The sequence below is a fragment of the Cornus florida genome, unplaced genomic scaffold, assembly GCF_030987335.1.
Source record: "Cornus florida cultivar Cherokee Brave unplaced genomic scaffold, ASM3098733v1 CherokeeBrave_3.0.0_Hap2_Chr07, whole genome shotgun sequence".
Lineage (NCBI taxonomy): Eukaryota > Viridiplantae > Streptophyta > Magnoliopsida > Cornales > Cornaceae > Cornus > Cornus florida.
In genome coordinates this window covers 35,890,221-35,962,309 of record NW_026775577.1, presented here as the reverse complement: position 1 = coordinate 35,962,309, position 72,089 = coordinate 35,890,221, and the positions used below count along the sequence as shown (strand labels likewise).

The 72,089-nt window shown below is 37.3% G+C and overlaps 1 protein-coding gene and 1 long non-coding RNA gene across 4 annotated transcripts in view; both read left to right on the top strand.

The window, feature by feature from the left end:
- Positions 1-75, top strand: part of LOC132267032 (uncharacterized) — a 6,195-nt gene extending 6,120 nt beyond the window's left edge. The window contains exon 4 of one of the 2 annotated variants that reach the window (XR_009468827.1): positions 1-75. This exon is cut by the window's left edge and continues 279 nt beyond it. This is a non-coding gene — a long non-coding RNA (uncharacterized LOC132267032). The other variant, XR_009468828.1, reaches the window with a different exon arrangement.
- A 34,322-nt stretch (positions 76-34,397) lies between these two features.
- On the top strand, positions 34,398-55,826 carry LOC132267031 (uncharacterized). 2 transcript variants are annotated; one of them, XR_009468826.1, is made up of 6 exons: positions 34,400-34,857; positions 35,561-35,611; positions 35,816-35,882; positions 54,400-54,524; positions 54,617-54,918; positions 55,484-55,826. XR_009468826.1 is itself a non-coding variant. In XM_059768061.1 (3 exons), exons 1-3 carry the CDS (start codon positions 34,475-34,477, stop codon positions 35,925-35,927), a joined length of 546 nt encoding a protein of 181 aa, XP_059624044.1. In that variant the 5' UTR covers positions 34,398-34,474; the 3' UTR covers positions 35,928-36,339. The 2 variants fall into 2 exon arrangements, 1 of the variants encoding a protein (XP_059624044.1); XM_059768061.1 differs by lacking the exons at positions 54,400-54,524; positions 54,617-54,918; positions 55,484-55,826 and having other exon boundaries at positions 34,398-34,857; positions 35,816-36,339.
- Positions 55,827-72,089: the final 16,263 nt, after the last annotated feature.

Sequence of the window (72,089 nt, the reverse complement as noted above, 5' to 3'; positions counted from 1 at the left end):
ATTAATTTAGCCAACCCTCTGAGGATCTAACCAATCATATATTCCATTTATTATTTTGTCCCAAGAGTTCTCTTAGGCCCGTTAATTAATTTTGCAAAGATGAATAAACAGGTTTGTATAAAAAAGATGCTATAAAAATTCCAAAATAAGTTATACTAACTGGAAAAAATTACATCATTCACAAATTCATACCAATCCATCAAATCATTCGAATTTTGATGTAAAAAGGTTTATAGCCGGATTTAACCATTCGGATAAATATATCCAAATCCACTCCTTTATTGAAAGGCAATCCTATGGATCCAACTAACAAAGTCCTGTGGATCCAACTAACAAAGTGAATAGGGTTAATACAAGTTGAGGAAATATCACAGTATTGTCCGACTTATAAGGATATGAATAAGTGTTCTTATTGCAAAAATGAGTAATAGTAATAAAGGTTCGTGTCATCTTTCTTATATTCTCTTCAACTCGATATGTCTGCTTTGAAAATAAAAATAAAAAAAAAAGCACTTATCATTATCATTCATTGTTTATAAGCAAAAAATTTTGTTAATTGTTTTCAAATCTATTTTACCCCATAGAGATATTGAACAGAACGAAGTATGTTTTTTTTGTCGCTATAATTTTGAAAATGAACGTTTAAATGACCCTCAAAAGCAAGCTTGCAACTCGGGCGGGTTTGATGTATAATTTGAATTCAACTCACTATACGAAATATTAAACACAAGCACAATTCTAACACTATCCTCAACCGTAATTACTCAACCCAAGCCAAACACATCCTTCTATTTTTAAATTCGGACTTGCAATTCGGGCTTAGATTCCGAGTAAAAACTTCGGGTTGTTCATATGGCTAATCCTTATGTCGAAAATTTAATATGATCTTAAATTAGTTTTAGATTAAATTACTCTTAAACAAGAAAAAGTATAAAGACTTTTTGTAGATTTTTAATAAATTACATACAAATTTTTTTAAACAAGAAAAAGTATAAAGACTTTTTGTAGATTTTTAATAAATTACATACAAATTTTTTTAAAATTACTAAATGTTAACATACAATAAGTTAAGGTTTAAAAAAAGAAGTTGAAAATAAAAAAAGTAATCATAGTTTAAATATTATATATAATGTATTTAAAAGTAAAAATATATATGAAAATAATATTAGAATTCAGGTTCGGGTTGGCTCAGGTTGTTAGCATTTCAACTTAAGTTCAACCCTAATTAAATTCGAATTGATATTTTTCAATCAAAATCTAACCTTAATTAAAAAAATGATTATCCAAGCCCATAAGAATTGAACTGGGCACCAACCCAAGTTGCACCTCTACTCAAAAGTAAGTAATGGATTTGAAACATATAAAATGCGCTTAATCCTACTGTAGAGCAAGCTACTATTGCAAAAATTGGTGAATACAACTATCATTAAAAATTTCATCATTGGACCAATAACAAGCAAGAGGTGGAATACCACAAAGAGAAAGTGTACCTAAAAAAGAAGCACTTTCATTATCATTCATTATTAATAAGCGAAAATTTTTGTTAATTGTTTTTTAACCTACTTTACTCCAGAGAGATACTGAATAGAACGTATGGGGTATTTTTTTTGCCTCTATAGTTTTGAAAATGAATGTTTAAATGACCCTCAAAAGTAAATAAATAGATTCGAAACATATAAAATGCGCTTAATCCTGCTATAGAGCAAGCTATTATAGCAACAATTGGTGAATATTACAACCATCATTAAGAATTTCATCATTGGACCAATAACAAGCAAGAGGTGGAATAATACCACAAAGAGAAAGTGTACCTAATAAAAAATAATTTTTTGTGATTGGTACATGTTTTGTTAAACCCCCCACGAGAACCATATTCTGACTTTTAAATTTAATTATATAACTATTTTTTTTCCCCTTAATGTGGTTGTTTTATTGATACATACACAGTACAAGATAAACACAACCAAAGTAAAAGCTCTAAAAACAGAACATTGGAAAGGAAAAACCTAACCAACTATAAAAGACTGACTATAGAACGGAAGAAAGGTCTTGCACTGAAAGTCTCGAAGCTCCTGCCCCTTCCATGCATATATCAAAAGCCACATCTGTAACTGGGCCTTTATCACATTCCAATCCCAACTACCCCCCAAAGAGCACTAGTGTAAAATGTCATATCCATCTTTTATTGGAAAATCACTAATGCTTCTCAAACCTTATTGGAAAGTTCCTTTTTCTCATTTGGCACAAGCGTGCCCCTTGAAGCATGCGCATGTATATTCTTCGGGGTAGAAACAATTGCATATTCAAGGGAGCCTAAATGCTATTCATAGAGTCCTTTTCATAATAAGTTAAAAATGTACTTTGTAACTAAACAGTGACATTAAGCCATTTTTTTGATTATTTTTTCAAACTTAACGCATTTATAAAAAAATAAAAAAAATAAGAAAGTAAAATAAAATCCTTTAGGCGTAATATTTGCCCAAAATTTAAACATTATGGGTGTTTTTCTTACTTTCGGCAAGAAACTCACATGTAGTCGGCGTAGGTAGAATCTGTCCACCTACCATTTTAGCTCTGGCAACTCTTTATCTGATTGAGCCACAGTAAACTCACATGTAGTCACTGATTATGCGTGCCCCTTGAAGCATGCGCATGTATACGCTGTGACGGAGAAACAATTGCATGTTCAAGGGAGCCTAAATGCTATCCTTTTCATAATAAATGTCATGAGCTCTTTATTTATTAACTAGATAATATTTGAAATATGTTAAATGCCATATCCATCTTTTAATAAACCTCTCTTTCGAATGGTTAATGAAGAGAGTTACTAACTTTTATCACCAGAGGACTCTTCTCTAGAGGATCAAAATCTTCCCTCTAGCATCCTATCAAATCCAACCCTGACACCATTAGACTTATGCTACTCTCACTGAAATTCAATCAGAAACTACATAACCATTACATCAACATGGGAGCTTCCAAGCTACTGCTTTGAACCTTCATAGCTGCTCCTTCGTCGTCCAAGATTTCTTAATGATTGGTAGGCTTTATATATATATATATTGTTATAAAGTATAAAATGGAAGTGAAGATAAATTAAATGAGTAGAACATAGATATTGGTTCAGCTATTAGGACCTACATCCACGGCATAAAGAGTTCAAAGGGTTACATCACTTTTATAATACTCTTTCAATTCATTTATAGTACAACTGTGAATGATCCTTTATATAGGAGAATAAATTAGGAGAATGGAAAGAATTATAAAATAGGAAACAAGAAAGAATTTTCTCCACGGATTCCTCTATTAATACCAAATCTTCAATAATAGGAAATAATATCAATTACTGAAAGATTTTCGTCCACTGATTCTGTGATACCCTTCAGATCCGAGACACGGGTTGATCAGGCCCAGGCCCAAACTCGAAGGAATATCAAACAATTAATATTTTAAAACGAATACAGATGACAAAATGAAATAAGAATAAATATTAAAAGCTGAAAAGAATACTAATATAAAATCCTCAACTGATAAAACTTAATAAAATCCAACTCCCAAAACCTCCATGATTACAACTCGGGAATCCATCTCTAGTGGACCCCTAATAATAATGCAAAACTAAAAACTGAAAGAACATTCAGAAATAAGCTATGGAGAGAAATCCTACGTCGTCGGTAGAGTGAGTAAAAATCTCTGCTCAGCACGATCAAGTCTAAATCTGGAACTGTCGTGTACTTGAAAAATAGAAGTGGGTCAGGCCCACGCGCAAGTTCTATACTACTACAATCCAAGCAGAGACCTGATATGCATGTACATCCTAACTAATCCAACAATAACTAAATAGTCCATATATATATATATTCACACTGCAGGACTCTCAGTGGATTACAGGTCCGTCCCAACCTGACTAGTAGGCACCATGCACAACGCACCAGGGGTGGGCATGACTACCTAGACCTAGCAGGGTACACATCCAACCATCATAGCCAGCTATGCATCCCAATACATATACGCTCCCTAACCATCGACTCTGAGACTCAGGCTCATATCATGGCACCATAAAAATATATTTAAATTCCATTCCAAACCAAAGTGTCACTCATTTTTTAGTGATCTGACACAAAATACAGGTAGGACTTAACTTTTGTAGTTAATCCATCCCTTAATTCAGAGTAGGTAGGACTTAGCGTTCTTTTTGAGCTAATCCCCCTAGTATGTCACCGTCCCATACCGGTGCATACCAATCATCCATCCAGTGTTGATAATATAGATAACAGTAAACATATCAATATCAACATATCCAATACAATTATAACAAGAATGTGTAAAATAGCATGCTTGTTCAATACCATCAGTACTTAATTCTCTAACAATTTAAAACGCAGAGAAATAAATATAATCATTCTGTAATCCACAATAAGCATAATAATAGTAATAACAGAATTAACATGCTTATTGATACCTACTCCACAACATCCAATAAGTTGATATAAAGAATTCTTGGTAAACATCAACTAATTTCTTATTATACGATAACAGAATTTATATAAACTGACATGTTTAAACTCATACCACTGTTACATGATTTAAACATAAAACTCCTAATTCAATTGCTAATTTAGAATTAAACAACTTGAATCATCCAAAACAGAGTTAAAACTGAAAACTTCTTTAAGGATTAGACTGTGTCCCTATTTCAGCTTCCTATGGTATCTTATGAATTACCACGCCTTCTTCCAATTTAACAAGAGTGTATACCCTACTGAATATCCCTAGAATAACTTTTGAATCAGCCTGGAACCTTAAAAATTTAACCACAGTAGCCTAGGTTCGCAGAAAAGTCAAAAAACTAGAAACCGTCGAAGGAGCCGCCTCCAAATAAGTTGGAGCCGGCTCCAAACATGTTGGAGCCGCCTCCAACTCTTTTTGAGCCGGCTCCATGATTCCATGGAGCCGCATCTTCTTTCCCCTCTCTTCCTGGTTGCTTGTTTCGTCTCCGGTGATCCACATTGTTTCCGTTCCTCTTTGTTACAGCCTCTAACGCTTTTAAATATGTTTTGACTGATTAAACTAAGTCCTAGGGTGATCCAAAGTTAATTAAATTCGTTGATCATTAACCAAATTCAATTAGAACAAGAACTAAGCAAAAAGAATTTAAAAACGATTAGCATTCTCATAAAGGAAAACATACTGTTTTGAAATAAATAACAGGCAACCAAATTAATTTATCTTGATTTCTTTCCTAGGACTGTATTAGGAATGCAAAGAAAATAGGCCAAAGAGATAGAGTTAGTATAAAACTTGCCTGTGAGATTTGGTTCAAAAATCTCAACGTCTTTCTCCTAAGCTTTTTCGGCGATCCTTTGGTTTTGTCCCAGACCTCTCTATATGTTTCTTGCCTTCAGCATGCCGTGTATAGGGTTCTAAAACCATAGGCAGACGCTCATTACATATATTTATAGGTTTACAGATTTACACAAAACCCTAACTTAATTCAAACCCTACATTAATCCTTAGTCGGCCCATAGAAAACCTAATCAATGATTAACTATGTCGGCTACATACGTGACGTCTAAAAACCTAATTTAACAAAAACATATTTAACGAAAGATATAATTAAGTCAAATAACATAAAATAAATTCAATTAAGCAACAATTAAAACAAAACAATTAAATAAAACAAAATAAAACCAAGTCATTAAATAATTCACAACCAATTCACAATTAAATCACCAAATTCTCAATTAAATAAATTAAATTGCAATTAAACAATTAAATAAATACCCGGACTATCCTTTTAAAATTAGGGGTATTACATTCGTCCCCCCTAACAAAAAAAATTACGTCCTCGGAATTCGCTCTTATCTTTCTTCCATAATTCAGGAAATTGTGAGTGAATGACATTCTCCCGTTCTCACGTAGACTCAACCTCATTGTGATGACTCCACTGAACACGGACCAAAGGGATAACCTTGTTACGAAGGATTTGATCCCGACGGTCAACAATACGACACGGTGGCTCCAAATAAGTTGCATCCGGTTGCAACTCAATCTCCCCAACATCGATATGCTAATACCGATCCTCATCTCGCAGAAATTTCCGCGACATGGAAACATGGAAGACGTTGTGGATGCGATCCAAATTATCTGGAAGTACCAACCGATAAGCAACAGCTCCAACTCGATCCGTAATCATAAATGGACCGACAAATCGCGGAGACAACTTCCCTTTCTTCCCAAAGCGCATTACACCCTTTATAGGCGACACTTTGAGTAGTACTTGATCCCCAACCTGAAACTCTAAAGCACGCGTGCGACGATCCGCATAACTCTTCTGCCAACTCTGGGCAGTGCTCATGCGATCCCTAATAAGAGCGATCTTCTCAGAAGTATCCTTGATGAACTCTGGACTCAAGAATCTGCTCTCACCAACCTCCATCCAACAAATAGGTGATCGACACGGTCGGCCGTATAACGCCTCAAATAGCGCCATCCCAATAGTTTTCTGAAAATTATTGTTATAAGCAAACTCCACCAGTGGTAAGTAATCCTCCCAGTGGCCCTTGAAATCAAGAACACACGACCGGAGCATATCCTCCATGATCTGATTTACCTTCTCAGTCTGTCCATCTGTCTGAAGATGATAAGCAGTACTAAGGTGTAATTCTGTGCCCAAAGCCTGCTGAAAACTCTTCCAAAATCCTGACACAAAGCTCGAATCCCTGTCCGATATAATAGACAATGGAATGCCATGTAAATTACAATCTCTGAAATGTAAAGTCTCGCCAACTGCTCCGAAGTGAAGTCAATGCGAATAGGCAAGAAGTGAGCTGATTTCGTCAGTCTGTCCACGATAACCCAAATAGAGTTGTGATCCTTGAAAGAGTTTGGCAATCCCTCTACAAAATCCATAGAAATGCTCTCTCATTTCTACTCCGGTATCGGCAATGGCTGTAGAGCTCCTGGCGGCCTCTGATGATCAATCTTGACCATCTGATAAGTACTACATCGTAAGACAAATAGAGCAATGTCCCGCTTCATACCTACCCACCAAAACTGCCGCTTCATATCCTGATACATCTTGTCGCCTCCTGAATGAACAGAGAACTCAGAGTGGTGAGTCTCAGTCATCACATCCTTCCTCAAATCATCAGTAGAAGGTACCACTAACCATCCCTTGTACCTCAAACCTCCATCAGCCCCAACGTAGTAGAATGGAACCTCTCCGGAAGCTATCTCTGCAACCTTGTCAATGCATTGCTGATCCGTGAGTTGTGCTTTCAAAACCTTGTGAATTATGAAAGGTGTAACTACCATACAAGCCATGAAAGCATCCGACAACTCATCCACCGTCTTCAAAGCATTCCACTCAATAGCAAAGAGAGCAGAAAGACTACCAATAGGTCGGCGATTGAGTGCATCTGCCACCACATTCGCTTTCCCTGGATGATACTATATAGAAAAGTGATAGTCCTTTACAAACTCCAACCATCTGCGCTGTTTCATATTCAGCTCCCGCTGAGTGAACAAGTACTGCAGACTCTTGTGATCATTAAACAATATGAAGGCCTCACCCAACAGATAATGCCTCCAAATTCGTAAGGCAAAAACCACAGCTGCCAACTCCAAATCATGTGTTAGATAATTAAGCTCATGAGGCTTAAGCTTCTGAGATCCATACGAAATCGGTCGCTCCTCCTGCATCAAAACACATCCAAGACCCTACAAAGAAGCATCTGTGTAAACAAGATACTCTATCCCGCTCTGTGGGGTAGACAAAACCAGTGCAGAAGTCAACTTAGTCTTCAGCTCATCAAAAGCTTTCTGATAATGCTCATCCCACATGAACCGTACACCCTTCTTAGTCAGATGAGTGAACGGTCCTGCTATCTTTGAGAACCCCTGAATGAACCTCCTATAATACCTTGCCAAACTGAGGAAACTCCGAATCTCAGTAGGTGAAGTAGGTTGTCCCCACTCAACCACCGCTGAAACCTTGGCCGAATCCACCGCTATTCCCTTTTCTGACACCACGTGACCCAAAAATTTCACCTCCCCTTGCCAAAATTCACATTTCTCGAACTTGGCATACAACTGGTGCTCACGAAGCGTCTGCAACACAATCCGTAGATGTCTAGCATGATCGTCCTCAGACCTAAAATAGATCAAGATATCATCAATGAAAACAATGACAAACTAATCCAAATAGGCCCTGAAGACTCTGTTAATTAAATCCATAAAGACCGATAGTGCATTAGTCAACCCAAACGGCATCACACGAAACTCATAAGATCCATATCTAGTGAGAAACGCTGTCCTTGGAACATCCTGCTCTCTAACTCGAAGTTGATGATATCCAGACCGCAGATCAATCTTAGAGAAATAAGTAGCTCCCTTCAACTGATCAAATAAGTCATCAATCCTGGGCAAAGGATACTTGTTACGAATCATAACCTTGTTCAACTCCCTGTAATCTATACACAGCCGAAGTGAATTGTCCTTCTTCTTCATAAACAAAACGGGTGCTCCCCAGGGTGAAGTACTCCTGCGAATGAAACCCTGGCTGAGTAACTGCTAAATCTGATCCCTCAGCTCGCGCATCTCCACTGGTGTCATCCTATACGGTGCCCTAGCAATAGGCATAGTGCCTGGAGCTAAGTCTATCACAAAGTCGATCTCGCGACTAAGCGGCAACCTTGGAATCTCCTGAAATACATCTGGGAAATCCTGTACAATTGGTATGTTATCCAATGATACAGTAGTCCCCTTCTCCATGTCCTCCTCCATACGGAACAAATAAGTGCTAGTGACCTCGCTAGAACGCGGCATAGCAACTACATACATGTCCTGACCAGGTATGGTAAACACAATAGACCTATAAAAACAATTAACTTGGGCATGGTAGTGAGACAACCAATCCATCCCAAGTATCACATCATAAGTGTGCATGTCCAGGACCAATAGGTTGGCTAGAAATCTGAGTCTGCCAATGTCTAGTGTCACAGGTCCATCACTCTCATGAAGAATGGTTGTATCGCATAACGGTGTAGAAATACCCTGTGGTCTACTGCATACCCGAGTCGTCATCCCAGACAAAGCAACAAAAGTCCTAACTACAAATGAGTGTGTAGCACCCGTATCAAACAAAACACGTCCAAGTAAACCATAAATTGGAAACGTACCCTCAACAGCCTGAGGTGCCTGCATATCCTGTGGCATGGGATTGTACACCCTACCATAATGTAACTGCTGCGGTGCTTGTCCCTGAGGCTGCGGCGGTGCTGGTAAAACCGGATATGTCTGTCCCTGAATCCGTGGAACCTGTGGAGCCGGTAAAGGCACTGGCACCCTCTTCCCCTGCTGCACATGATGTCCCTGTCCCTGTTTCTGTCCCTGCCTTGCTGTAGGACACTGCTTAGAAGTGTGACCATACTCCCCATACGTATAGCAACTACCCTGGAAAGTACCAAATGGCCTCCTCTATCGGTTAGCCTGTGGCTAACCCTGTCCTGCCTGTGGTCCCCCATTCTGCTGTCGCTGAACAGGTGCCACATCCCTGGGAACATCTGATCCACCCTTGTGCTTCTTCCAAGGCTACTGTCCCTAGAACTTTCCCTTGTCATTCTGTCGGTGACCATTCCCATTCCCTTTCTCAGCTGACTAATTAGCAGAGTCTCTGTCACCCCGCTTCTCACCCTTGGCTTGTCTGATGTCCATGGTCAACTAATACTGCTGTAGAGCGGCGTCTACCACCTGAGCATAGGTAGTATAGGCTGGACTACCTGTGATAGCTCTCTTGATAGACCACATCAGTCCCTTAACGAAACTGTTGTGCTTCTTTTCCTTTGTATCCACCTCCTCCGGTGCAAAGAGAGACAAGCGTGTGAACTGCTGCTCATACTCTGCCACTGTCATGTTCCCCTACTGCAGATTAAGAAACTCCGTCTTCATGGCTGCCCTGACTACGTAAGGGAAATACTTTTCTTCAAAGCGTGCACTGAACTTATCATAAGTCAAAGCCATCCTCTCCTCTATGGTGGTAATTGACTCACACCACTATAATGCATCCCTAACTAGCTTGAAAGTAACAAGCATCTGCTTCTGAACCTCCGTGCAATGAACCAAGCAAAGATGTCGCTCAATATCCTATTTCTACTGGTGAGATGTTCTTGCATCGGTGGAACCTGTGAACTCAGGTGGGCTCCCCTTAGTGAAAGAACTCCTGGCCTTCTCCTAAGTATCAGTCTGAACAACCGGCACTGGTAATGGTGCCGGCTGTACCTGAGGTTGATTCCGAAGTGTAGCTGTTACCCCAGCTTCTATAGCTCGAGCAATAAGGTCATTAAGGTGAGGAGGAAACTCTGGATCTCCTCCCTGATCCCGAGTCTGCTGAACCCACTCATGTTCTTCATGAATCTGACCATTATTATCCTGAAACCCAAGCCTTTGTTGCTCTTCCTCCATTTGCTAGCGCCGTAGGAGATATTGTTGCCTACGAGCCGCTCTCCTTTCCTTCCTAGTTCCATGCATGTTTTGTCCGTTTCTAGCGTTAACCATCTGTTAACACGAAAAGACAGACATCAATACCATTTCTAAACGAACCGTAAGGAATACAATGAATCCTAAACTTAAGCACTAATCAAGAGAAAACGCTACACGGAAGTCTTATACGATAGAATCCTAGAGACACTTGAACCTAGAGTGCTCTGATACCAACTGTGATACCCCTCGGATCCAAGACACGGGTTGATCAGGCCCAGGCCCAAACCCGAGGGAATATCAAACAATTAATATTTTAAAACGAACACAGATGACAAAATGAAATAAGAATAAATATTAAAAGCTGAAAAGAATACTAATATAAAATCCTCAATTGATAAAACTTAATAAAATCCAACTCCCAAAACCTCCATGATTACAACTCGGGAATCCATCTTTAGTGGACCCCTAATAATAATCAAAAACTAAAAACTGAAAGAACATCCAGAAATAAGCTATGGAGAGAAATCCTACGTCGTCGGTAGAGTGAGTAGAAATCTCTGCTCAGCACGATCAAGTCCAAGTCTGGAACTACAGTGTACCTGAAAAATAGAAGTGGTTCAGGCCCACGCGCAAGTTCTATATTACTACAATCCAAGCAGAGACCTGATATGCATGTACATCATAACCAATCCAACAATAACTAAATAGTCCGTAGATATATATATATATATATATATATATATATATATATATATATTCACACTACAGGACTCTCACTGGACTACAGGCCCGTCTCAACCTGACTAGTAGGCACCATGCAAAGCGCACCAGGGGTGGGCATGACTACCTAGACCTAGCAGGGTACACATCCAACCATCATAGCCAACTATGCATCCCAATGCATATACGCTCCCTAACCATCGACTCTGAGACTCAGGCTCATATCGTGGCACCATAAAAATATTAAATTCCATTCCAAACCAAAGTGTCACTCAACTTTTTAGTGATCTGACACAAAATACAGGTAGGACTTAACTTTTGTAGTTAATCCATCCCTTAATCCAGAGTAGGTAGGACTTAACGTTCTTTTTGAGCTAATCCCCCTAGTATGTCACCGTCCCATACCGGTGCATACCAACCATCCATCCAATGTTGATAATATAGATAACAGTAAATATATCAATATCAACATATCCAATACAATTATAACAAGAATGTGTAAAATAGCATGCTTATTCAATACCATCAGTACTTAATTCTCTAACAATTTAAAACGCAGAGAAATAAATATAATCATTTTGTAACCCACAATAAGCATAATAATAATAATAACAGAATTAACATGCTTATTGATACCTACTCTACAACATCCAATAAGTTGATATAAAGAATTCTCGGTAAACATCAACTAATTTCTGATTATACGGAACAAAATTTATATAAACTGACATGTTTAAACTCATACCACTGTTACATGATTTAAACATAAAACTCCTAATTCAATTGCTAATTTAGAATTAAACAACTTGAATCATCCAAAACAGAGTTAAAATTGAAAACTTCTTTAAGGATTAGACTGTGTCCCTATTTCAGCTTCCTATGGTATCTTACGAATTACCATGCCTTCTTCCAATTTAACAAGAGTGTATACCCTACTGAATATCCCTAGAATAGCTCTTGAATCAGCTTGGAACCTTAAAAATTTAACCACAGTAGCCTAGGTTCGTAGAATAGTCAAAAAACTGGAAGCCGTCGAAGGAACCGCCTCCAACCAAGTTGGAGCCGGCTCCAAACATGTTGGAGCCGCCTCTAACTCTCTTTGAGCTGGCTCCATGATTCCATGGAGCCGCCTCTTCTTTCCCCTCTTTTCCTGGTTGCTTGTTTTGTCTCCGGTGATCCCCATTGTTTCCGTTCCTCTCTGTTACAGCCTCTAACACTTTTAAATATGTTTTGACTGATTAAACTAAGTCCTAGGGTGATCCAAAGTTAATTAAATTCATTGATCATTAACCAAATTCAATTGGAACAAGAACTGAGCAAAAAGAATTTAAAAACAATTAGCATTCTCATAAAGGAAGACATACTGTTTTGAAATAAATAACAGGTAACCAAATTAATTTATCTTGATTTCTTCCTAGGACTGTATTAGGAATGCAAAGAACACAGGCCAAAGAGATAGAGTTAGTATAAAACTTGCCTGTGAGATTTGGTTCAAAAATCTCAATGTCTTTCTCCTAAGCTTTTCCGGCGATCCTTTGGTTTTATCCCAGACCTCTCTATACGTTTCTTGCTTTCAGCATGCCGTGTATAGGGTTCTAAAACCCTAGGCAGATGCTCATTACCTATATTTATAAGTTTACAGGTTTACATAAAACCCTAACTAAATTCAAACCCTACACTAATCCTTAGTCGGCCCATAGAAAACCTAATCAATGATTAACTATGTCGGCTACAGACGTGACGTCTAAAAACCTAATTTAACAAAAACACATTTAACGAAAGATATAATTAAGTCAAATAACATAAAATAAATCCAATTAAACAACAATTAAAACAAAACAATTAAATAAAACAAAATAAAACCAAGTCATTAAATAATTCACAACCAATTCACAATTAAATCACCAAATTCTCAATTAAATAAATTAAATTGCAATTAAACACTTACATAAATATCCGAACTATCTTTTTAAAATTAGGGGTATTATAGATTCCTCCATTAAATCTTCAACATATTGATAAGTGCTAAAATATGCATTATTCAGCCCTTGATATTCATTAGTTAGTAACTTAGTTTATCTTTACTTTCCCATTTTAATCGTAATTTGTTTCATTATTTACTTTTAGACTTTGAATACTAAACAGGGTTAATTCCAATGCCTTAGAGATTGATAGATGTCAAGCATTGGAAGAGCAATGAAAAGAAGGTCAAAGTCAAAGTCAAGGGAAATCCGATCACTCGATTTGCGTTCGGGCTGTGTTCAGACTTCGCGCGATCGGACTTCTGACCTGCGTGATCGGATTATGTTCTGGTAGGTGCGAAAATCATCTTTTAAGCCTTGATCTTGATTCAAGGGGGCTTGGGATGCAATCCATCAAGTGCATATCCTTGTGCTTGTATTCAGACCATTTTTTGGATCCTAAGAGTCACATATAAATAGAAGATAAACCCAATTTGCAGGGGGTGGGACAATTAGAAGATTGAATAGATAAGAATTGGACTCTCTCTACATTATCTATCTAGAGTTTCTCTCAAGGAAGAAGAAGAAGAAGATGAACCCCAACTTGGAGATGGATTGTGAGACCACCATGATGACATTTACCTTGTCCATGAATAGGTAGTTCTTCACTTAGGGCTTGGATGAGCCCTAAGCTTGTGTAATTAAACATTTTGTCTTTCAATTTTGGGATTATGTATTGTAATTAGTGCTTAGTCTTGTGAATTCAAACTTGGTTGTACAAAGGTTTATATTGATAATTCTTTCAATTGATTCTCTATATTGGTTACATGTTGTCTTGTGTGTAATTAATTGAGGGTTAATCTCTATATTGAGTACTCTTTGTTATTGTGCTTAATGATGGCCATGCATAGTTTCTATTGGATACAATTGCTTGTAGTTTAATGGATTATGCTTAGTCTTGATGGGTTATGCTACACCTTAGAGTAATTGTAATTAGGTAGACAATTCATGTTTGATTTTGATAGTTCATGCTTATTCATTACAACTTGTATTATCTTCTTGATTATTGATATGTGCTTACAACCACATTTCTATTACAATATGTTTTCCCCATTAATTGAAGGCATTTGGTATAATTGCATGAGTTTAGTGGTGTAATCTATGCCCTAAGCCTATCTCCTTATTACTTTAATCCAAGTTTACTTCAGCTTTATTTCATTTGCATGATCCACATAGTAAAATTATTATTAGTCTAATCAAACCAATCACTATTTTTTCAATCTCACGCTCATTGATGTTAAGTTAATTTCCAAACCAATAATCCCTGTGGACGATCCTTTCTCACTATACTAACGTATAGTTGTTTAGTGGTTTTATAAATATAAAAGTTGACGTCACATTTGCCATATATAAACATCTAAATTTTGATACCTCGTGGGAGTGCATCAAGTTTTTAGCGTCATTGCCGAGGATTGATGGTTCTTTTGGAATTGAATTTAATATTAGTGTTCATTTGATTGTTAGTAGGATTCATTTCCTACCATTTTCTTATTATTATTTCCATGTGCAATTAGGTATTTGATTAAAAGAGAAGCAAGCTTTGGGATCACGGCATTGTGCTTTGGACCTTTGTGAGCGTATCTTAAACCCTTGAACTATTTTTGTACATTTCTATATTTGCTTGAGAGATAGTCCTTGTTGAGGCTATCAGATTGTTTAATTTTTTGCTAAAGCATAGGTCCTTGTCGAGGCCAATTATACATTTGCATTGTGATATTGAGGAGAAAGGGATCATTATATGTGCATGTTATGGTGGTGAAGTTGTTGTTGTGATTGTGTTGTTGTGTATACGTGGTAGAGGATCTCTTCATAATCCTCTCATTCCTTTAGACCAAGAAATTGAGTATTCCCTTAGGAAATTAAGGGTTAGTGAAAGGAGAACTCTTTCTATTCTAAATCATCTGATTACTTCAATGGCATAACACAACCCTCCTCCGGTTTTTCCCGAACCACCTCATATAGCTCAACCACCTCATGTAGTTCCTCCATCTCAAGTAGCTCATCCACTACCTAATCCTCAAATGGTCCTTCGTGATCATTATACTCCAAATCTCTATAATGCTCCGATATGTTACCGTTTGCCAAATGTGAGGGCTAACCATTATGAAATCAAGCCCGGTATCATCCAAATGTGTCCAACATTTTGTCGGTTGAATTATGAAGATCAATATAAACATTTGGATGAATTTCTTAAAGTATGTTCCACCGTTAAGATCATCAATTTTCCAGAAAAAGCCTTGAGAATAAAGCTTTTCCTTTTTTCTCTCCGAGATAAGGCAAAGTATTGGTTTAACAACTTAGGGGCTAATACCATCACTTCTTGGGCACAGATACAAAAAGAATTCCTTAAGAAGCATTTCCTTCATTTTATTTCATAACAAGAAACCAAATGGTAGTATAATCATGTTGTTAAAATAAAGCTTGCTTCAATAACCATACAAGCACCAAAATCATATAAGTCCAAACATTATACTCAAGTAAATCATGTATCCCTTGGCAATATAAAATGACATTTTCATCAATAACATATACTTATATGTCATGTGAGCATCCAAAACGTAAAGCTAAACAAAGGCATGTTTTATCTCAACATACAAGATATAAGTATCTCCAATCAAACTCACATTCCCAAAGCAAGAATATCATGATCTCACAAGTAATATTACTATGTATATATGCATCATGTGAGTATGTAAGTCAAAGAGCTAATCCATGGCAATCATAATATCAACATTAACAAGCTAGTCATTAACTATTATGCATCCTAATCACTTACATCTCACAATATACATATATAACACACACAACACCCCAGAACACAAAAAACATGCTAGGTTAAAGCAATAATATACCCCCTACCTTACTCTAGGAGAGCAACCTAGATAATCCAATAAAAAGATTTCCAAATCCAAATCGAAGACAAAGGTTTTGTTGTCAAAGGAGTCCCCAGGCCTTTTCATTAGGAAAATTTCATTGGGCGAGAGGTGGATGGACATGGGACACTGGCACACTAAAATAGAAGGAGACAATGCTCTAAATGTAATCCTAATCTATGGAACTAAGGATGATATACATGATGGCCCGCCATTCTAATATACCATTGAAATGCGAAGATATATAAATTCCAAGTTTAATGATTTGAACTTGAAATATGTTAGGAATAAATAAGTGTGATGGTACGGCGAAGAATGACATGAAGGAAGAAGATGCATGCTAGATTCAAGGATCTTTAGTTGAGGTGGAGTTATGAAAAGATTCTCGTTCGAGGTGGAGCTATGAGGAACATTTGAAAGCAAAATTGTGAGCTAGGGTGGAGATTATTAGAGTTGTGGCTCAAAGTTGTTGGTAATTAACTAGGTCAGACTACTAGGTCAGACTACTCAGCCAAACAAATAAGCCTAAATATCATTAATTTTGTTGTATAATTTTTTTCTGTCATGAGAAATGACGTAAACATTTGATCTCAAAAGACTTATTCCGTATTAATCTTATTTTTTATTTTAAAATTAAAGGGAATATCACTAGACTATATATAAACTATGTGATAAACAATGACACTCCGTTTAAAAAAGATTGTTCCTATTTGAGAATAATACATTTTAAGAGGATAATTTTTATTTTTTTTATTGTATTGATAGTGAATAAATTACTAAATTATCTATATTGAGTCTACACAAATGTGATAGTTTACTTTTATAAGTTATATATAAAAATGTTAAATTAATAATGTTAAAAAATAAATAAATAGAAGAGTACTTTAATATTTCAATTAGGAACAATTAGTTTAGAGTGCCAAAATAAAAAGGTGGACATTAGTTGAGAGGACATTATTTTTGAGAGATATTTTCAAACACAATATATCATTTCATTAACTTTTAATTATTTCTTTAACTTTCAATGTGCAATAATGAGGTTGTTGCACATAAAGGATGTGTGATGCCAGCAGAGATTTTCAGGTTTGATAGAATCTTTGACCAATTTGTTTTATTTTTACTTGCAGCTTAGCCTTACAGTGGTCGCCACCCCCTAACCACTATTTCAAAGTGCTCTCTCTCTCTCTCTCTCTCTCTCTCTACATTTACTCCACTGTATGTATTATTTTCCACTCCAACACCAGTGAGTGTAAGGCCATTTGCACCAGCCTCTCTGAATTTTGACTCTCTAAAAACGCCACATCAACTTTTCCAAGAGTCACATTAGCAATTCCAAGAGCCACTTCAGCAGTTTTTGCTCTCCAAAAACATGCACTCCATCAGGCTCTCCGAATTTTCGCTCTTAAAAAATAATAATAATAAAAAATTAAAATTAATTTTTTTTAATATATATTTTTTTTAACTTTTCCTAAAGGCTATATTCGTAATGGTTATATCGGCTATATTCGTAATTTTAATTATTTTTTTTTATAAAATTTTTTTTAAAAAAGCTTTTATTTATTTATTTTTGGCCCGAATAAATAAGGATTACCAAATAAGGATTACAAAATAAGGATTAAAAATAATGAATTGGAATAAGAAAATAAGGATTACAAAATCCTATAGGAATAAGTAGATGAATTTGTAATTTTAATTATTTTTTTAACAAAAGTTAAAAAAAAAAATTATATATATATATATATTTAAAAATTATAGTCGTTAAGGAACTATTTGTATTGGTCAAACAGTGTCTTAACGGCCAAATGCGTTGTTTATGGTACACATTTAAAATTTAAAGCCAAAAAATAAAAATAAAAATAATAAACAAATTTTAAGGGGAAAAAAACCAAAAAAAAAAAAAAAAAAAAGCTTTTTTTAATTTATTTTTGGCCCAAATAATTTTTTTTTTTCTGATAAACAGTGCCTAAACGATATATTTTTTTATTTAATGAATTTTTTTTTAATTTTTTTTTTTTTTCTAAAAAGAGCTCAAAATAACCTATTTTTAGGTTTTTTTTTTTTTTTTTTTAAAAAAAGACACTGTTTGGCCACTGTTCCAGAAGGCATAGCATAAGACAAAACAGGCAGCCCAAAACGGCACCGTTTTGCAGCAAATAAAACAAAAAAAAAAAAGGACAGGGATCGCAGGCCGGCTTGCTGAATACCACGAGCAAAAAACGGGGCCCACCGTTATAGCTAGGGCGCTACGCACCCAACATGCCCTTGGCTCGCGGAAATTGGGCTTCCGCAAGCCCGCTGTAAATGGCCTAACAGATCGCCCACCATTGTAAACTGAGATTTTTTGGTCAGAAAGGCCCATTCTAAATCAGAAAATATACCATCTGGGACTATGAGATATGAGATTTATTTTTATCATTTTACTCACCCCTTACATTGAATATTAACTATACACTACAGTGTTGAATTAGGGGCTCCAAAAAATTCTTCTAAAACTTAAACTTATTGAACCTAAATATCAAATCGAGTGGTAGAAGCCAAATCACGGGAATGAAAGTAAAAGCAAATTCGAGAACGGAAGTGTGAACATGGTAAAAATAAGTAACAAATAGTGGGAATAAGAGAAAGAGCATACGCAGAGCATGAGAGCGGAAGTACGCTCAGACGTGAGAGCAATATACCCGTTGAAAATGATTGTGTGACTTGGGGTAGAAATATTATTTTGTAGCACTAATTTCATTTTTCTGATACTTTAATTTACTTAAAAAAAATTAGGACTTGAAATGGAGCAGGTTTGAACTAAGATTTAATTAATCCAATGTGAAGATCATTTTTAGCGAGGTTGAATATGAATCTAATTTGTTGAAATTTTCATATCGAAAACGTATCAGAGTATTTTTTAAATAAATTGGGTTTTATGTGAGTATTTTTTAAATAAATTGAGTTTTATGTGAGATCTCTGATTAATATCAAGTTAGTGGGTAAAATATGAATTAAAACCTAAATTCATATGAATTCACATGAATTCACTTCATTTCATGTCACTTCATTTCATGTCTAAAAATAATTCAAAAATTCAAGAACGTAGAAGGAAAACAACGAATCTTAATTTTTGTCTTAAAATTAAGGGTTAATTTCACTGACACCCCCCTCAGGTTTGGCCAAATATCACATTGAAATACATTTCAAAAATTACTATCACTCATGTTACAAATGTTTATTTCGTTTTTTACTCACACCCCAAAAGTTACTTTTTAGATATGTCAAACCATTTTTTATATGTAAAATGACATTATTACCCTTTTGACTTTGTGTTACTAAAAAAAGAAGTTAAAATCACCTAAATACCCTTTCCCATTTTGTAAATTAATAATAATAATAATAATAATTAGTATTATTATATTTATATATGTGTGTGTATTTGGGAAAGATAGTTGGCAGGTATATGACACATCATAAAACAGGGCCTAAGGGCTCGTTTGGCATGTGCTTTGTTTTAAGCGTTTTGTTTTTCGCTAAAACAGAAACATTGTTTTTGTTGTAGGAGTGTTTTGAAAAAAAATCGGAAGTACGTATGGGAACGATGTTTTGTTGTTGAAATGTCGGAAACAGAAACATGTAAAACATGTTTGGTACGTCGTACGTTTCAAAAATTTTGAAAACAAAACATATTTGGTCACTCCAACTATTGCCAAAAAAAAATAAAACAGAAACAAAAAAACATGTTTGGTTATCATTGTTTTTAATTTATTTTTATAAATTTTAAGTATATTTATAAATTTATTTCTATATAAAATAGTCATCATATTTTTAATATATATATATATATATATATATATATATATATATATATATATATATATATATAAATTTTTGGTCTATAATAGTTCTCATTACTATACTAGAGAGTCAACATTTGTACTTTTTTTTTTCTTTTCCAAACTTGAACTCCAATGTCACATTTTATGAAATGGTAAATTTATATAAATAGTTATTAAATTTTATAATTTATTTACAAAAATGTCTAGAAAGTACATTTTAATAATTCAAATATTATCAATATTTTTTCATATATAACTATATAATAAGTGGCTATAAAAGCCCTATATATATATATATATATATATATATATATATATATATATTTTGCAATAACCTATTTACAAACCTGCTTCAATTTTGTTATCCTATTACCTATACGGTCCAACATAACATTAAAAATAAAAACAAACCCAACTGCAAGCATAAGTGGAACAAAGTATTCAACCAACAAATTTATTAAACAACAAATTTATTAAACAAGTATAAGTTCTATATAAAATGTTTGGAACAAAGTATTAACAATACATAGTTCTCACTAAAAATTGATAATATGTTCATAAAGTGATGACAATGGCAATGACATTAGAAAACCAAGTGTTAGAGACAGACAATGGCCAAACTGATTGACAATGGCAATGGAAATAGCAATGACATGCCACAATGGCAGTGGCATTGGAGTACTACTCTTCTTTGCATGAATAGAGTGAAAACTTGTTATTTGCATATGACTCTTCAAGAGAGTATCGACACACATCATCTTCATAACATCACACATACATCACCTTCAAGAGAGCATCAACACACTTCATATCTGCAATGGTAACATTTAAGTTAAAGAGTGCTATTAACACGGCAACTAAAAAAAAACAACAAATGAACATAGCAACTCAGCAAAAAAAATAATTCAGACAGTGTTCTTTAAGTTGAACACAACAACTTCAAAACTATGGTATCATCCAAACAATGGAGCAATAATGTCATCCATTACCCACATATTCAATGCCCAAACTCCACACACCATACCAGCCTAAACTCCACAATACACTATACCATCCCAAACCCACAATCACCTAAGATAAAACTTCAACTCAGCATGTAAAAAAAAAAAAAAAAAAACACCCTTTAGCCATTTTTTACAATGGCCTATTACTAAAAAGCAACTCAATGCAACCCACACCAAGAAGTCATAGGTCTCTCAAACAAAATTATAGGCTTCATAACATCTAATGCACAAGCAGTTGGTAGACACTCCAGTGATAGATGCAAGTAATATTTCTGTAAAAAAAATTAAAGCTATCCTTTAAGTGGAACAATTAATATTTAAACAAAACTTTAGAAATTATCCACCAAACAGAAGAATTTTCTAACACTTAAACAATAATTTCAAATCTTTTGAACTAATTTCAAGAATTATTTTGGATTAATTTCAAGAATTATTTTGGATTAATTTCAAGAATCAAGAATCACATAGCATAACATCTTTGTCATCTTTGATTATATTTATAGAAGTGTTAAGAGGATAAGTCCTTTGAGTACTGACCCGGCATATATATATACACACACACACACACACACACGAACTTCATTTGGTAGTAATAACTAATAAGTAGGCTTGAGAAAAGAAAAAAAAAAAAAAATTTATCCACCAAACTACCATCAAAGAGTCATTCACTACTTTATTATTAGCTTAAAATGAATAATTACTTTAATTAGATAACAGGCCAAAGTGAAATCACATATACTTGAGCATCCAATTGCAATTGCAAATTCATGAATTTAACTTGAATGCCCAATATGTTATTTCAGGCATAAATTTTATTGTTTAAAGAGTACTCTTACAAGTAAAAAAAGGTTGAAATATAAGAACTATCCAAAAAGAAGTTTTGTCTGATTTGTAATTCCTTTATAAATAAAATTGTAATTTCATTTGTTTGATTGATTTGTCGAATGTTAAATTTTTGACCAAATATTCCGAAATTTAAAGACATAGAGAGAGGAAACACCACATGAGCAAACCCTCTTGAGAGGGGAACAAAATCTCAAATCAGAATACACACACACACACATATATATATATTGACACACAACACGAATATACATGTATAAAATTTAAATACAAACAAAAACACAGAAATCACTAGATCTGGGTCATGGAAACGTTTTTGTAGTCCAAATCGATCGTGTAGAAGCCTTACAATCAGATCTCAGATAGACTAGAAGAAATGGAAGAGAAAAATTCGACCTAATCTTATTTTTGAAGACAAAATCCAACAAAATCGAACAACTCCGAACTAAAGAACACTTGTAATCACACTAAATCAAGTGTTTTAGGGCTTCAAAGGACTTACACTATTATCAAATGACCTTCTTCTTCAATATCGCAGGGGGAAAGTTTGGGTCACCTCCAAAATCGCCAGACCTAGGGTTTCAGAGGAGAGAGAAAATTTTGGGTAAAAATGAAGCAGGATGTTGCAAGTCAGCTTTTATACGTCGATTAAGTTGTTTCCTCCACCACAGTGATTGGCCTAAGTTGTTTCCTCCGTACAGTGATTGTATTGGGCTAAACAGTACTAAAACAAAGTAAAACACCACTATTTTGGTGTTTCACTTTTTGACCAAAAATTGAATCTGTTTTGGCACTATTGACAACGTAGCAGGCCTGGAACAAAAACACAAGAAGCAAAGCAGATACCAAACAGGGCCTAAGCCTCATCCTACACCCTAATCTAATCACACCCGATAGTTTCTCTCTCCTAAGCCCCCAAATAAAAAAAGCTCCATTGTTTCTTTCTTAGGTTACTGGCAGTCGGTTAAGGGGTTTTGGTGGTGGTGGTCATCTGCTATGGAATAGTGGCGGTGGTTGTGGGGTGAGGTGAGGTGAGGTGACTAAACAACTATGGAATGGTAAAGTGCATCTGCTATGGAATAGTAGCTATTCATATACATTATACAGTCCAACATATATATATATATATCCTCCAATAAGAATATTCCACGTCATCACAGATGTAAATCTATCTTCCAAAGGCCCGTCATGCTCAAGCCCAAATTGAGTGTATTTTTAGCCCAAGACCACTGTTATTTGTCTTCCAACCTCCATCAAGGCCGAATCAAGAGGTCATCAGCCCAACTTGTAAATATTTTAACATCTGGTCCGTTATTCAAGCCCAGTCGGATCAAAATATGTTCAGCCCAGTTATTCAAGAATGCACAAGTCCTACCAGTTGAAGGATTTACCATAGAAGGAAAATTCTGAGATAGGAAGTTCTGGACAAGGCAAGTTCTATGCATAGAAAATTAGACAATGGAAAGAACTCTATTAGTAAATAATGTTTATATAGAAAGAATTGGAGGATAAGTAACGCGAGTCCTACAATAATTTTACAATCTTTTGTATATAAATAGAGGCTTAGACCTCCAATAAAGGGATCAAGCAATTTTACGCTAATCTTTATACGGTTCATGTTTATTTTTATTATTTGTTGAGTGAGTTGTTTTATTTTTCTTAATCATTATTGGTTGAGCGAAATTTTACACCTACACTTTGGCGCCGTCTGTGGGAATCGTATAAAAATATACTCCCACTTGTTCTTCAAATCAAATCCTTAGTCGTATCTGGAATGTCAAACGGAGAGTCAGCAATGAATCAACAGATATAATTGATGCAAAAGATGCGAGAGGAGTTCTTACACCAATTTGAGACACTCCGGCAATCAAATGATACGAGTGTCGCCCAGATAGCTGCACTTCAGCAGCAAACTCATATGCTGCACACGGCAATGGCCAGGCTAACGCCACAACCACCACCAGGCGATGCTGCAGCACCACCCCCCACCCAGAATTTACCTCCAGTTCACGAGCCTCCGGCCAATGGGACACCACCCAACGGGGCTCGACCTAATGAGGTTCAGCAACAGCAAGGGACGAGGTCCGAGGCGGTTGCTTCGGATAATCTCCCGCGTCGCACACAGGACGAACAGGCCGAGTCCAGCCATAGGCTTACGGTATGGTCCAATGGCGTTCCAGATGGTGCACGCGTACAAGATGCCTTCGACGAAAAGAAGCTGTTAAGAATTCAGACACCAGCCGAGATGGCTAGAGAGCACAAGAACTCTTTGGTCAAGACCCCCTTTACTGACGATGTGTACCTTGTGGAGAGACCAAGGAAGTTCACTATGCCATCCTTCACCCAGTTCGATGGGGCAGGAGACCCCTTTCGGCATCTCGATCATTATGCGCAAAAGATGGCACTGGACGATCATAACGATCCGTGGATGTGTAAGGTTTTTCCTACCAGTTTAACCGGAGCAGCGTTAGAATGGTTCAGGAATAGGCCACACAAGTCTATCCCTGATTATGAGACCTTGTGCACTATGATCTTAGCCCAGTATTGCGGAAATAAGAAGCAGAAGAAAAGTATCGCCAGCCTTTTCACCATAAGGCAAAGGAAGGGAGAAACTCTACAAGATTTCTTATCTAGGTTTAACATGGAAGCCTCGGAGATAGCAGATTGCCACCCTACCACGGCAATCGAAACATTTAAGTTGGCAATGATCCAGGGAACCAATTTTCACACATCCTTGATCAAATATTCCCCCCCGGATATGCAGACATTGAATGCTAGGGCACAAATTTACATTCGGTTGGAGGAAAACGTAACCCACCGTGCACAGCGCGCTACCCTCGTCACAGTGGAAAACAAGTCTCGAGAGAAAGCTGCAAGCACAAGGATGCAGAAGGTTCCTCATGCCGCCACACAAGTCACCCAAGCGCCTGAGAAGAGGCAAAGGACAGAGGACAGGCTTACCCCTCTCCGTACTACCTTAGCGCGCCTGTTCCAAGAGAATAAGACGAGTTTCGCAACTCTTTAGCCCATGAAACAACCCTTGGAGCAGAGGGACAAAAGCAAACATTGTGCCTACCATAGAGACTATGGGCATACCACTAATGACTGCAGGTCCCTTCAGCGACAGGTAGAAAGCATGATAGCGAGAGGAGAGTTGGTGAAGTATCTCGCCATGAAGGAGTACATAAAACCTCAGGAGGTTAACCCTCGACGGGTAGAGGGCAGTCAGGTAAAGGTTATGCATGCTATACACCGAAGGTCAGAGGATGATGAAGAGTCTGAAGAGTTGTACAGATCTAGGCTGAGAGAGGCTCATAAGTTAAGAAGATTGTCTTCGGTAAACACGGTTGCGCCAGGCAGCATCAACATTGGATTCGGTAACAATAATCTGTCTAGAGTCCAGCGCCCGCATGAAGACCCCTTGGTCATCAGCCTCCTAGTGGCGAATTATATGATCAAGAGGGTGCTGATAGATCCGGGAAGTAGCGCCAACATCATTACAAAAGTAACCTTCGATCAGCTGGGGGTTTCACCATCGTCCATCAGGCCAACTTCCAGCCCCCTAATGGGGTTTGATGGTACTAAGGTGAATCTGCTTGGGGTAATCGATCTATCCGTTACTGCAGCAAAGAGGACTCTGAAGGAGAACTTTGTCGTGACGGAGATTCATCCATCTTATAACCTCATTATGGGGAGAGGTTGGATCCATCGTATGAACGGAGTCCCCTCTACCCTTCATCAAGTAATGAGGTGTTTATCCCCAGATGGCAGGGAGGTCATCGACCTCTGGGGAGACCAGGTTGCTGCAAAAGAATGTTACATGCTAACGCTATATGAAGTAAAGAAGGCGTCGAAATCACCTCAGTCAGAGGCGAATCCCAAAAACGTAATCAAATAGCAGTTACAGTATCCTCTGCCCAAGTATCTCAAGGCAGAAGAAGAAGCCGAGGCTGAAACACCTACCGAGGAGTCCTTCAAAGCTATAGAGGTAGTCCTCGGAGACCCTCAAAAGGTCACCTACATTGGCTCATCTTGCACAGCCGAAGAGAAGAAAGCATTGATCAGGGTCATTCGGTGCAATTCGGATGTCTTTGCCTGGGATCACTCGAACATGGTAGGGATCGATCCTATGGTCTCATGCCATAGTTTGAGGGTTAACCCAGAATTCAGGCCAGTCAAGCAGAGGCACCGACGGTTCGCACCTGAACGGAATCGCATAATAGCCGAGGAAGTAAATAAACTATTACAAGCAGGATTCATTCGAGAGGTGCAATACCCACAATGGCTCTCAAATGTAGTAGTCGTTCAAAAGAAGAATGGGAAATGGAGGGTATGCGTAGATTATACCAACCTTAACAAAGGTTGCCCAAAAGATAGCGTCCCTCTGCCCAAGATTGATTAAATGGTGGATGCTACGACAGGTTATGAGAGGCTCACATTCCTCGATGCATACTCCGGCTATAATCAGATTCCCATGAATCCTGAAGATGAGGAGAAAACCGCTTTTATCATAGAGACGGGCACTTACTGCTACAGAGTGATGCCCTTCGGTCTAAAGAATGTCGGAGCCACCTACCAGCGACTTGTCAATAAAATTTTCAATAATCTACTGGGGAATACAGTTGAAGCCTATATCGATGACATGGTGGTCAAAAGTATACGAAAAGAGGATCACCCGAAGCACCTCCAGGAGGTCTTTGATACTCTCAAGAGGTACAATATGAAGCTGAACCCCACCAAGTGCTCCTTCGCCGTCTCTTCAGGACAGTTCCTTGGGCACATTGTAAATAAAAGAGGAATAGAAGTAAGTCCAGCTCAGGCAAAGGCACTCATACAGAACCAAGAGCCAAAAACCCGCAGAGAAGTGCAAGTTCTAACTGGCCGAGTTGTGGCCCTCAGCCGGTTCATATCCCGATTATCTGATAAGTATAAACCTTTCTTTGATGCTATTCGATCCAAAAACAAAGATATGTGGGGACCTCAGCAGCAGGAAGCTCTCAATCAATTGAAAAGCTACATGACAAAACCCCCAATCCTTTCTGCTCCAACGCCCGGAGACACTCTCATCCTGTACTTGGCAGTATCAGCTGTAGCAACAAGCGCAGTGTTGATCAAAGAAGGAGGCAAGATTCAGCACCCAATCTTTTACACAAGCAAAACGATGACGGATGCCGAGACACGGTACAGCAAGACGAAAAAGATAATCCTGGCGTTAATTTATGCCAAGAGGAAACTTCGACATTACTTCGAATCTCACAGTATAGTGGTACTTACAAATCACCCTATACGGGCTATCCTAGCTAAACCAAACTTGTCTGGTCGAATTACAAAATGGGCTATTGAACTTAGCTCTTTTGATATCACCTATGCACCAAAGGTATCTCACAAGGGGCAGTAAGTAGCGGATTTCCTACTGGAGTATGAAGATCAATCTGAGGAGCCGACACTTCAAGAGCCGTACTGGGAGTTACGGGTTGATGGCTCTTCCAACCAGAAAAGGGCAGGGGCCGGGATTGACATCACAACACCCGAGGGTACCAAGCTGCAGTAGTCAATTTGGCTAGATTTCCCAGCTACTAATAACGAGGCCAAGTATGAGGCGTTGCTTGCCGGACTTCAGCTAGCTAAACAACTACAGGTACGGTGTTTAAAATTTTTAGTGACTCACAGCTTGTGATCAATCAAGTGACAGGGCACTATTATCCCAAGGAGGAACGTATGAAGTCATACAAAGATGCTGTAGAGAGTGCCATCCGGGAGTTCGATCGAATCGAATTCCATCAGGTACCACGAGATGAAAATGCCGAAGCAGATCGATTGGCTGCAGCTGCATCATCTTCAGACGAAGAGTTGATTCAGCTTGTTCCAATCGATGTCCTCGAAGAACCTAGCATTAATCCCCGGCAAGAGGTGATGGTGATCCCGGAAGTTCCACGCGAGCCATGCTGGATTGATCCAATCAAGGCCTACCTCAAAGAGGGAGTTCTCCCAAATCAAAAAGCTGAGGCAAGGAAGCTTAGGCTTACCGCGGCTAAATACTCAATCATCAATAACCAGTTATGCCGAAGGTTATTCTCCAGTCCTTATCTCAAGTGTTTAACCTCTACTGGGGCTCTCACAATTCTAAAACAAATTCATGAAGGAGATTGTGGAAATCACTCGGGAGGAAGATCCCTTGCACACAAAATTCTAACCCAAGGCTATTTTTGGCCATACTTGGCTCGGAATGCCGAAGAATATTCAAGAAGATGTGACAAGTGTCAGCGCCATGGTCCAATAAAGCATCAACCTGCCGAAGGTTTGCACGCCATGGCTAATCCATGGCCGTTCGCCCAATGGGGGATTGATGTAGTAGGACCGTTACCCAAAACCGTGGAAAAAAAGGAACATGTGCTTCTGGCTACGGATTACTTCACCAAGTGGGTGGAAGCTGAAGCCTTCTCTAGCGTCACCCACGAAGAAGTAAAGCATTTCATTTAGAGCAACATTATTTGCCGGTTTGGGATACCAAAAGTCATTGTAATGGACAATGGTAAGAACCTCGATAACAGAAGTACAAGAAAGTTCTTTAACGAACATGGAATCCTGCAAAAATTGGCTGCAGTTAGTCATCCACAAGGCAATGGGCAAGCTGAAATAACTAATCGCACGATATTTGGGTGCTTAAAGAAAAAATTGGAGAAATTGAAGACAAAATGGTACGAGAATCTCCCCCACGTGCTCTGGGCCTATCAAACCACTCTAAGACAACCTACGGGAGAAAGCCCATTTGCTATGGTATATGGATCCGAAGCTGTCATTCCTATCGAGTCAATAATCCCAACCCTTCGGACATCTTTGGTACTGGAAGGGAACAATGAGCAACAACTCGAACATAGCTTTGATCTTGTGGACGAAAGGAGAGATGCAGCAGCAATTCGGCTCGCGGCATACCAACAGCAGGTGTGTAACAGTTAGAACAAGCGTGTCCGGTACCGTAGGTTCTTGGTTGGCGATTGGGTTATGAAGCAGGAGACAACATATGTTAAAAAGTTGGAACCCAACTGGATAGGACCCTACAGGATTACCGAAGTGGTAGGGAAGAGAGCTTACCGGTTGGCTAAAGTTGATGGGCGTCCTATTGCACGTCCATGGAATGCCATCCACCTCAAAAGGTATTACCACTAGCCAACATTGTCAATATCGTATGTATGTTTCTCTTTTTATAACAAGGGGGATCCATACCTATATGCCATGATGTTACCACAGTGGTACGGCTATTACAATTACAGTTGATTATTACAGTTACAGTTGGCAATTTTTAATAATTTCAATCACAAGTTTTTCATTTCAATTTATTTTGTTTAATGAAATTCAAGTTTCCCTCTTTGGGATTGTCAAAATTTCCCTTGATCAACTTCATTGTTGTTATGCAAAGAGTAAACACTGATTGGCGAAAGAAAGCAATCATGCCAAGTGGATCTTTATGGGTGGTTGGTTTATTTTTTGTATTACTATTATCCCACATCGTTTGAAAATAGAACGAACACACAATTCGCCTCGGACCCTAAGTGTCTGAGTTCGCTTAGGAACCTAAGTATCCAAGACAGCTTCGGACCCTAAGTGTCCTATTCAGCAATATTCCTCCACGACTCAGTGCCGAGGAACAATTCGCCTCGGATCCTAAGTATCCGAGACAGCTTCGGACCCTAAGTGTCCTATTCAGCAATATTCCTCCACGACTCAGTGCCGAGGAACAATTCGCCTCGGATCCTAAGTGTCCGAGACAACTTCGGACCCTAAGTGTCCTATTCAGCAATATTCCTCCACGGCTCAGTGCTGAGGAACAATTCGCCTCGGATCTAAGTGTCCGAGATAGCTTCGGACCCTAAGTGTCCTATTCAACAATATTCCTCCACGACTCAGTGCCAAGGAACAATTCGCCTCGGATTTAAGTGTCCGAGATAGCTTCAGACCCTAAGTGTCTTATTCAGCAATATTCCTCCACAACTCAGTGCTGAGGAACAATTCGCCTCGGATCCTAAGTGTCTGAGACAGCTTCGGACCCTAAGTGTCCTGTTCAGCAATATTCCTCCACGGCTCAGTGCCGAGGAACAATTCGCTTCAGACCTCTGGTGGCCGGATTAGAACTTTTTCCTCCGGACTCCAAGTGTTTAAAACCCTGTGGATATATCATAAGTTCATCATGATCCACCCCACATCAGGAACACACAAGAAAGAAAGAGTATGTATACGTCTACTGCAGGCAAGTCAAAGGCAAGAAGAGTTCACTTAACAGTTAGATCATTGTCCAAATGAATCATCCTGAGATGTCAATTAAACTGTTGAAAGGATCTCCTTCTTCCCATCATCCTTACTTTTTCTCGGATAGCATAAATTCGAAGCATAAAGACAATGTGTTTTGTTTGTCATAAAAACATTACCAGTCAGAAAAGTATGAACAATATCAAAAGCATACAGCAAAAACAAATCAGGTATTAAAAGCCTAAAACAAAAATTATATTTATTATCCCAAATATACTGTCAATAAGAACAAAATACATGGTTCTACTTCCTTTTCGGATCGAAGGGAGTAAATTCAAAAGCATCCACTACAGTAGGACTTGGGGTAGGAGGAATTGAAGCCGCAGGGGCAGAAGAGCTAGGAGTACCCTTCAGGTGCGCCTTCACCATCTCGGCAAAGCGGATTTCAGCTTCCAAAGCCTGTGGCCCTTCATCATATGGGAAGTGCACCCCCACCTGCTTGTCAAAAGCGTCCGGATCCATTGTCTTAGGGCCTGAGCCCTGATTATAGCCAGACCGGAACGCTTTAGCACTAGCCAGGTGTGCCAGACAGGAGTAGCGCCCCTGCATTTGCTTCCCCGCCTTGAAGCAAGTAGTAAGAGCCTCGGTCAGGCGTTGAATTTCGGCCTGAAGAGAATCCACCTTAGCCTCAGAGGCAGCCAACTGCCTCTTATACACATCCTTGGCTTTAGTAGTTATCTTCAGATTGGTAGAGGCATTGGTGGCTCTCTTCTCTGCATTGTCAAGATCCTTCCCCAGCTTTTTGATGGAGAGGGATTGGGCTTCAGCAGTGGCGCAGAGGGCCATAGTGTGGTATAGACTCTGTATAAAAAGATAACGGAGGAAAAAATATGAGCATAAATGGAAACATAAGTAAGCAAGAGTAACATAATTCTGAAGGAGCAATACGAACCTCTATGGCTCGGACCGGGGCAGAGGGGAGTAGTTGTTCCAACCCCATTTGGCTGATGGCTTCCTCGTCCTTTGGGAGCCACGTCCCTCGGGCCACAGCCAGTGCAGCTGAAGGGTCTGTGATCACAGAATCCCCTGAATGCAGGACTGACTTGTCAGCCCTGGTGAAGGAAGGAGCCCAAGAAGCCCCAGTTTCAGCCAGAACATATGCCCTGACTTCATCTTCAGGTTCGGCCTCTCCAGCCTTTTTCCCTCTGCTTTTAGAAGGGACCTTGCCCTTGCCAGAGGATGGGGGGTTGAGGCGAGATTTCTTCATTGGTGGTTCCTCAGCCTCCACCTCACCCTCAGTAGACCTAATAACGACCAAGGGTTGGGCATCTTCGGCTTTCTTTTTTAAAGCCTCAGCCCTCCGTATCTCCTCCTCAATCATGGGGAAACTATCAAAGGATGGTAGAGACAGATCCATGAGGTCTGCAACAACAGCACTGGAGGCAATATCCTTGAGGTTTGAAGAAGTTAGCAGGTCCTCGATAGGCGAGGGGTCACTCCAGACTCGTTCCTCAAGAAAAGAAAGTCTGTTCCTTGCTGTGGAGGATGTGAATGTAGCTGAAAAAACACCAAGAAACTCATAAGTACGGCGAAACATTAAGACTTGGTAAGGAAAACAGCCAGAACACTTGGTATGAAGGGAGGTTAAGTATTCTATACCTAACTTCCCGAACTTGCGCGGGATAGGGAGCGTAATTGATTGGGGCACGAACCATTTTTCTTTAACTATAACCATCCTTTCTTTCCACTTCTTTTCAGATGAAGGAAGGTTCGTGCATATCCTCTGATGAAGGGTAGAGGTAAAAAAGAAGCGACCAGGCTCGGTCCCATGCTTAGATATATTATAAGTAAGCAGAAGGTCGGTAAAGGTCAAATCCAGAGCCTCTAATTTTCGGCGCACCAATAGTGCCGAAAGGATGCGAAAGAAATTAGGATTTACCTGATGGGGGGCAAGACCTAACTTGTTGAAAACTAAATGATAGAAGGGGTGAAGAGGGAACCGGAGGGCGCTAAGACGCCCGACCGAAAGAAGCAACTCACTCTCTTCAATTCCCTCGCCGGAGGTAAAATCGGCACCCTCAGGATATTCTACAATTTCTACTCCCTCAGGAATATCAAATTCTTCCATTACCGAAGCAACAGAGAACTTGATGCGGCGAATAGAGATGATTGCTTTCCTCTCTTCATGAGTAAGAACATTATCAGAGCCTGAGGTGGATGTCTCGGATGGAAGGGGGGAAGTACCTAATTGATTTAATGAAAGACGATCTGTAGAAACCCTAGGAGGGGGAACCCTAATGCGAACGGGGGAAGATGAAGGTGTGGATTCAAAATCCCCAATGTTTATACGTTCGGGAGTAGATAAAGTACTCATAATGAAAGATTGAAGAGAAAGATGCGAAAAAAAACTAACCTGACAAGGCGATAGAATGAAGAACGCAGGAGTGCAGCTAGGGCGAATGTAACTCTTGCAGAATCTTGTACGACGGAGTAATAATGAAAGTCCTCGAACCGTCTCTGAAGCAAAGTAAAAAACCGGTTTCAATTCCCTCTTTAATGGGAGTCGTCACTCAATTAAAAATGAAATTTGGGGCAAAGTGTGGAAGGAAAAAAAACTCCCTCCAATAAGAATATTCCACGTCATCACAGATGTAAATCTATCTTCCAAAGGCCCATCATGCTCAAGCCCAAATTGAGTGTATTTTTAGCCCAAGACCACTGTTATTTGTCTTCCAACCTCTATCAAGGCCGAATCAAGAGGTCATCAGCCCAACTTGTTAATATTTAACATCCGGTCCGTTATTCAAGCCCAGCCAGATCAAAGTATGTTCAGCCTAGTTATTCAAGAATGCACAAGTCCTACCAGTTGAAGGATTTACCATAGAAGGAAAATTCTGAGATAAGAAGTTTTGTACAAGGCAAGTTCTATGCATAGAAAATTAGACAATGGAAAGAACTCTATTAGTAAAGAATGTTTATATAGAAAGAATTGGAGGACAAGTAACGCGAGTCCTACAATAATTTTACAATCTTTTGTATATAAATAGAGGCTTAGACTTCTAATAAAGGGATCAAGCAATTCTATGCTAATCTTTATACGGTTCATGTTTATTTTTATTATTTGTTGAGTGAGTTGTTTTATTGTTCTTAATCATTATTGGTTGAGCGAAATTTTGCACCTACAATATATATATATATATATATATATATATATATATATATATTCACTTATTTGAAACTTTCAATCATATCTCTTCGCTATCCAAGTTGTCCAAATTGATCCGACCAAATACTTCAACTGCTCGGACGACCTATCTGGATTAGGTTTCTTAAAGCTCTTGTTGGACGAAAACGAAGGTGGAAGGGCGTTGCCGCCGTTGCAATACACGGTATATACATATATGTATGTATATAATTATATATACTTGTGTTAAAAGAGGGTAGATGGGCAATATTGTCTTTCAGGTTTGCTTATGTTTTGGATTAAAATAAATTAAAAAAATAAAGGTAAAATTGTTATTTTATCCTTACTTAACGATCTACGTGAAAAGTGATTTGAAATCTACGTGATATTAATTTTGAAAGATGTTTCTATGAGATATTTAGCTAAATCTGAAGGGATGTTAGTAAAATTAGTCTTAAAATTAAAGAAAAAAACCACTAGACTATGAACTACGATAATTAAATGATACATATTTTCAAAGATACTCTCAAACATAATTCATGAATATCAATTCTTTAACTTTCAATAATTTATCTAAATTTCAAGAGCAATTCCCTTGCAGATCCTGGTTCATGTAAGCCTCATGAACTGCTAAGCATGCCGGGAAAAAAAAAAAAAAAAAAAAAAATTCCCGCTAAGCATGAGTAAAAAATATAAAATAAAGAGTATTAATATTTAGGTTGAAATGTCAATGTAAATTATTTAATATAATATAAAAAATAAAAATAGAAATGGGAGTCTCACTTTCTTATATTTTGAGTATACAATTTAACATTAAAAGATTTTCGTTCAAGTAAATCAAACTTTTAGGCATTTAAAAACTTTGAGAAAATTCACCCGTTAGGCACTAGGCTCATCAAAAAGGAAACACCGGATGTTGGGTTGGATAGGGTTTATTCTATTTTAGCCTAATTTTGTCTTAGTGCAGCTGGGTCATGGGGTTGGGCTGTGTGGCTTGCCCTTGTTATTTTGGCCAATCTGGTTTGTCATTGGGCTAAATATTTGGCCTGTGTTTTGTTTGGGCTTTGGCCTTGTACATTCCACCTTTTTTCAATATATAAGCGTACCTTCCCAAAAAAAAAAATCACGTAGTTGAACATTTAAGACTGTCATAGGAGCAGATGCAGTACTATATGGAAGATAAAGGGTCAATAATGTAAGGTGAGCTAATTTGTTGTTCATCAATCCGTGAGAGAGAGCACTCTTTACACCAATTTGTTTATTTTACTGGCAGCATAGCCTTAAAATGGTCTCCCTCTCTCTCTTTCTCTCTCTCTCTATAGGCCCATGGATGATGGGCCACCAGACAAAAAAAAATATTTCCCCAATCGCCTCCATCTCTATTATCGTTCTCAACTCTGAACTTCCCGCCTCTCTGTCTCTGTCTCTTTCTCTCTCTGCAACTGCAAACTACGAAATCTACAAGAATCAGAAGTTCAAAACCCATATATTTCAGTTTATCTATCTGTCTGCAAGAATCAAAAGTTCAAAACCCATTAACTATATCAAAACCCATATCTTTCAGTTTCCATCGCCCGCTGTTCCAGTTCGGCTTCGCTGTTCGCAAGCTTCAGCCGCTGTCTCTCAACTCTCAAGCTTGCCCCCCTCTCTCTCTGCAACTGCTAACTTGTATGTATGGGTTTTGTTTTTATTTATTTTTTTCTAAATCAACTAATCAAGCTCTGTATTTCTTGTTTTGCAAACTAAATCCTATTTGGTGAAAATTTTTATGATAGTTTTTATATAATTTTTTTTTAAAAAACGAAAATATCATGTAAGAAAATTCAAACCTTTTAAGTGTAGGAAAGATGCGTTTATTAATAACTTTGACCGTGTTTGACGGGTAAGTGTAGACATAGCCAATGCAAATGTACTTGTGTGTCTATAAATATGTAGTTTGCAACACTTGAAACTTCCTATTCTCAGATCATTGACCTCTGGTCTCGAATCAGAGCTCTCTCTTTCTCTTTCTGTCTAACATTAGAGATCATATAAAATAATTCTGTTTTTTTATTATAATATTTTTGGGTGATATATATTATTACTGTGTTATTGTTTATGAAATGCATTCCTTTTGTTTGTTAGGGTTTCGATTCAATTAAATCATAGATCTGATTACTTGGTTGTCTGCTAAATTTAAATTCAACAGACAAGTTACTAGAGCTAATGTTAAATTTGAAGGATATGAGGAATCAAATTATTAGGTTTTGGTGAATCACTCTGAAATATATGTTGCAAATAGTCTAAAATAATTTCGTTTTTTTATTATAATATTTTTGGGTCATATATATGTAAAATGTTGGGAATTTGATTTATTTTTGGTTATTTCTAGGGTTTTACCTCTAACTACTAGCAATCAAGGGAATGTTACCTCAGTCCTCAGGTAATTGATTTTGTTTCTACTGCCTATTTTAAAATTATTTGTTGGAAAACTTTGAATTTTCCAAGTATTTTTGATTGTTATTTTTCTATTCAATTAATCTTTAATAAAGAATTATGTTTCCTTAAAGTGTTAATACCTGATTTCCATATGTTTGTAAGTTCCTAAATTTGTTTTGATGGTCTATTCTTATCCCATATTTTACAGGCTTACCTCTTGGAAAGAGAGAAAGATAAAAGGGATTGGGTGGACTCGGCAAAAAAAAAAAAAAAAGGTACGGTCCCAAGGCATCCTTTTACTTTGGTCTTCATGTGAATAGCTCAAGCTTTCAGTTCGGTTCTAGATCACTGTTGCACTATATACACACACATATGATCTAGTAGCCGTTCTAGAGTCAACACAGTCACACACTTTTTTGCCCTTTTTTCCCTCTTAAAATATTATCCCAGCTGTTGAATGATGGACCAGGTTGATCACATCTAATTTAGACCATTTGATATAATTTCAAGTTGACCATATAGTCTTTGAATGTATTGGTACAGCTGTTGGTCATTTGAATTCTAATTTCCTCTGTAGGGCATAAATAAAGCTTGTTTCAGATTAAGTCCCAATTCCTCACTGTTTCTAAATTCCTCACTGTTTCTACCACCTCCTAAAGGAAATGATTTTGAGTCTCAATTCCTAGAAATCCAACATTGCCAGGATTAAAAAAAAAAAAAAAAAAAAAAAAATCCTAGAAATCCTTTTATGAATTTTGAAATATGACTTTTGCGAAGGAATCTGAAATTGAGATACTATAATATACTAATTAAGGTGTTAAATTAGGTCTTCCAAAGCAAGTTTTTGCAGGGTTGAGAAAATTTAACGCCATATGCTAATACGATTTGAACACGTCATGAATAAGTAGGTTTGAGTTTGGCTTAATTGTGTTCGTGTCGTAATTGCGTCAACCCGAATTGACACGGTAATTAAACGTGTTGTATTCGTGTTTAACTCACCAACCCGTTTATGACCCGATTAACTCGTTTAACTAAATGTGTGAGATTATTGTGTCGTGTTCGTGTAAAAAATGACCTATTTAGTTGAACATGTCGAATAATCGTGTCTTTGTGTTAAAAATGACTTAAACGTATGTTGTTGTGGCATTTCATATCGTGTCAATTCTTAACCTATTGATTAAACGAGTTATGCATGTCGTGTCTTGTTACTTTCATATTGTGTTCGTGTCAGGGTTTCAATAATAATTGTGTCATTTTCATGTCGACCCATTAAACAAGATAGCCATATTTTGACACGACACTAACACAACTCGCCAATACGAATTGCCTCCTCTAAATTTTTTAAACAAATTAAACAAAATCTAAAAAAATGATTTTTGAAAACACATTTATCATAGGAAAAAAATACTGAAAAGAGGATATGTTTTGGTAACTCCCCATGATTAGTTTGTGTCAAAGAAAATCACAAAGTCAGGACTTGACGATATTAGGAGGTGGTAGAAACAGTGAGGACTTGGGACTTAAATTCATGGCAAGATTTCGTTTTGACCTTCATGGACTTGTAATATTTGATTTTATTATCTGTGTTCTATTGGTGATGAAATATACATACCGATCAAGAATTGCAGTTTACTAAAGTTTTAAAAAGGCACACCTACTTATACTCTTAAAAATTGATAAGAAAATTTAATCCGTCCTCAGATCATTCACTAATTAAACACTAATATATATTGATAATTTTTATTAAAGTAGATGAACGTTTAGTTATGATAAAATATAATTAGTTGAATATACTTATAACATGATTTTCCGTACAAATTTGTTTGACTTTTGAGCGTTAGTTTGTCAAAGCATTATAAAAATAATACTTGGAAAAATGTAAGCTAAAAAGCAAAAGAAGAGTCGGAGAAAAGGGCAACCCTCACACGCGAGGGAAGAAGAGGCCCTAGATCAGTGAAAGAAGAAGAAAAAACAGAGCTAAGAGCAAATCTGCAGACTTCGTGTGCTGCTTGGTTACTGGATCTCGGGGTCCAGTGGAGGGATAGGTCATCGCCTATCTGAATCAGATGTTGCACATCTAGGATGCTGTTTGAGATAGCTTCATCAATAAATTGAAGATTCATAATGGGTTGGCAATCTCCTTCAATGAGAACATTAGAGAGTCCCAGATCAATGCAAGCTTGGGCTGCAATTTGAAGAGAGAGGGCTTCGGCAGCGATTGCGGATGGGACATTTTGGAACACAAGGCCAAAAGATCGAAGAAGGTGGCTTTCATGATTTCTGAGAATAAATCCACCACCTGCATGGATGAAGGTGGAGGAGGCCAGGAATCCAACGTGAAGACGGAGGATGGGAGGCTGGTACATGGAAATCCAGCAGGCTGTCATGAAGATGAAAGGTTGAGAAGTTGGAGAAATCTTGAAGGGCTCTATCTAGGATGATGTGAGGATTAACCCTCAAGTTGTTGAATACCAGAGTATTCCGACTCTTCCAAATACGCCAGCAAATAAATAGAGCCAAACTTGCACATTCTAGGAAGCATTTGTTATCTTTCCAAGAGAGTGACAAATTAATCCGTCTTTTGTGCCATTCTATGGGAGGAGAGTTAGAAAAATCAAGACGAAGAGGACTGAGATTCCAAACTATTTGGGCGAAGGGGCAAAGACGCAGGAGATGGTCAACTGATTTATTTTCAAAACCACAAACATTACAGTGGCTCATTTCAATCTTGATGGTCTTTAATGCCTTTGATTTTGAGAGCTTGGTTGACTGGGATACGACTCTGAGTGGTTTGCCAGAGGAAAAAAATGAAGCTTTCTTGGAGTCTTGATTTTCCAAACATTATTCCAAATGAGCTTTAGATCCGTTTCATAGCTTCAACCAATGCCTTAATGACTCGGGTTGGGATTGATAATGGAAAAAGTAGCGTAGTATGCTGATTTGACAGTGAATTGGCCATTAGGAGTGAGGACCCAAATCTTTAGAATCAGATCTGTTCAGAGAGCTTAGGGGAATCTGAAGAATACGAGCACTATTTTTTGGATTAAAAGAGTTGAGCACCACAGAAGTCTAACAAGATCGGCTTTGGTGGTCAATGAGATCGGCAATAGTATGAACATTACCACCAACAAAAGCTGAAGTGACCTTAAAGTTGGAATTCCCTGAGAGTCAAGGAGCATTCCAGCAGTCAATCGATTTACCATCTCTGATTCTCCATTTAAGACCTTTCAAGATGATCTCTTTAGTCGCATTGAGGCTTCTCCACACCCAAGAGTGGCCCGAAGTACAAGAACCAAGGAAACTGCAATTCCTGAAGTAACGCTGCTTGACAATTCTAAAAAGCACGGAGTCATTTCCAACTTCGAATTTCCATGCTACTTTCCAACTAATCCGAGGTCCAAACCTCTACCCTAATACCGTTTGTTATGCCCTGCTCCCTACGACACGTGAGCTAAACACCATTCATAAAATATACCAAAATCAGTTTAAACCATTACATACTTCCCTACTCACATTCACCTCAAGACCACCCAAGAGTGAATCAAAATTTAACTTATCAACCATCTTGCTTGTCTTAACTTTACTCACTGGAAGCTTTCATTCCGGCTAAAATCTTGAAAATATTCTGTAAAGAAAATAGGGTGAGCTACAGGAGCCCAGTAAATTCCCGGTATTTATTTATTTTTGGTAAATAAAAATGAATTAGAAATCGTTCAAAAGGGGAACGCATCCCAAGAGATATACAAGAAACCAAACAAAAACCTTATTGAAAAACAGATAACCTAAGAAAACAAATTTCTTTAAAAAAATTCACAAAAATAACAACTTTAGCACTTTTAGAATGTGAACTGCACGTAGGGGTGCAACTTGGGTTGGGTGACCCGAACCCAACCTGAACCCAACCCGAGCCCAGCCCGATTTTTCACAGGCTTGGGCAATCATTTTTACAATTAGGGTTGGGATTGGGTTGAAAAATCTAAACCCGAATTTAATTAGGGTTGGGCTTGGGTTGAAGTGCTAGCAACCCGAGCCAATCCGAACCCAAATTCCAATATTATTTTCATATATATTTTTACTTTTAAATACATTATATATAATATTTAAACTATGATTACTTTTTTTCTTTTCAACTTGTTTTGTTAAATCTTAACTTATTGTATGTTAACATTTAAGAAAATTAATTTTCTAAAAATTTGTTTGTAATTTATTAAAAATCTACAAAAAGTCTTTAAACTTTTTCTTGTTTAAGAGTAATTTAATCTAACATTAATTCAAGATCATATTAAATTTTTGGTGTAAAGATTAGTCATATGAGTAACCCGAATTAACCGAAATTTTTTACCTGGAATCTAAGCCCGAGTTGCAAGCTCGAATTTAAAAGTAGAAGGATCGGTTGGGCTTGGGTTGAGTAGTTAAGGTTGAAGATATGGTTATGGTTGGGCTTGAGTTTAGAATTTTATATGATGGGTTGGGCTTAAGTTATACCTCAAACCGGCCCAACCCGTCCGAGTTGCAACCTTAACTGCACGGTTGAGATTTAGTTACCGAAATTTAATTAGGAAAAATAATAATATTTTAATTGACCTAATATGTAAACTTTTAATTCCAAATCACCGATTTCAACTCATATGAGTAAAATATGCTCAACTAATCCATTCCGAATTTACAAATCGGAGAAGATCATCAATACCACAATTGGTCCAACAAGGTGTACTCTAGGCATCTTTAGGGACCTACCCCCGGGGACTGTCATCCCCCGTCCTTCGGATTTAGGGTCTCGCACCTTGGGACCGTGAACGCCCCCACATTAAACCCAGGTCGTTTAAGGTGTTTCAACATAAGGGAAGCTCTTATCACTACCTATTTCATGCCAGGCGCTGGTCGTCGTCCAACCATAAGCTTAAGAGTGTGCATTAAGGCGAGGGCCAAGTTTTACATTTATAAGAGCCTCTACTACCTTCACTATAAATATAGCTAGGGCGAGTAGGGATCGTCCCAAGGGATTGTGAGGGTCGAATTAGGTTGTGGAATTGTGATTAGGGTTCGTAGGTCGAGTGATCAAACAAATGGTTGGTTGGTTGTTTAAACTAGAGAGCAACTAAATTAAACTAAGTAATAGAATGCAATTAAGAGTAAATAAGAGAGAGAAGAGTCTTGGGGTTTTGAGATCACCACCAAGCAATGTATTTCTATACCATTGACAAGTGACTAATGAGGGCAAATAGTGTGTTGCAATATTGGTGTGTGTGTGTATTTGGTTGATTCAACAAGCAATGATGACTAGTTAAGCATGTATTGTCTAAACATCACGTGAAAAGCACAATATATCTAAGCAATGAAGCATATATTGTCTAAACAACATATGAAAGACACAATAGATCAAAACAAGTCGTTAATCCTTTCATTAAGCTCACAATCCAAATATACCACAATGTTAGAGACATATGCTACTTGCATTCAAAAGTATGGAACATCAAACAACAAGCATGGATTGTCCTCTCATTTAACACTACACTACAACTACACTATATCTATACTACTAGTATGAAAGTAAACTAAGGGAGAAGCACAATCCATCAAGGAATAAGTATGAACCATTTAGTAAATCACAAAAAGCATTCCATTAAGCACTATGTTTTGACAATCTCTAGATCTATAGCATTAATACACATAGACATGCATTAATAACACAAAATCTAGAGACAAGCACATGAACATCTATTCTAGCATAAATAGACATATGGATAGAATGAAATGATCAATTGAAAGCATTAAACCATATAAATCATTGAATAAACAAGATCTATATATAACAAAGTGTCAAAACATGTATTACAACACTAATCCCTCAATAATACACAAGATTAAGATATAGAAAACATGTTTGGGGCTAACTCTAGCCCCAAGAGGATGTCTAGCCACTCATGGTAGTGCTCCTCCAACCCTCAAGGGCAAGCTCCATGGTTGATGAAGAACTCCCAATGGTGTTTCTAGCCTCCTCTTATTTTCTTCTACACTAAGAATAGCTTCTAAAGTTGCCTCTACCAAAAATGCTAATCTCCCCTCAAAAAGTGTATCATATTCCTTATATAGGTAGGTTAAAATAACACACAAAATGAGTTGGGGTCGTGCAAAACATATTCCCTAATGATTAGATACAAGACAACTTGAATGAGCTGGCCTTTTAACTTTTTCGCACTGGAGGAAGTTCGATCGATCGAACCTTGGACTTGGATCGATCCAACTTGGGTACGCTCTCTGGATAAGAACAAAGCTGAGATATTTTGAAGATATTTATGGGGAAAAGGACAAAAGTGGTAGGTAGGGTGGTACAAAGGGATAAGATCAATCATTTGGATGAGGACAAAGGTGTTCGATCGATCGAAGGATGGTGTTGGATTGATCGAACTTTGGGCTTTCTGCTTTCGGTTCGAGGCTTGGATTTATCTTGAAATGCTGAGATCGATCCATGTTGGATCGATCGAACCTTCATCTTGGATCGATCGAGAAATCTGAAGTCCACCCTTTTGCTTCTTTTTCTTCTTTCTTTCTCCACTTTACTCCTTTCTTTGTTTAATCTCAGAATTGTTTCTTTTAAGCTCTTATTTGGTTGAGTTAGCTTATTTTCGGGATAAGTACCTGAAAATGGAAATAACACGAAATTAATCTAAAACGGTAAAGTAAGATAGATAAAGGTTCTAGAATACCCAAGATTAACGGGTTAAAATACACACTTTTCAGTGCTCATCACACCCCCAAACTTAAATATTGCTAGTCCCTAGCAATGAACTATAAAGTAAAGAAATGAAATGAACGACTATACAAGTATAAACTAGAATGCAATAAATGAAAACGCCACTTTCGTAGGAAACACAATTGCACTTAACACATGCAACAAGCCTTTTAAATCCCTAGGTTACCCCTAGTGGATGAGTGAAGTCTCGTGAGGGTTTCCAGAAATGATACCCACAAACATTAAGTTCATTCTTTCTAAAGAGGTACCAATATTGCAAACAAGTATCGGGAGAAAACTACCTCAAGTATGCAATTTTTCAACCCTTTCCAAGCAATCTCCCAAAATCTCAACATCAAGCAAGCAAGTATGGTCCTCCACACATCAAGAAAATGATCATGCAAATTAAAACAACTCTAAAATCCTTTTTTAGTAGACAAGCATCAATGTGTTGCTATCTCAGCCAACTAAGGAATTAATTCCATCCTTACCCTCAAACTAGTACACAAATCTAGTACCGATCATCAAGACAAAAAGTGGACCTTTTATTAAAGCTTTATTGTTCTAGGTGCGCTTATTCTTTTCACTCAATTTTTATTTATTTATTTATTTATTTATTTTAGGATCAAAGATGGAAGTATAGTGCAATGTAATGATCTATTAAGCTTTCTAGCGATTCATGAGGTCGAGCGTTAGATCAATGACTCCCAAACCAAACAACTTTAGGGCACTAGGCATTCAAATACCCCTACGGACTTACAAGCTCAAATCAACTAGGCTACAAATCAAGACAACCTCCATCCAATCATTTCCCATTTCTCACCTTTTGGGAGAAGTCCTCACTTTTTATTGCTTTTGCAATTTTTTTTTTTTTTTTTACTTCAATTATTAACCTAGAGTTTGGGCCCTTCACCTTTCGGCGCGAGAAGTTCAGTATTTGATGTGGCTAGAATCCCAGCTACTTAGTGAAAAGGGGTTGTTATCCACCTTTATCAAGAATGAAAGCTTTCAATGCACTACTAGCTCAATTGGGATATAACCAATTCAATAATCAAGAAAGCATGTACCCCTCAAATGAATGCTAGTGTGTGCCTGTGCTAGTGTAGAATCCTAGAGTGAATCTCAAAACAATCATAAAATCAAGACGATGTGGACCACAAGTGCAAGCATGATATCAATCTTTCGAAAAATTTATTCCTAAATGGCATTCAAAAGGCATACAAGGAGTATTGGACTCTCAAGTCAAGTAATTTTTAAATTTTAAGCAATATAGTCCTCAAAAGATCAAAATCATAGCTAGTTATGGACCAATCATAGAAATATCCCTCAAATACACAAGACATGCTCAAAATTTTGAATTAAAAGCTAACACTGCAAAACACCATTCCTCCCAAACTTAAATGGCACAATGTCCTCAATGTGCAAAGAGAACAAAGGAAAGAGTATACCAGTGCAACTAAGACATAGAATGATCGGGATTGAAGTATCCAAAGAGGGTGGTATGGCCCCCCCAAACTTGGGATTAACTGTGGTCCTGAAAATTGGCACTTGGATAAACTCATCAGATAACAAAATGGGATAATCAGTGCACAGTGGACATGCAAGTGTAAATGGGATAAACAGATAAAGAGATGCGAGAGGTATAAGGGTGGTCCTGAAGATCGGGTAGCGCTCTCTCACTGAAGTTATTGTGATGCACCTGATGGAGTCAAACATTCAGATATTAGAACATAATCATATGACATCCATAATAAAAGTATGGATAAAAGAAATAAAGTACTGGTACATCAAAAGATCTAAGCCGACAAACCAGCTGCAAAAATGATATATAGTATAAAGAATAGAGTATCGAAGATAGAGAAGGATCATAAAAAGATAGAAAGAACTGGGAGCTCAGGATGATGAGGTAAGACGGGTAGGTCGGGCTCCCCGGATATCTCTGGATAGATTTCGGAACATAGCTGTGACATCCGTGCAAAAGGTAGCAAAATCAGCTCTGTGGGCCATAAGATCAGCTTTGTGGGCCGAAAGATCAGCTCGCATAGCAACAACAACATCATCAAGAGTCTGCAGGCGTACTCCAAAGCCAGGGGTCTGATCTGGAGCCTCAGGTATAGAAGAATCAGAAGACTGAGAATCCTGAGTCTGCTCCTGCTCATGAATGGGTGACCTAGCTAGAGAGTGCTGCTATGCCTCATCTGCAGGTTGCTCTAAATCTATGTCCATATGCTCGGCAGCCGGATCGACTGGTGCGTCGTCCGCTGCTGGATCTGCTGCTGCTGGGGCTGCCTCTGCCTCCTCCTCCTTTAAATCATCCGCTGCCTGTACAGTGTGGTCCTGAAGACGCCCAATGATACTATTGTAGCTCTTGTCCCAATCCTTCTTCTGGAAGGAACAAGATCCTGTCTCTGGGAGCTCCCGTGGATGGAATGGGTAGCGCTAGTCAATAAGAATCTGGGTGATGAGGTGGCCAAAAGGAAGGAACTTGGCCCGCTTGGGCCGCTCCTTGCTAATATAAGTGTCATACAGCTGCCTCATCATGGTCTAGATGAGCGCGGGAATAGACACCCAGCACCCTGTATAGAATGCGTAGAGGGTTGTCAAGTAATCTCCTCGCCGCTGAATCTTGTGGCCGGCCATATAAATGTTCCGAAAGAGAACGGAATCAACAAACCACAGGTTGTCTAGAAGATATGTGCGGGTGACGAAAGTCTCGCCAGCGGCATGGTGACATGTCAAAGCAACTGCCATGTCGGCATAAGAAGGCCTGTATAGCCTCGGATAGAGCTCTTGAAGCTCTGGAGGGCATCTATGTGGATAATGGCATGATTTGGAAAGTGTGTCCATCGTGATAGTAATCTGGTGGCCATCAATAGAAGTGACCATCTCTGCTGTAGTGCGCGGGGACGGTCGGAGGTTCTGGAAGAACACTCGGACAAGCCTCGGATAGACGGGCTCAGTAACTGGGGCAAGAATAGCTGAAAGGCCCCTCCTAACAATATCATCATACCCTGATCGGGTCAGCACCGATCGGGAAAAGAAAGCTATGTCAAAGAATGACTCGTGGGCCACGGTCATCTGTGTATATCTGGGCAATTGCCGGTCAAGCTGGCGAGCTGGCTGAGCTGGCTGAGGTGGTGGAGATGGTGATGGGGTGCGCTCAGCCTCGGCCTGATCCAGAGATGGAGACGAAGACGGTGTAAACTTAGCCTGAGCCTGAGATGTAGAAGCAATATGCTCATCCTCAGTTGTATGAGAGGGTGACTGAGGTGGAGTAGATTGTGCTGGCTCCTGAATATGAGAGGGCTCTGCTGGCTCGGCTGTCTTATGCCGGATACGTCTTTGTGATCTCGGAGGTCCGTGTTGCCTGTTGGCAACAGTCTTCCTCTTAACCATGGCCTGCAAAAAGGAAAAGAAACACTTGCAATGGAAGTTAGTGCCAGAATAAAGAATTGAAAGCACAATATAGACACATGTATGTCAACGAAGATAGACAAAACATAAATGACATGAATCTATGCAAGTGATAGAATGTGAAGCATGCTAAGCAATATAAGTATGAAATGCATCCAATGTGGAATATCACAGGCATTGGGCATAAATAAGATAACATGAACACAATACATGATGAATGAAGTGTGTATGTGAGATCTGTGAAGTTCGATCGATCATAAAAAGAAGTGAAATCGATCACAAAAGTTGGATCGATCGAAGGTAAGTGAGATCGATCTCACTACTTCGATCGATCAGGACACAAGTTCGATCGATCGAACTGTACGATGCGAAAACTGAAAGGTCACAGATCTGTGAAAATGGAAGCACGGGCCCACACGAACATGTTCATGGGCCCATCTACACATCAAATCAACATTTTTAGTCACTTAGTGGAGCCCATAGTGCAACAAATCAAATCAAAACACAAAAAAAATATAAAAACATATATACATATATATACACATATATACACAGTGCTTCAAAGGTTCATCAATGGCGGATTCAATCATGTAAAAGCATGAATGCAACAAGTAAAGCATGTAATCATCAAATCGAAGCTTAATCATAGATGAGATCTCGGATTTTACCTCAAATCTAAGAGAGAAGTGGATACGAAGAGGGAGAGATGAAAACCGAGATGAGAAAGAGAGAGTCGAAGCCTGGATCTCGCCGAAAATCTCACCGGAGATGGAGAAGATGATGAACAGTGACGGCGACGAGAGAGAAGGGGGGGGGGGGGGTTAGGGTTTGAGAGAGGGCGGATCGATCTAATGAAACGATCTTGAAACCCTCGGTTTCTATTTTTAAAAACATCCCCGACAGAGTTCGATCGGTCAAACCTTCAATGAGATCGATCGAACTTTCTCTCTTCAAAATATTTTTAGAATTTTTGAAAAAAAAAAAAATAAAAAACTAAAAGAAAAAATTAAAAATTAAAATTGTAAAATAGAAATTTTTTTTGGATTTTTGAAAAATAAAAATAAAAATAAAAATAAAATCTTTTTGGTATTTTTGGAAAATAAAATAAAATAAAAATATTTTTGGATTTTTGAAATATGAAAAGTCAAAATAATGAAATGGAGAAGTGAGATCGATCGGAACAAAAGTTCGATCGATCAGACAGAGAGTAGAAATATGTAGGTTTTTGGCTCAGAAAATTTGGCTAAGTGTTGGAACTTGAGATCGATCGAATTATGAAGTTGGATCGATCGAATGTCTATGATCGATCTGAAAACAAATTTGAATGATGGGACAGAGAGGTGGTTTGGATGTAGGTTCTGCGGCTCAAAAATATTCTAAGTGTTGAAACTCAAGATCAATTGAACTGTGAAGTTCGATCGATCGAAGGTACTCTAATCGATCTGACAGAGAACAAAAATATGCAGAGTTTCTTGGATCGATGGGACAGAGAGGTGGTTTGGATGCAGGTCCAAAATTTTTTCTAAGTGTTGGCTGCAAATAGGAGTTCGATCGATTGAAATCCAGAGTTGGATCGATCGAATTCATGCAGAATGCTCAAAAATGACATGAAAGCTCATGCAATCCTCACCAAAGTTCCTTCTAATGCATATGAGAACCAAAAACAAATATCTAGACTTCACAAGAAACAAATTGAAAGATAGAAATGGGGGAGAAATATTTGACACCCTACAAATGCTTTTGCTAGTCTTTAACGTCTCTAGCAAGACATTGGGCTCTTTTAGCCTAGATCAAAGATCTTGTTGCTCATCCCCTCCTTTTTGGGGTGATAGATACCTTGAGCTCCACCTAACAAATGGTTCTTGGAAAAACTTGTGGGATTTAGCTCAAAAGAAGGTTTTGATCCTTTGTCTATGCAATCAAAATTTTTGGGCTTCCATGCCCTTTCACAATAAGAATTTGAAACAATGTCTTTAGAATGCAATGTTGAAGATAAAGCTTTAGAAACCTTTGAATCACACAAAAACTCATTTCCTTCATAATTGGACTCATGACATTTTTCCACAACATTGACCTCTCCTTCATACTTGTCAAATGAGTTAGGGGTTGGATTGAATATATTCAACTTCACTTTCATGTGGCCAAAAGAGATCTTCATTACCCCCGTCCTACAATTGATGTTGGCATTTGCGGTTGCCAAGAAAGGACGGCCAAGGATAACAGGTATTTGGCTCTTAAGATTGGGAACCAGTTCTGTGTCTATGACAACGAAATCAACTGGGAAGAAAAACTTATCAATTTTAATCAAAACATCCTCAATGACACCCCTAGGATTTTTGATGGATCGGTCGGCAAGTTGTATAACTACCGACGTTGGTTTTAATTCCCCTAAGCCTAGTTTGACATAAACCGAGTAAGGAAGAAGGTTAACACTTGCTCCTAAGTCAAGAAGCGCCCGATTAATGATATGCTCACCAATGATGCATGATGTAGTGGGTGAACCGGGGTCCTTAAACTTTTGGAGAGTGTTGTGTTGCAAAATTGAGCTCACTTGCTCGGTCAAAACCACTTTCCTTGGTGCTTGGCTTTTGTTCTTCCTCTTTTGGGTGCAAAGATCTTTTAAAAACTTGGCATAAGCCGGTATTTTCTTGATTGCATCCAAAAGTGGGAGATTAACTTTAACTTGCCTAAACATTTCCATAATCTCATTGGTTTTAACCTTTTGCTTTTCTTTTGAAATGGACCCTTTCAAGGCGTCCGAAAATGGAGTTTTTTGAAAAACTTTTTCAGAATTTTCTTTCAAAGCCTCTTCAACACAAGAAGTTTTTAAATCATTTTTCAAATCACTTTTCAACAAAACTTTCTCAACATAATTTTTCAAAACTCCTTTTTCAAACACATTTTTCAAGACTTTCTTCAATGAATCATTTTCAAGATCACTTTTCAAATCATATTTTGAAGATTTCTCATTCACATAATCATGCACATGCAATGAAGGAGGAATAGAATGTGAAACGGGACGGGTGACAACTTGAGGTTGCACCGGTTCACTCTCTTCATTGGTCATTTCAACTTGATTATCCACAACTCTACCACTCTGCAAGGTGGTCACCGCATTGACATGTTCTATGGTACACCCTTTCGATGAGGATTGGGTTTCCACAACACATTTTTGCTTAGGCGGGGCATTCATAGGCATCTTTCCCTTCTCTCTAGCATTAAGAGTGCTAGCTATTTGCCCTACTTGGGTTTCTAGCTTTGCAATAGATTGAGAGTGAGAATGAAGCAATTGTGTGTTTGCCTCAAGAGTGCCCAAAGCATTCAAAACTTTTTCTTCAAAGGTGGGACTTCTAGAATTACCTTGGGAATATGATTGATTGGGAAAATGAGAATTCGAGAATTGATTCCCTTGTTATTGGTAAGACCTATAACTTTAGGATACTTGGTTTTGAAGTGGAGGTGGAATATACTTCCCTTGGAAACCGCCTTGGGAAGGGTTTGAGCCCTCTCCTTGGTTTTTCCAAGAGAAGTTCGGATGATTTCTCAAACTTGGGTTGTAATGAGTACCATAAGGATTTCCCCCTTGATTCACAAAAGTTGCATTGACTTGCTCATTAGGTTCACTTTGCATTTGTCCATGAGGATAATGAGAAGTAGAATGAAGAACACTAGAGCAAGTCATACAAGATTCATTGGATGCACGATGAGAATGGTTAGTGTAGGAAGATACTTGGTTCGCCGAGTTTTGGTTGATCAAGAATTGATCAAACCTTTGAGATAGAGATTTCATCTCGGTAGCTATCTTATTTGAATGGTCGACTTAATGTAAGCCAACACTCTTCCTACCTTGGGTATTTCTACCATTCTTTGAAGATAATGTTCTATGCAATGAATTTTCACTCATGCTTTCATAAAGACGCCACACATCATCCTCATGCCTATCAATGTAAGAACCACCCATGGAAGCATCAACCATACCCTTGTAATTGTCCGATAAGCTCTCAAAAAAATATTGACCTAATTGCCATTTGGGCATATCATGATTTGGACACTTCCTAAGCAATTCATTAAAGCGTTTCCATGCCTTATGAAATGTTTCCCCATCCTCATGTGTAAACTTTCTAATAGACGTTCTCATGGCATTGGTCTTTGAAACCGGATAGTACTTTTTCAAGAACTCTTGTTGCATTTCTGCCCAAGAAGTGATTGAAAAAGGCCTAAGATTGTTGAACCAATACTTTGCCTTGTCCTTTAGGGTGAATGGAAAAAAGGTTAAGCCTTAAGACCTCTTCCGGCATGTCCGTATATCGAACGGTGGAACAAACTTCAAGGAACTCATCCAAATGTTTGTAAGGTTCTTCACTAGGAAGTCCATGAAATTTAGGAAGCATTTGAATGGTTTGTGCTTTGATCTCATAGTGATGTGCTCTAAATGGTGGCAATTGGATGCATGTAGGTGCATTATACTCATTTGGCACATAATGGTCTCTTAAAGCAAGTGGTGGGTTAGCTACTTGAGGTGCAACATGAACACCTTGATTTTGAATTCCTTGATTTTGAATTCCTTGATTGATGATGGGAGGTTATGGAGCATACATTGGCCTTGGTATTCCAAATGGAACTTGGCCTTGTTGTTATTGAGGTTGGTGAATGTATGGCCTAGGCATGCCTAATGGTACTTGCATGTTATCATGATGCACATTAGGATGAAGAATACCTTGTTGGTTTATGTGACCAAGGTCCTCAACATGATCATCATTATGGTCTTCTATTGATAGATTGGTTTTATTTGAACTTCCTCTTCCCCTAGGATTTCTAACGATGGATTCAAGATGCAAATCTAAAGGGATAAGAGTGGGTCTCAATGAACGACGACCATGCATGCACAATAACAAACAAACAAGCAAAACAAATGCACAAACACTTCGCCTTCCAACAATGCAATTAAACTTCCTCCACAATCACAATTCCCATGTTTGAAACAACAATGATGCAATGACAAGAAGAATAAATGCCTCCACGCAGGCCTACGATTTAACTAAGGAGATTAAGTCAAGAAAGTCTCACAAAGGTCCTATAGCACTTCAACTCCAAATTTAGCTTAGCTTAGCAATTTGTTTTTTAGAATTTTTGGCTTTTTCCTTTATTTTGCTTAGCTCATTTGCTTAATTGTTCCTTTGCATGGCTTTTCTTCAACTCAATGCACCTAGTCAATCAAGAACAAACATAATGAGTAGTCAAAAGAAAAATAAAAATAAAGTAAAGACACGATCAAAAGAGTACTAATCCTAATTGAATTCCACAAATTCGACATTGCCAAATCAAGTCAATCAATCCCCGGCAACGGCGCCAAAAACTATGGTCGTCGTCCTACCATAAGCTTAAGAGTGTGCATTAAGGCGAGGGCCAAGTTTTACATTTATAAGAGCCTCTACTACCTTCACTATAAATATAGCTAGGGCGAGTAGGGATTGTCCCAAGGGATTGTGAGGGTCGAATTAGGTTGTGGAATTGTGATTAGGGTTCGTAGGTCGAGTGATCAAACAAATGGTTGGTTGGTTGTTTAAACTAGAGAGCAACTAAATTAAACTAAGTAATAGAATGCAATTAAGAGTAAATAAGAGAGAGAAGAGTCTTGGGGTTTAGAGAATACTACCAAGCAATGCATTTCTATACCATTGACAAGTGACTAATGAGGGCAAATGGTGTGTTACAATATTGGTGTGTGTGTGTGTGTGTGTTTAGTTGATTCAACAAGCAAGGATGACTAGTTAAGCATGTATTGTCTAAACATCATGTGAAAGGCACAATATATCTAAGCAATGAAGCATATATTGTCTAAACAACATGTGAAATGCACAATAGATCAAAACAAGTCGTTAATCCTTTCATTAAGCTCACAATCCAAATATACCACAATGTTAGAGACATATGCTACTTGCATTCAAAAGTATGGAACATCAAACAACAAGCATGGATTGTCCTCCCATATAACACTACACTACAACTACACTATATCTATACTACTAGCATGAAAGTAAACTAAGGGAGAGGCATAATCCATCAAGGAATAAGTATGAACCATCTAGTAAATCACAAAAGCATTCCATTAAGCACTATGTTTTAACAATTTCTAGATCTATAGCATTAATACACATAGATATGCATCAATAACACAAAATCTAGAGATAAGCACATGAATATCTATTCTAGCATATACAGACATATGGATATGGATAGAATGAAATGATCAATTGAAAGCATTAAACCATATAAATCAATGAATAAACAAGATCTATATATAACAAAGTGTCAAAACATGTATTACAACACTAATCCCTCAATAATACACAAGATTAAGATATAGAAAGCATGCTTGAGGCTAACTCTAGCCCCAAGAGGATGTCTAGCCATTCATAGTAGTGCTCCTCCAACCTTCAAGGGCAAGCTCTATGGTTGATGAAGAACTCCCAATGGTGTCTCTAGCCTCCTCCTCTTTTCTTCTACACTAAAAATAGCTTCTAAAGTTGCCTCTACCAAAAATGCTAATCTCCCCTCAAAAAGTGTATCATATTCCTTATATAGGTAGGTCAAAATAACACACAAAATGAGCTGGGGTCATGCAAAGCATATTCCCCAATGATTAGATACAAGACAACTTGAATGAGCTGGCTTTTTAACTTTTTTCGCACTGGAGGAAGTTCGATTGATCGAACCTTGGACTTGGATCAATCAAACTTGGCTGAGATATATCGAACTAAGGCTGAATCGATCCAACTGGGGTACGCTCTCCGGATAAGAACAAAGCTGAGATATTTTGAAGATATTTATGGAGAAAAGGACAAAAGTGGTAGGTAGGGTGGTACAAATGGATAAGATCAATCATTTGGATGAGGACAAAGGTGTTGGATCGATCGAGGGATGGTGTTGGATCGATCGAACTTTGGGCTTTCTGCTTTTGGTTCGAGGCTTGGATCTATCTTGAAATGCTGAGATCGATCCATGTTGGATCGATCGAACCTTTATCTTAGATCGATCGAGAAATCTAAAGTCCACCCTTTTGCTTCTTTTTCTTCTTTCTTCCTTCACTTTGCTCATTTCTTTGTTTAATCTCAGAATTGCTTCTTTTAAGCTCTTATTTGGCTGAGTTAGCTTATTTTCGGGATAAGTGCCTAAAAATGGAAATAACACGAAATTAATCTAAAAAGGTAAAGTAAGATAGATAAATGTTCTAGAATATCCAAGCTTTAACGGGTTAAAATGCGCACTTTTCAGTGCTTATCAGGTGCCTACACAATTGAAGGACCAAAACCAAATATCGAAGTCAGTAACAATATGCCATGCCACGAACAAACACTTCCCTTTCCGCCGTTACAATTATGTAGAAAATTATCAATAAATCAGGTATTTCATATTCTTTGACAAAGTAAAATTATGGACAAATCTTATATAGTCCACTTTAATTTCCAAAAGTGTCATTTTCAAATACAAAGCATAGATATGATATAAGATTATTCGATGAGATTGCTGTCCAAAAATTAACTCAGTAAAAACACATTATTTTCATAAATTTATCAAAAATAGCATACTAATCCAAATTACATGAAACCAATTTATTTTCACATGGAACCAGTTCAAAGAATACTAGTTTCAGCTCTAAAACTCAACCAGTTCATATTTTCACATGAAACCAATTCAAAGGGTAGCAGGCGTCTAAAACCAATCATTTCAATTTTCACAAGGAAAGCATCACCAAGAGAGACTATAAGGTTTTGAAATTTTTTAACAATATTTTATAAATGAAATTTGGGAACCTACCTTCTGATGTCCCTCTTAATTTTTCTCTTCCTTTTTCTTTCCTTCTTCTTCTCTCTCTGGCCTTGAGAACCTCCCCTTGCCTCATCACCCATCTCTTTCTCTTTCCTATCCGAGCCAGCCTTTCAAAATTTTTTTTTTTTTTTTCATTCTTTGTCCCTCTGCGTCTGGTCATCCCTCCTTGATCCTTTTCTCATATTCTATTATATAAATATATATATGACTTTATATATATAGTGGCTGAATAGAGGAACTTTTCCCAGCAGCTTTCATCTACTATAGAAGAATACATGTTCAACTCTTCCATGCGCCCAAGGTGGTTTTAGGGACTTCTTTTGATAACTTTTATCCTGCTGTCTCATGCCAAAACCCCCCCTCACATTGCATGGGTAGAAAATGTAACATCCAAAACTCCCTCACATTGCACGGGTCGAAAGTGTGAGCACGTTTTCGTAGTGTTGGCACACCTGCCACATTCGTGCAGTACTACATGAATGCACACACTTGTCTACTTAATTTCTACGATAAGGCTCTATGACTACTGTCATTAATTAATTACCACCATCGCTCACCAAAGAACCCCATTTTGAAACTCAGGATATTACATTGAATGAGTTTGCTTATTCTTGAATTTTGTTGAAGTGGAATTGGGATTGCTTGATGAGGAAGATGGTACAAGACAATTATCCTAGCATGAGAGGATTTCTTGTTTATATATTGGCTTAGGTTTATTTACTTTGCTTTATATTAGCCATTTTCTAATTCATCATGTCTGTAATATTAATGTGTTTTTTTTTATAATAATATTGGAATGATTTAATCCAATTTAGAAAATTGGTTGAGTTGGCTGCCAGCAAATTCCCGTATATGGGTTATCCTCGGCCAAGCGCGTTTTTTTATTTGATGAATTGGTATCCTGCTATATCCGCCGATGCGAGACGATGGAAGAGTTGAGGTAAGATTATTCACTCATTTCTTGTTTGGTTCATTTTTTTTCAATAATATTTATAATATTATGTTTTTCTGACATTTTATTTATGTGATTAGGGAATTGTGGTTCTTTATGAGGACAAATCCATTATTTTATAACAGCGAGAAGCGATACAATTTTGTGCAAAAAGCATTCATGCTGCAAAAGACGGAGTATGATTTTATTAAGAAAGTTTCATTGAACACGAGGTCGATGGATATGGCCGACTGGCACATTGAAGTGCAAGGAGAACATGAGCTATATAATGTCCTAATATATGGTACTGAAGGTAGCTTTTTCGGTATTTGCCTGTTCCAAAGTTTTTCTTTCAAATGGCAGAGAACTATTATAAACTACCTACTAATGATACTAATGAGAGGTAATGTTCACTCTTCTTTCTTTCTTTTTTTGTTTTTTGTTTTGGAAAAATTACATATACATGGAGTCAAAGTTCCATATTTACTTAGAGACTGAGTCAAAGTTCCATATTTCTCTAAAATGGATTGCTGAGGTGGCACATGGTTTTTTACTGTTTAGAAAATTGTGGTGCCTAAAATGCACTTCCCTAACAAAAAAGTAGTACCTTCAGTGTAAAAAAGTAGTACCTTCAGTTCAAAAAAGTAGTACCTTCGGAGAAAAAGTAGTACCTTCGGGGGTGTTTAAAAAACATGGTACCTGGACGCCAAAAAGTAGTACCTTCAGTTCAAAAAAGTAGTACCTTCGAAGAAAAAGTAGTACCTTCGTGGAAGGGTATTTTAGGCACCACAATTTCTAAACAGTAAAAAACCATGTGCCACCTCAGCAATCCATTTTAAAGAAATATGGAACTTTGACTCAGCCTCTAAGTAAATATGGAACTTTGACTCCATTTATATGTAATTTTCCCTTTTGTTTTTCCTATTTTTGTTTTGTTTGGTTTATAATATATCTTAATCTTATTGTAGGGATATGAGCCTACAATCCTTGAAAGATCCTCCCTACCCATTGGGTCGCTATTATATTTGATGGAGAACCAGACCTGGCCTGAGTGCTTGAAGTCTATTTGACCCACACCTATTATTAGAGACGTGGGAAAGAAAGATAGAATTCAGGATTTTGCTTTTATAATTATTATTGAATTTTAAGGTTTTATTTATGGTAATAGGAATTTTAGGCTCTTCTTTGATGCCTATTTATATGTTGGTTCAGACATTGTGAAAGTCAATTTGAATTTTGAGATGGAAAATACTTGAGTTACGGCCGATTGTGCCCTCCTGAGTGATGTGGTTGAATAAAAATCTGACACGTGTTGAGAAATATTATAATATTTAAAATGATAAAACTAAATTATACCCATTTAAAAAGTTTATCCGGGTAGATTCACGTGAAAGAAATCTCATTCTATGAAATCTCCATACCAAACCCCTAACTATCGTCGCCGCCGCCGCCAGTCCCACCCTCTCTCCGCCACCCCTTTAGTAAACAAAGCTTCCTCAAATCTACACAGCCACCAGTTGAGAGATCAGTTCTCTCTCTCACTCCCATCTTCTCCGTAATAGCATGCAGCCAGTGATTGGAATCGCAACCATCGAGCAATATCGTCTCCTTAGGGGTACGATTTGACGGTGACAAAAGGAGAGGCAAAGGAGATAGGAAGTAAAGAGAGAGGACGGAGGCGTAGAGAGAGAGAGTAGGAGCTATGGAGCATCGTAGTGATTGTTTGGTGGTGATTATGGAGTGAAGAGGCGTATTGTGGTGGATTTCCGTTGTGGGTTGATTAATTGTTTGTTTGCTTCCGTGAGATGGTTTGGTGGGTGTTGTGGTGCATAAGCGGCAAAGGAAGGGAGTTGAAAGGGTGATGGAGGAGTGGTGGTTAAAATGGGGTTTCTTGATTTTGGAAGTGTAATTATTCAAATGGGTAGAGAGATTGAGACCGGGTTAAGCCGTTTTAAAATGGTTTAATTCATTTTTTTTTTACTTTGAGACAAGTGTCAAATTTTTATTACGCCACCTAATCTATAGAACAAAGTTTATCCTGATGAGGTAGGACTCACGCATTGTCCTTTTTAGATTTTCATGAATCAAAAAATGGAATCAATGTCGAGAAGAGATATGATGCCCTTGACAAATATTCTTTTTTGTTGAAATCTTTGACATTTAAGGCATTGATTTTATGGGCCCTTTCCTTATGTCTTATGGATATCAATACATTTTGCTTGTCGTTGACTATGTTTCTAGTGGGTGGAGGCTTGTGCTACCAAAACCAATGACCACTCCGTGGTTGTGTAATTCATTAAATACAACATATTCACTCATTTTGGTATGCCAAGAGCTATAATTTGTGATGGATGAAAGCATTTTTGTAATCAATTCTTAAAGCAATTATTTCTTAAGTACTCCGTCACCCATAAAGTCGTCACTCCCTACCATCCTCAAACAAGTGGGCAAGTAGAAGTTTCAAACTAGGAAATCAAACATATTCTTGATAAAATGGTTAATACAACCTGGAAGGATTGGTCATGTAAGTTGAATGATGCTTTGTGGGCTTATTGAACGACATATAAGACTCCCATCGGCATGTCTCGTTATAGACTTGTTTATGGAAAGTCTTGCCATCTTTCGGTTGAGCTAGAACACAAGGCTATGTGGGCAATTAAAAAAGCTCAATCTTGACCTGGACAAAGCCGGAGAGAACCGATTACTCCAATTGAATGAGTTGGAAGAGTAGAGGCACAATACTTATGACAATGCCTAACTCTATAAAAAGAGGACCAAAGCTTTCCTTGACAAACACGTTAGGAAGAAATCTTTTGAGCCTGGTCAAAAAGCTTGGCTTTTCAACTCTAGATTGAAACTCTTCCCGGGGAAGTTGCGGACCAAATGGGAAGGTCCTTATGAAATTATTTCTGTTGCGCCTCATGGGGCGGTTGAAATTCAAAGTTTAAAAAATGGCAACACATTCAAGGTGAATGGGCAAAGGTTGAAACCTTACATTGAGGGACAAGTTTTTCAAAGGCATATGGAAGCTGCCCCTTTGGTAGATCCAATCTATGAAGATATATAGTGATGCATTCATTGGTTTCAAGAGAAAGTTCAATTTCCTGCATATTTTCACTTGTTCGATCGATCTTAAAAGAGGTTTGATCGATCGAACTCCATACCTATATCACACCTGCATATTTCAGCTCTCTGTCCCATCGTGTGAACATTTCCTGCATATTTCAGCTCTCTATCCCATCGTGCGAACTTCATGTTTGATCGATCTGAGAATTCCAAGATCGATCCGGTTTTTCTTAGATCGATCGAAGTTTTATACTTAGAAAAATTTTGGAACCCTCCATATTTCAGCTCTCTGTCCCATCGTTCGATGATGTCTGCAGGATTTCACTTGTTCGATCGATCTGATGCTTCATAACCAATATATATATATATATATATATATATATATATATATATATATATATATTTCAATTTTTCAAAGCAGCATTCCGTCTAGCTAGAGACGTTAAACTTAACACCTATGTTGCATACCTTTTACATTTTTCTTTTTTCTTTTCTAAAAAAAAAAAGAGAAGAGATAGTTTTTATTTTTCATTTTTCATTATTTTGTTCTTACATCCTTTCTTAGTTTTTGGTTTTCATTTATTGCATTGTACATATTCTTTCATTGTATTTTACCCTCTTTATTTTTCTTTTTAAATTTTGTTCATGCATTTTATTCTTTGTTTTTCTTGCATTTTGTCTAGACATGCTTTCATAAAATGAAAAATACCAAAAAGTTGTTTCACCATTGTGCCATTATGTGTAGTCATGCATACTTTCATGCTTTCGCTAGGACTTCATCTCATATCTCTCTTTCATATTGTGCTATATTGTCATAGAATGCATGATTTGATTATTCTTATCCCATTTGATATTTGATGTGAGTTTGCTAGTATGGTTATTCAAGTAGGTTGTTGATTCCAAGTTTGGGGAGACGTCTTTCAAATTGGATCATTGCTGGGCTTCATGTCTTTGCCACCACGGTATACTCTTTCCATCTTTTCCATTGCTCTCATTGCACTTTGAGGACAATGTGCGGTTTAAGTTTGGGGATAAGGTGTCTTTCTTTCATTCTACTTAAAATTGAGCTTTAAATGCATGATTGAAATTGGAGGTCCATAACTAGCCGTGATTTTGATCTTTTGAGGACTATATTGCTTAAAATTTAAAAATTGCTTGACTTGAGTCCAATACTCCTTGTATGCCAATTAGAAGTAAATTTTTTAAAAGATTGATATCACGCTTGCACTTGTGGCCCACATCATCCTGATTTTGTGATTGTTTTAAGATTCACTCTAGGATTCTACACTAGCACAGGCGCACACTAGCATTCATTTGTGGGTTACATGCTTTGTTGATTATTGAATTGGTTATATCCCAATTGGAGTGCATTGAAAGCTTTCCTTTTGACAAAAGTAGATAACAATCCCTTTTCATTGAGTAGCCGGGATTCTAGCCTCATCAAGCACTGAATTTCTCGCGCCAAAAGGTGGAGGGCCCAAACTCTAGGTTAATAACTTAAAAAAAAAAAAAAAAAAAAAAAAAAAAAAAAAGGTTGCAAAAGCAATAAAAAAAAAGTGAGGACTTCCCTCAAAAGGTGAGAAGTGGGAAATGATTAGATGGAGGTTGTTTTGATTTGTAGCCTAGATGATTTGAGCTTGTAAGTCCTTAGGGGTGTTTAAACGCCTAATGCCCTAAAGCCATCCGGTTTGGGAGTCATTGACCTAACGCTCGACCTCATGAATCGCTAAAAAGCTTAATAGATCAACACATTGCACCATGCTTCCATCTTTGATTCTTAGGATAGTAAAAAAAATAAAAATAAAATAATCGAGTGAAAAAAATTAGTGCACCTAGATCAATAAAGTTTTAATAAATGGTTCACTCTTTGTTTTGATAATCGGGACTAGATTTGTGCGCTAGTTTGAGGGAAGGATGTGATCATTTCTTTAGTTGGCTTAGATACTAACATACTTAATGCCGATCCACTCAAAAAGGATTCTAGTGTTGTTTTGATTTGCATGATCATTTTCTTGATGTGTAGAGAACCATACTTGTTTACTTGATGTTGAAATTTTGGGAGATTGCTTAGAAATGGTTGAAAAATTGCATACTTGAGGTAGTTTTCTCCCAATACTTGTTTGTAATATTAATACCTCTTTTGTGAGAATGAGCTTAATGTTTATGGATATCATTTCTGGAAACCCTCACGAGACTTCACTCGTCCACTAGGGGCAACCTAGGGATTTAAAAGGCTTGTTGCATGTGCTAAATGCAATCGTGTTCCCTACGAAAGTGGCGTTATCCATTTATTGCTTTCTAGATTCATACTTGTATAGTTGTTCATTTCACTCATTTACTTTGTAGTTCATTGCTAGGGACTAGCAATATTTAAGTTTGAGGGTGTGATGAGCGCTGAAAAATGCGCATTTAAACCCCTTAAGCTTAGGTATTCTAGGACCTTTATCTATCTTACTTTCCCGTTTTAGACTAATTTCATGTTATTGCCCTTTTCAAGCACTTTTCCCCAAAATAAGTTAATTCAGTCAAATAAGAGCTTAAAAGAAGCTAACTCAAGCTGGATGGAAGAAAGGAGCAAAGTGTGGAAATCATCAGGTTCAATCGATCACAACATTCCTTCGATCGATCATAGCAAGATCTATCTAGACATTTCAAGATGGATCTAAGCCTTTGTCTTTATCCAAAAGATCTCATCAAGTTCAATCGATCCAACCTTCTTTCGATCGATCAAAAATATTCGATCGTATCCTTACCTACCACCCCACCTACCAATTTTGTCTCTTTCCCAAAATATCTCAGAGATTTATCTTTATTCAAAAAGGTGCTGCCAAGGATGATCGATCTCTGTAGTACTCGATGTATCTCACCAATGTTCGATTGATCTCAAGACAGTTCGATCGATCGAACCTCCTCAAGTCCGAAAAAAAATACGTTCCAGCTCATTAAAAGTTGGCTTATGGTGCAATCAATTCAAGGACCATAGTACGCGAGTCCAGACCATTGGGTATAACACTTGAGCCTCCTATATAAGGATTTTGAGCCACTTTTACAATAACTATTCATAATTGATATATATTACATCTTGGAGAGGAGGCTAGAGAGACTAGAGTGAGCTTTTACACTTCTTTGGGAGTTCTTCCATTCTTATAGGGTTTCCATCAAGAAGGAGGCCATTCCTACCATGGAGATAACCCTTGAGGGTTGGATGACTACTTCAATGATTGGCTAGACATCTACTTTGGGCTAGAGTAGCCCCTAAGTTTGCTTCATAGACTTAGTTCTTTGTATATTTTTGGGGATTCATTTGTAACAAATGTTTTGATCTTGGATTTGTATATATATCTTGTGGTTTCTACTTGGTGTGTATGGATTAATGCTTTCAATTGATTATCTATTTCTAATCATATGTCTATGTATGCTAGAATGGATGATTCATGTGCTTTTCTTTAGATTTAATGGAATTTATGTATGTCTATGTGCATGGATGAAGTTAATCTAGAGATGATCAAAACATAGTGCTTAATTGAACACTCTTGCAATTTATTTGATGGTTCACACTTGTTTCTTGATGGATTGTGCCACACCTTTAGCTTACTTAGTTTAATTTTTATTTCTTTAGTGTAGATGTAGTGTAGTTGTTTTAGATTCATAGATAGGTGGATAATCTATTCTTGTTCCTTGGTGTTCCATACTTATGAATGCAAATGGTTTATGTTTCTAGGTATTTATGTGTGCATAAATTGTGGTTTCATTGAATGAATTTTGGTCTCATTTGATAGGTTGTGCTTTCCATTTGAATTGGCTTGACAATCTATACTTATTCGCCATCCATGCTTAGTTTCAATTAATGTCACACACACCCATAAGTTACAATTCAATTTCCCTATTGATATACAATTGCTAATGTCTAGTGAAGTCAAGTTTAGTGGTGAGCTCTAGTACCCCAAGTTCTCTCCACCATATCTTTTTCCCTACTTTTAAAATTATTACTTTTGCTTGTTTTAATTCTAATTGCATTTTAGTTTAATTAACCAAACAATCTACCTTTGATCACTTAACATACTAACCCTAAGCGTTGTTTCCATTACTAGTGCACCCTAAATCCCTTGGGACGATCCCTACTCACCCTAGCAATATTTTTAGTTAGTGGTAGTAGTGGCATTTATAAATTTAAAACTTGGCCACACTATTTTGCACAAATTTGGTTGCACCGCGAAGAGCACACCATAAAATATATTATTTTATATATAAAAATAATATATTATATATATTAGAGGGTAAATTACAATGACACCCCATGAGATTTGATATAATGACAACCATATATAAGTTTAGTCTTTTTTGAACAATAACACCCCTAATCAAAAATTGGATCCAAACAGCCCCTTAAAAGTCAACATTGCCCTTTAATATTTTATTAATATAAATTACAAAATATCAAAATTCTTAAATGACCTTTTTACCCTTCATATGATTTCCTCACCTTTTTTTGTCTACCCTAACACTGCCATCATCGCCATAACTACCCACCATTGCAGCCGTCGCCGCCACCACCCACCCTTTTTTTTTTTCCTCTCTCCACTCTCAACTCACCACTGCAACACCCACCATCGAGTTAGATATCCAAGACTGAACAAAGACTTTGATTCATATGGTGGACTAGTTCGTGAAAGGGTTCAATATATCGTGATTTACAAGACGACGTGTTTAAAATTGTTGCCGAGTTTACAGAGGAGGATGAAGATGAGCCAAGCTAGTCGGAGAGAGATCACCAGCATATACGATTTGTCAGAATCAGAAGTGTCGAAGTAAGATTCCTGTCGGGATGATTTTATTGGCGGTGGCTATTTGGCAAGGAGATAAAGGTGATTCATGATGTTGAGTATCAGAGAATGGGTTCCGCTGTTGCCGAGGCGTATTTGGATGTGTCCTTTTGGATTGAAGTTTCGAACTTGGTTATCATTGTCCGTACCAACTTCGAGTTTGATCAGCGAGGTGACACATTGTGCTTGGATGATAAACGTTGATTTGAATGCGAAGATTGATTCGATTTTCGGCCAGTGATTGGAGATTGAAAGGTACAGTAATCGGAACATTTTTTTGGCAATTTCTTGCTGCTTTTGGCCACAATTTCAGGGAATTCAGACAGAAGAGTCACTTATCCTTTCAGTATATCTGTAATAGGACTCTTTGATTGATTCCAATGATGCAAAGACGTGGTCATATAGAATTCTTTCTTCGTTGAACAGTGTCTTCACTACAATCATCACAGCATTCAACCAATCCTTGATCTTCATCTCTAACAAATTCCAGTCCGTCTTAATTTTTCCTCTATGTATTAGGATGCAAATTAAACGAAATAATGGGTTTCCATTTGGGTCTACAAATGGAGGACATTCTTATGTGTTCTGGTACTGGTTTACTTTTTGAAATTTCAACGGTATAAAAAGGATGAGAGAAAGAAACACTACTGTCACTATGTGTGGCCTAAATTCCATAAGGGGCAATCGACCCATAATGGGGTGGTGGGATTATGGAGGCGAAGGGACGTGGTGGAGGCTGCAGTGGTGAGTGGAGAAAGAGAAAGAGAGAGAGAAAAAAAAAAAAGGGGTGTGCGATGGTGGAGGTGCCAATAGTGGCTGGTGGTGGCGATAATGGGTAGTGGTTGTAGGGTGGAGGTTGATTGGTTATATGTATATACGTGTGTATGTATATGTAGAGAGAAAATGGGACTCAACTTTAAAAAGGCCTAATGATAGTTGAAGAGTATGTGAAAGTTGCTGTGGAAATCAGTACTGTGGTTAGCCTCTTTGTGAAATTTCCCATTTGCAAGAGACCTAGATTCAATCAGAGTCTGCAAGGGGTTATTTTGATCATTGTTGGGTGTGGAGCGTTGGTGGTGGTAGTAGGTATAGAGTGGATGTGAAGGTAAGAGGATAGAGACAGGAGCTTTGGTGGAGGTAGCAATAGTGGGTTGCGATATGGTGATCGTGGTTGTGGTGGTATGCCGCCAGTGGAGTTAGCAACTATTCTTTTCTTCTTCCCCTCATTTCCCCATTATCTCTCTGTGTGTATATATATATATATATATATATAACACGTACATATATACTATATGTGGAATGATGAAGAGGCTAGTTAGGTTAATTAAAAATAGTTAGAAGGGTAAATTAGTAATTTTAACATTTTAATTAGTCAATTAACAAGTCAAAGGGCATTATAGTCATTTTATTATGTGTTAGAGTGCTTAAGGGTGTGTTTGTCAAATGGAACAAATTTGAGGGGGTGTCAGTGTTAAAAAAGAGGCTAATTTTCATCTAGCTGTCAATAGGTCAAACCTCAGGGGGTGTGAGTGTAATTAACCCTTGATTATATTATTATAAAAAAACAAAATATTTTTATGGCAAATCATTTCAGCCTCCTCTGTCGCCTTCATCTCTATTCTCTCTGAACTTGCCATCTCTCTCTCTCTCTCTTTCCAATTGCAAACTACAAAAGCTACAAAAATCAGAAGTTCAAAACCCATATATTTCAGTTTTATCTATTTGTCTGCAAGAATCAAAAGTTCAAAACCCATACCGGCATATCATTTCAGATTGTTCAAAACATCAAAACCCAGATCGGCATATCATTTCAAATTGTTTAAAAAGTCAAAACCCAGATCTTTCAGTTTCCATCGTCCACTGTTCTAGTTCAGGTTTGCAGTTCGCAAGCTTCAACCGCTGTCTCTCAACTTTCAAGCTTGCCCCCCTCTTTCTGTGCAACTGCTAACCTGTATGTATGGGTTTTGTTTTAAATTTTTTTTCTTTCTAAATCAATTAATAAAGGTCTACAAGTGACACACCCCAACCCAATTTACACTATTAAATAAATTGAACAATTGAAATGTATATAACCATCTGCATTAACCTCATACATACATGACGTCATCATATATCAGAGTACCTGCTTAAAAGTTTACAATTTAAAACAAGTTATAGGCCTGTTATGTAAATTATGATAAACTAAATCATTAACGACAAGTCACATTATTAACTTCTACTACAATATTTACATTTTATACAAAAAGATGTTCCACTGTTATTTTCCCCAATGACACTCAAGACTCTAGACCTGGCAGTAGTGACCCAATCTGATACCTGAAAAAAATATAAATATGAAAGGAATGAGCTTAAAGCCCAATGAATGCAACACTACCACATCAGAGTAATATAAACAAATATTATCTGATAACTTAAATTAAACTTTATTAACATAGTGCATGCATTAAAATATAATACTCTCCTTCTAGGCCAGAGTATGAACCTTATATAATATAGTACTCTCCTTTTAGGCCAGAGTATAGACCTTATTTAAATATAGTACTCTACTTCTTGGCCAAATTATGGACCTTATTTAATGTAGTACTCTCCTTCCAGGCCAGAGTATGGACCTTATATAATATATTACTCTCCTTTCAGGCTAGAGTATGGACCTTATATAATATATTCATATTATATCAACATCTTCATTTCATATAAACATTCTCAATACTTCAATTATCACATTCAGGTATAAAACTTTCAGTGAGTACACTCACCTTGGCTACTTTTCAATTTATTTATTTGTCCTGTAGTCCTGTCGATGTAGTCTTTTCTATTTCCTTGCCTGAACAATATTATAATCATGTTTTATTTATTTCTACATAAAATTAAATAATACTCAACACCTCCAAAATAAATCTCAAATCCTCCACAATTGTAGTCACAATTTCAAATCATATTAATTAGATTAAATTTGACGCATGGGACTTGAATCCAACTACAATTGTATTAACTTATGCAAGACCACAATTAAAGCAATTAATTAAGAGTAGAATAAATGAAATATAACTGAAATTTAAATAAATAACTTCTACTATAGAATCAAAAATACCAATGGTCTCACCTCACTACTTCCGTACAAACAGCCCAACAACACTTTCTCTTTTCTTTTCTTCCTTTTCTCTATTCCTTTCTCACTCTTTTCCCTCTCCCTATTCTCTTTGCTAGTTCGGCTAAGCTCACTATTTTCTATTTTCCTTTTTCTTCTTCGTTTCTCCTTGGTTCTGTTGTGAAGACCCACCACCGCCTTATAATAAACTTTTAAAGAAACCTTCATATACCTATTTAATATTATTTTGAAAACAGTTACTGGGCACCAAACAAGCTTGCAGCGGAACTTTAAAACCAACAATATATAAAATATATATATATATATATATAACACCAGTACATATCTATCACATACCAGGATAGTTCATATTCCTTAACTACCTACCACGCCAACACGTGTCCATTAGTCACCATATATCGGTATATATCTTTTATTAAAATAAAGACTTTTGGAGGATAAAAAGCTCCACTACAATTCCATCTTATCGATCCTATATATACCTATCAATCTGTAGTTACGTGTTGTGCGTGCGAGTTAGTGCTGGCAGCTTAATTCTTAGTCACCAATATAAAAAGATAGAACTTTGAATGTAAAAGTATTAAATATAATAATATATATACTAAAGGTATTCATCAAATCTAACAATTTTGCTTATTATTTTATTTTTCTTTTTGTTTCTTTTTTTTTTTCCATTCACTTGGCTGCTACTACTTTAATTAATAAGCTTTAACACAACAAAACTTCACAAAACAGCCCACATCATAAAATATTCATATATAAATAATGTCAAACTAAGATTAAATTATGCTAATGAAATTAATTTTGTATCGGGGTCTAACAATTCTTCCCCCCTTTAATTAATTTCGTCCTCGAAATTAAAATGTATGAAACATACCGAACAAGTGAGGATATTGCATCCTCATAGTTTCCTCGCTTTCTCAAGTCGCTTCTTCAACAGTGTGACTTCTCCACAATACCTTTACCAGTGATATAATTTTATTCCGTAGCACTTGCTCTCTGCGATTCAAATTTATACTGGTTCTTCTACATAAGTCAAATCTTCCTTCAACTCTATCGGTTCTGCAACTAAAACATGAGATTGATCTGATATATACTTCCGAAGCATAGACACATGGAAAACATCATGCAATTTGGATAATTCTTCCAGTAATTCCAACCGATACGCCACTGCTTTTATCCGTTACAGAATTTTGTAAGGTCCAAGATATCTAGGACTTAATTTACCCTTCTTTCCAAACCTCATAATACCTTTCTAAGGAAAAATACGAAGAAAAACAAAATCACCAACTTCAAATTCCAAATCTCTTCTTTTTCGCACATCTACGTAACTTTTCTGTCTATCCTGTGCTACTTTCATACGTTGCTGAATTACCTTCATTTTTTCTGTTGTAAGTTCAATCAATTCTGGACCCAATAACTTTCTTTCACCTACTTCACCCCAATACAATGGAGTTTTACATTTTCTCTCATACAAAGCTTCATATGGTGCCATCCCAATAGTAGACTAATAACTATTATTATAAGCAAATTCAATCAACGGTAAATAATCATCCCAACTACCTTTGAAATCTAGTACATAAGCTCTCAACATATCTTCCAAAATCTGAATAGTTCGTTCTGATTGGCTATCTGTCTGCTGGTGAAAAGCTGTACTGAACTTCAAAGAAGTTTTCATGGCTTCTTGCAAACTACGCCAAAATCTATAAGTGAATTTCGGATATCTATCACAAACAATAGAAACTGGAGCCCATGCAAACATATGATCTCATCAACATACAAACGAGCATACTCCCTTGTAGAATAAGTAGTTTTTACTACCAGAAAATGAGCTGATTTCGTCAGTTTATCAACTATCACCCAAATAGAGTCATGTCCCCTTTTTGATCTTGGAAGTCCCATCATAAAATCCATAGTCACATGCTCCCACTTCCACTGAGAAATTGGTAATGGTTGCAATAACCCCGCTGGTTTCTGATGTTCAGCTTTCACTCGTTGACATATCAAACACTTTGCTACAAATTCTGCAATTTCACGCTTCATATTGTTCCACCAGTAGTATTCCTTCAAATCCCTGTACATTTTAGTACTCCCCGGATGCATAGCATATATAGAACTGTGGGCTTCATCTAAAATATCTTTCTTCAAAGAAATATCATTTGTGTGATACCCCCAGATTTCCGGATGCGGGTTGGCCAGGCCTACGCCCGATTACCCGAGGATATCAAAATCAATTAGCAATAAATGAACACAGAATATAGTTAAGATAAACAAGAATAAATAAAACCGCTGAAACGAAACTAGAATGATAATCCAAAACTGAAAACCTTAGAATAAAATTTTATAAATAAAGAATTAATCTGATACATCCAACTTCTTCAATTATAATACATCTCGGGAATCCATCCCTAATGGACCCCTAGTAATAATCCAAACTGAAATGAAAGCTACTTAAAGAACATCCAGAGTAAACCATGAAGAAAAGTCCTACGTCGTCGGAAGAGTGAGTAGTAGTCTCTGCTCAGCACGATCAAGTCTAAGTCTGGAACTGATGAGTACCTGAAAAATAGAGGTGGGGTCAGGCCCACGAACAAGTTCTAACCTGCTATAATCCAAGCAGAGACTCGATACGCATATACATTCTAACTAACTCAACAATAGCTAATAGTCCGTACGTATGTATATTCACACTACAAGACTCTCACTGAACTATGGAGAGGGTCTCAACCTAAATAGAAGGCAACATGCGAAAACGCACCCATAGGTGGGCATGAGTACCTAGACTTAACAGGGTACACCTCAACCTCTCATATCCAGCTACGCATCCTACTGCATATACGCACCCTAACTAACGAGTCTGAGACTCAAGCTCATCTCATGGTACCATAAAAATATATTTAAAATCCTCTTATATCCATCCATAGGAAATCCAATAAATCGTTTAGTTTATTCAGCCGCACAGATTTATACAAGAGATCCAAAAGTCGTTCAGCTTATTCAACCGCACAGACTTAAATATAAGGAGAATTATGTTTTTATAATTCGTACCCTTATTCCAAAATAGGTAGGACTGAGTATTTTGAATCAGTCTGTCCCTAGTATGCCACCGTCCCATACCGGTGCATACATTCCTCCATATCCATGTAAATTACAACATATAAATAATAAGCAAGTAATTTACAGTCCACAACCAAATATCCATATCATTGCAGAAAAGTGATTAAAGTTTCAGCAATTTAAATCCAAGATTTAAACCATGTAATTGTAAGAAATGGTTTAATAGTTCAACAACCAGCATCCAGAGCATGCATAGATTAGTTTTAATAAATCATCAACTCTATTAGGCATTTAAATAAGTTTTATAATCATGTTATAGTACAAACAATTAATTTAAGCAATTTAGTTCTTTCCATCCGGTAACATGATTCTCCAATAAGATTAAAATACGGAGAATAGGTATAATCCATTCTGTAATCCACTATGAGCATCATAATAATATTATTAGAATTAACATGCTCACTTTAAACTATTCCAAGATATTCAGTAACTTTATAAGACATAATACTATATGTTTAGAAACTAGGTTCCCCTTAAGCATAATAAAGCAACTAAGTTCCAGTAATTGGCATGCTTACTTTTATAACACTACGGCATGATTCAAACCATAAATTCCTTAAGCCTATTGCTAATTTAAACATGAGCAACCCGAATCATCCGCATCCAAGCCAATACTTAGACTTTCTGTAGAATTCCTTACTGTTTTCTACATTAACTTCCTATGGTATTTACGTATTACCATGCCTCCTGAACCTTTCATAAGGGCTTAGACATCACTGTACTCCCCTAGAACAACTCCTAATACAATCTGGAACCTTAAAATCTAACCACAACAGACCAGACTTCGCAGAAAACCAAAAAAAATTGAAAAACCATGAAGGAGCTGGCTCCAAACAAGTTGGAGCCGCCTCCAAACATGATGGAGCCGGCTCTAACCTATTTGGAGCCACCTCCAAACCCTTTTAGAGCCGGCTTCATGATTCCATGGAGCCGCCTCTTCCCCCTTTCCTCCTCTCTGCTTAATTTCTTTCCATGTGTCCACTCCGGCGACGTTCAATTTGTCAGTCCTCAATTCCTAAGACTTCTAGGTCTTTAAACTGAGTTCCAGTAGGTTCAATAGACGATTAAATTCTTTATACAAACCCATTTATTCTTCAAAACACAACTTACACAACAAAACTTAGAACGAAGTAATTGTTTATTCCTGAACACTCACTGATTAAAGCATGCAACCTTATGATCCAGTTTAATTCTACTATATTCCCATGTGTTCCAGATTAATTAAAACCCTATATACATCAATTTACATGCATTTAATTAAAGGTTAAACAAGAAAACCTCAAAACAAACAGTACTTAATCATACAACTACGTTCAGTTTTAAAACATCAGAAACATGAAGACGTAGATTAAATTTCTAATCATTATTATTTTCCTGAAGTTGTATTAGACATGTAAAGAACACGAGCCAAAGGAAAAGAGCTAGGATTAGAACTTACCTTTGAGATTTCGGTTCAAAACCTCAGCGTCGTCTTCCTAAGTGTCTCCGACGAACTACGGTAATCCTCCTCTGTTCCTTCTCTGCCTCCACTGTCGTGAATAGGGTTCTAAAACACTAGGCAAAACGTATTACATTTATTTATAGGCCAAATAATCCTAGGTTCAATTATACCCTAACTGACTTACCCGGCCCATAGACCAACCTATGATATATATACGTCGGCTACATATGTGAGATGTATTATAAAGCTAAAGCCCTAACCTAATTTAATAACCTAATCTTACAACAGTGAGATTTAATTAGAATAACCAAATTAACAATTTAAATAGCACACAATAATTAAACTATTTAAATAATTCAATTAATTCACAAAAAGCACTTAAATCCATTTAATTCCAATATCAAATAATAAATGCAAATCAATCATTAATTAATTTAAATAAACACATCAACACATAGCCACGTAAACACCCAGAAATAATAAAAGAAATAATGAAAATAATAAAATAAATAGTAAAATTCCAATTATATCCCTTTTAAAAACTAGGGGTATTACAATTTGAAACACAAATTCGACTTTTAAAATACAAAGTCCCATCATCCCTAACTGTAAGTTCAGTTTGCATACCTTCTTGAGCTTTTCTTCTTTTCTTATCCGGAATACATCATGAATTTGCAATTCTTTAATTCGATCCAGCAACAAAGGTCTCACCGTAACATGTGCAAAGAATGTTCCGTTATTAGTAACTGCCAATTCAGCTCCCATCAGTCTTAACTCCATAATATTTGTCACACGTGCACACTGTACATAAGATAGTCTTCCTGAAGACTTCCTACTCAAAGCATCTGCTACTACATTGGCTTTTCCAGGATGATGGTGAATATTATAATCATAATCCTTGATTAACTCCATCCAATGCCTTTGTCTCAAATTTAAGTCCTTCTGTGTAAACAAATACTTCAAACTTTAATGATCAGTGAATATTTCACAAATCTCACCATACAGATAATGCCTCCACAATTTCAAAGCAAAAACAATAGCAGCTAACTCCAAGTCATGTGTGGGATAATTCAATTCATGATTCTTCAATTGTCAGGCATATGTAATTACCTTGCCATTCTGCATCAAAACACATCTCAGACCCTAATGTGAAGCATCAGTATAAATCACAAAACCTTCGCCACCACACGGAATAATTAACACTGGAGCTGACATTAACTTTTTCTTCAATTCTTCAAAACTTCTTTGGCATTCCTCACTTCACACAAACTTTACTTCCTTCAGAGTCAACTTTGTTAATGGCAATGCGATACTAGAAAACCTTTGGATGAACCTCCGGTAATAACCTGCTAATCATAGAAAACTTCTGACTTCTGTCACATTAGTAGGCCTTTCCCATTTCACTGCTGCTTCCACTTTTGACGGGTCAACATAAATACCATCTGCAGATACCACATGCCCCAAAAATATAACTTTATCAAGCCAAAACTCACATTTGCTGAATTTAGCAAACAGTTGTTTCTCTCGTAAAATCTGTAGCACAATTCTTAAATGTTTTTCATGTTCTTCCACACTCCGAGAATATATCAAAATATCATCGATAAAGATAATAACAAATGAGCCAACATACAGATGGAATACTTGATTCATTAAATCCATAAACACCGTTGGAGCATTGGTTAACCCAAAAGGCATCACCAAAAACTCATAATGGCCATATCTAGTTCAAAAAGCAGTTTTAGAAATGTCACTATCCTTTACTTTCAACTGGTGATATCCTGACCTCAAGTCAATTCTAGAGAACACCTTTGCCCCTTGCAACTGATCAAACAGATCATCAATTCGTGGCAATGGATACTTGTTTCTGATGGTTACTTTATTTAACTGTCTGTAATCAATATACAACCGCATAGTACCACCCTTCTTCTTGACAAATAACATTGGTGCACCCCACGATGAAATACTGGGTCAAATGAAGCCCTTATCCAGTAGATCTTATAATTTTATTTTCAACTCTT

Coding starts and splice junctions, on each gene's coding strand:
- LOC132267031 (XM_059768061.1), top strand. CDS start 34,475: ATGGTCTCCCTCTCTCTCTTTCTCTCTCTCTCTATAGGCCCATGGATG. Junction 34,858..35,560: donor CTCTCTGCAACTGCTAACTT/GTATGTATGGGT, acceptor GGTTATTTCTAG/GGTTTTACCTCTAACTACTA. Junction 35,612..35,815: donor AATGTTACCTCAGTCCTCAG/GTAATTGATTTT, acceptor CATATTTTACAG/GCTTACCTCTTGGAAAGAGA.